At 46.7% G+C, this 71,774-nt stretch overlaps 1 protein-coding gene across 2 annotated transcripts; it reads right to left on the bottom strand.

The window, feature by feature from the left end:
• Nucleotides 1-23,872: 23,872 nt before the first annotated feature.
• On the bottom strand, nt 23,873-60,502 carry BRPF3 (bromodomain and PHD finger containing 3). 2 transcript variants are annotated; one of them, XM_061398004.1, is made up of 13 exons: nt 60,415-60,502; nt 55,726-57,202; nt 52,242-52,398; nt 49,760-49,891; nt 47,901-48,029; nt 47,297-47,609; nt 46,279-46,581; nt 43,955-44,464; nt 40,241-40,334; nt 35,740-35,837; nt 32,272-32,369; nt 28,474-28,628; nt 23,873-27,175 (listed from the first exon to the last, which is right to left on the bottom strand). In XM_061398004.1, exons 2-13 carry the CDS (start codon nt 57,174-57,176, stop codon nt 26,992-26,994), a joined length of 3,624 nt encoding a protein of 1,207 aa, XP_061253988.1. In that variant the 5' UTR covers nt 57,177-57,202; nt 60,415-60,502; the 3' UTR covers nt 23,873-26,991. The 2 variants fall into 2 exon arrangements, with proteins under 2 accessions (XP_061253988.1, XP_061253989.1); XM_061398005.1 differs by having other exon boundaries at nt 55,726-57,181; nt 60,415-60,495.
• Between the last annotated feature and the right edge of the window lie 11,272 nt (nt 60,503-71,774).

The following is a 71,774-nucleotide window of genomic DNA, read 5'->3' as shown; positions in this document are numbered from 1 at the left end:
TGTTCCAATAGCTGAGAAGAAATTGAATTATTAGAAATGGGGCAGGAGGCTGGGCATCATTGGGACAGTTTGATTACATGTGTTCTTTCTGCAGCTGGGTCTGAAGACATAAAGGGCAGTGCTCACAGACACGTGCTGGTTAATGAGATCCAGGCTTGCCTTTGTCTGGGGGAAGGGGAGTTGTCTGGGAACCAAGGGGAAGTGTTTGGTAGTCTTAGGCAATGACAGGTTGTCTGTGGGATGGGCGTGAGGTGGGGGGATACAGAGGGAAGAGGACGAAGGTTGTAGGCAGTTGGACTTGCCCAGGTCCCTGCAGCCTTAGGAGAAGCTGTCTGAGTCGCAGCCTGGGCCACCGAGGGCTCTGAGTTCCCCAGCTGCAGAGTAGGAAAAGGCTCTGCATCCCTCCCACAAAGGAGGAGGAGAGCCCCCACCTCAAAGGCACGGGCAGGCAATCCTATGGAGAGGAGGAAAAACTAGGTTCAACCTAGAAAAATTCTTACCCCATCAGTGGGAATTAAAGGCACCCCAAGTTTACCCTTGCTGAGATATGAGAAGGGAAAGGGATTGGGTCAGCATCCACAGAACAAAGATAAAATGTACCCCAGGGTCAAGTCCAACGACCTCCCTCAAGGCAGTGCAGTGTAGCTGGGCAGGGACCCGGGCTCTCTGGGTTCAAATCACTGCTGTGTCAATTCCAAGTTACTTAACATCTCAGTGCCTTAGTTTTCTTATATTTAAATGGGAAAATAACAGTCACCTCCTAGAGGGTGCCTGGCTTATGTGCTTACGAAGTATTAACCTTTGTAATTCCTCATTTACCACCTCTGTAAATTTCACTGTAGCTGGCACCCAGGGCAGTGACAGTCAGCATGTTGGGGGGTTGGGTCTGTATCTGAGGTGGATGCGTGTTAACCAAGCTCACATAAGCCGTAACCAACTCATTCATTCACACAGGCCAGTGCTTGTAGGAGGATCCGTCATCACCTTAATCTTTACTCTTTTCCCCATGGGAGAGCCCAGACTCTACTCAGAGGCCCCTTGGGGAAATGAGGACGCTTCTGTGCTCTTATTTATTTCTCTGGCTGCTCCCACTGCGTGACTCTCTGCCTCGTAGGGGAGGGCACTTTGGTACCTTGGAGGCTGGTAATTCACGGTTGTCAAATAAATATCTATTGAATGAGTAAATGGTCAACACGTGCTCCCTGACATAACCAAACACTGGAAGCAACCTGAATGCCCAACAACAAGTTGTTATTAAGTCATGACCCAGTCACCCCACAAAACCAAAGATTCATTGAGAAGGATGATTTTAGCGATTGTATAGAAAGATAGAGAAATGCTTGTGGTGTAATCTTAGAAAAACAAAAGAAATCGAAATGGTCTGGGAGTGATGTGGTGATCTTGATATTTTGTTAAGTGAAAAAGCAAGATTCCAGAAAAGGAATATGATATGATGCCATTTGTGTGAAAATGGAGGCAAAGATTGTAAGACTTATCTTCTAACTGTAAGCACAAAATACTTCTGACCAACAAACCAAGTGACTGAAAACACCTGAGCCTCTAGGAAGGGGACAGAGGGGTGGACCGCTGGGAACAAGCCACTGACAACTTATGTGCCCTCTGAATGCTGAAGCTGAATGTGCTTCTGATTCCAAAAAATCAACTAATTTAAAATACTTTCTGGGGGAGTTGCCTGGTGGCCCAGTAGTTAAGAATCCACCTTGCAATGCAGGGGACATGGGTTCGATCCCTGGCCGGGGAACTAACGTTCCGCATGCCCGCACACAGCAACTACTGAGCCCATGTGCTCTGGAGCCCACATGCCCCAACTACAGAGAATGCAAGCGCTGCTACGAAAAATCCTGCCTGATTCAATAAAGATCCCACCTGCTATTATACAACCAGGACCTGAGGCAGCCAAACAAACGAAAAAACCACTTTCTGGTACATAGCAAAGTAAAATAGATCAATACATTTTTTTTTTCCTACTATATTCCTCAACGCTAAGGCACAAAGCTTTTTTAAACTGTTTCATTTGTTTATTTTTGTCTGCGCTGGGTTGTCATTCCCGCACATGGGCTTTCTCTAGTTGCAGCAAGTGGGGGGCTACTCTCTAGTGGTGGGGGGCAGGCTTCCCACTGCAGCCTCTTGAGACTGCTGTGAGAGAATCACAAGTGGATTCTCTTGTTGTGGAGCACAGGCTTCGTTGCTCCACGGCATGTGGAATCTTCCCGGATCAAGGATCGAATGTGTGTTCCCTGCATTAGCAGGCAGATTCTTATCCACTGTACCACCAACGAAGTCCTAAGGCACAACTCTAACTCACATTTTAAAGTTTCTGATATTGGAATACATCTCAATCAGTGGGCATTCCTAACAGATTCTTGGGATGGGATTTCCTGCCCCTAAAAAGCATTTACTAAATTAATACTGACTTTTAAAATCAATGATATTTTAGGATCAAGGAAACACAGTATATAAAAACATGTCATCTGGAACGAAACTGTAACAGTATAAACCATTGTGCTATGGTATTGTGGGGATCTTCCTTTCTCAAAATAGTCCTGACTGATATTTTACATCATCTTTTCAAAAGTTTTTTAAAAATATACTTTTTAACAGTTTTCAGGAGACAATCAATGGTTTTAGAGGGAGGGATCCCCCAGCACCAGGGTATAGATAACCCACTAAGCTGTTCAGTTCAGTTCAGTTCAGTCGCTCAGTCATGTCCAACTCTTTGCGACTCCATGAACCGCAGCACGCCAGGCCTCCCTGTCCATCACCAACTCCTGGAGTTCACTCAGACTCACGTCCATTGAGTCAGTGATGCCATCCAGCCATCTCATCCTCTGTTGTCCCCTTCTCCTCCTGTCCTCAATCTTTCCCAGCATCAGGGTCTTTTCAAATGAGTCAGCTCTTCGCATAAGGTGGCCGAAGTATTGCAGTTTCAGCTTCACATCAGTCCTTCCAATGAACACCCAGGACTGATCTCCTTTAGGATGGACTGGGTGGATCTCCTTGCACTCCAAGGGACTCTCAAGAGTCTTCTCCAGCACCACAGTTCAAAAGCATCAATTCTTCTGTGCTTAGCTTTCTTTATAGTCCAACTCTAACATCCATACATGACCACTGGAAAAACCATAGCCTTGACTAGATGGACCTTTGTTGACAAAGTAATGTCTCTGCTTTTTAATATGCTGTCTAGGTTGGTCATAACTTTCCTTCCAAGGAGTAAGCGTCTTTTAATTTCATGGCTGCAATCACCATCTGCAGTGGTTTTGGAGCCCAGAAAAATAAGATCAGCCACTGTTTCTGCTGTTTCCCCATCCATTTGCCACGAAGTGATGGGACCAGATGCCATGATCTTCATTTTCTGAATGTTGAGCTTTAAGCCAACTTTTTCACTCTCCTCTTTCACTTTCATCAAGAGGCTCTTTAGTTCTTCTTCACTTTCTGCCATAAGGGTGGTGTCATCTGCATATCTGAGGTTAGATACTTTTCCCAGCAATCTTGATTCGAGCTTGTGCTTCCTCCAGCCCAGCATTTCTCATGATGTACTCTGCATATAAGTTAAATAAGCAGGGTGACAATATACAGCCTTGACGTACTCCTTTTCCTATTTGGAACCAGTCTGTTGTTCCATGTCCAGTTCTAACTGTTGCTTCCTGACCTGCATACAGAGGCAGGTCAGGTGGTCTGGTATTCCCATCTCTTTCAGAATTTTCCACAGTTTATTGTGATCCACACAGTCAAAGGCTTTGGCAGAGTCAATAAAGCAGAAATAGATGCTTTTCTGGAACTCTCCTGCTTTTTCAATAATCCAGTGGATGTTGGCAATTTGATCTCTGGTTTCTCTGCCTTTTCTAAAACCAGCTTGAACATCAGGAACTTCACGGTTCATGTATTGCTGAAGCCTGGCTTGCAGAATTTTAAGCATCACTTTACTAGCGTGTGAGATGAGTACAATTGTGTGGTAGTTTGAGCATTCTTTGGCATTGCCTTTCTTTGGGATTGGAATGAAAATTGACCTTTTCCAGTCCTGTGGCCACTGCTGAGTTTTCCAAATTTGCTGACATATTGAGTGCAACACTTTCACAGCATCATCTTTCAGGATTTGAAATAGCTCCACTGGAATTCCATCACCTCCACTAACTTTGTTTTTAGTGATGCTTCCTAAGGCCCACTTGACTTCACATTCCAGGATGTCTGGCTATGGGTGAGTGATCACACCATCGTGATTATCTGGGTCGTGAAGATCTTTTTTGTACAGTTCGTCTGTGTATTCTTGCCACATCTTCTTAATATCTTCTGCTTCTGTTAGGTCCCTACCATTTCTGTCCTTTTTATAAACCTACAATAATCACCACTTCCTCAGCCTAGCTTAGTTTAAATAATTATCAGACAAAGCTCTGGGCCCTAACTCTACCTGTGGTTACAAGGAAAGACCCATTATCCTTGGACTTTTCCTGAGATTTCCATCTTCCAGGGATAGTTTGTCAAACCCGAGAAAACACTTACTTGGCCACTGTGGGTGTCTATTCCAACAATCAGTTCAGACCTCGAGTTTTGATCGTGTGACATGTGGGATACACTAACAACTGTCCAACTGATGATTTGAAGTCTGACAGGAATTGCCAGTTAGAAAATTTCATGTTTGCAAATTGCTACCAGCTCTTGTTACTCAAAGTGTGGTGTGTGAACAAGCAGCAGCGGTTCATACTGCAGACCTACTGAATCTAAGGTCTGCTTTTAACAAGACTCCCAAGTGATTCAGATGCACATTAGTGTTTGAGAAGACCTGCTGTAAGCTATCAAGTGCAATATAGATGTCAGATGTACGTCATTAATAAAAACAAAGTCAATAATAATTTCTTAATCTATTTTCAGAGATCCTTACATTATCACCTCATTTGGTTTTTATAGCAAATTACTAAGAGAGTTTTTAAATCCTGATGTACAGAATGGGAAACAAGATTCAAAGAATTAAAGTGAAACTTACTACATTGAGTTGTGATTAGCCCTTTAATTGGGCAAAGGTTTGCTAATTCATTGCTCAGGTACTCCTGTGGTTCTTCGATGATGCAGACATCTGATGTCTAGCTAAATTGGGAGGTAAGCCCCTCACATCCCTTTGAACATCCTTTTCCCATCTCTGCTAGTATTGTGTTCCTTTCTCAACGCCCAGGACTGTCCTTCCCTCAGGAGGAGACAGATGATAGTCTGTCCGGCCCCTCTTGCTGCTTATCTGGGGGCCCAGAGTGGTCTCAACCTGGTCTCTACGTGGTCTCTACCTGTGGGGGCTGGGAGAGGCAGGTAAGGGAGTCTGAGACCAAGGCTGAAAGTTAAGTAGCCTCCACAGCCAGTATAACAGGTTGATGGTCTAGGAAGCCAGATAGGTCCTTACATCAGCCCTGTGAGGACTTTTGAATTTGGATTCCAATTAAAATGGCCTATTCTGGACTTCCCTGGTGGTGCGGCAGATAAGAATCCACCTGTCAATGCAAGGGACGCAGGTTCGATCCCTGGTCCGGGAGGGTTCCACGTGATGCAGAGTAACTAAAGCCTGCGTGCCACAAGTACTGGGCCTGCATGCTAGAGCCCGAGAGCCACAACTACAGAGCCCGTGTGCTGCAACTGAGGAAGCCTGGAGCCTGTGTGCTGCACAGGAGAAGCCACTGCAACGAGAAGCCTGTGCACCGCCACGAAGAGCAGCCCCCGCTCCACGCAGCTAGAAAAAAGCCTGAGCACAGTAACAAAGACCCAGTGCAACCAAAAGTAAATTAATTTTTTTTAAAAGAAGAATGGTCCATTCTACTCGGAGGACCAAGCCTAGGAGGAGATTAGGCTATGCTTAAAAATAATTCAGGATAAGTGAGAAAAGAGCAGGAACATGTATTTCTTAAGAAACCTAATTATTACTTGAACCTAAGAGTTTATTTTTTAAATCATCACGTTGGATTATTGGCTATCTAATTGTTGCTTTGTTCAGCTGTTTGATGAAACATTGGAGTTTTGTTTCTAGAAAAGATGAGGAAACTGATTGCTTTCTAGCTCATTAACTGTATCTCCAAATTAAGCCCCTGTATTCAGACCACATGAGCTCAGAACAGGAGCAGCCTGCCTGGACTGTTAGGAACCTGAGATAAAAAGGAGAGTCCTGAGGGCTAAGCTCACAAGGTGGAAATAGCCATAATATACACTAAGTTCTTCCTGAATCACGTGATCCAATCTTGCATTTTTAATGTTAAATAAAAATTTTAGAAAACAATTTGGCTATTTATCAAGAATTGTAGTCAGTTGTGTCTTGGGTGAGGCTGCCTTCAATATTTCTTTGAATGAGTTATTCCATTTCTGAAAGTTTATGCTAAGGAAATAATCTAAGGCATTGGAAAAACTCTAGCCAAAAGAGCTCACCATGGCACTATTTTAGATATCCAGCACTGAAAACCAATGGCACCTGAGAGTAAGGAAATAGATAAATGATGTACAGTGTATCTACCACATGATTAAGTAGCCACATTTTAAGTGATATTTACTTTTAAAGTATATCTGGCAGGGACTTCCCTAGTGGTCCTGTGGTTAGGACTGTGCTCCCAGTGCCAGGACCCTGGGGTCGATCCCTGGTCAGGGGACTAGATGCTGCACGCTGCAACTAAGAGCCTGCAGCCATCAACCAAGATCCCAAGTGCCACAACTCAGACCTGGCACAGCCAAAAAAAAAAGGATATTTGACACTGAACTGGGTCCCTCTATTGCCTTTCATCTAATAAATGAAAATGGTTGAAACAAATTTAAAAATGCAAGTCATAAGGCAAAGGTTATTTGTAGAGTACTAGCTATAAAATTTGGTCTAAGATGTATCAGGAAAGGCCTGCCCAGATGATCATAATCTCCTTTATCTATCCAAACCCAAAGCCCAGCCATCCTTCAAGTCCGGGGCCAGCTCCCCATCCCTCCCTCCTCACAACTCCTACAGTACAGGTTGGCCCTTGGCGTAGGCTGCCTGGTATAGTTGGTGCTTTCATTCAGTATGTATCTGTCTTGCTGGGATCCTTAATATCAGTGTTTTAAACCTCTGGGGTTTAAAACCTGGGGTTTAAACTTCTTTTATTCTACACAGCACACAGCTCAACCCCTGCGCCCGATCAGTCACCCAGCCTTACTGACTTTACTTCCAAGCTTTCCTCAGCTCTATTCTTTCTTTTCTGTGCCTCCAATTAAGCCTCATTTCTCACATGGATTCCTGCCATAATTGTAGCAACCAGTTCTGTATCAGTTATGGAGGCTTTAGGCTGCAAGTAACAGTAAAGTCAGTCTGCAGTGGTTTAAACAATGAGGAAAGGCTATCTTTTTTTTTTGGCTGTGCTGGGTCTTTGTTGCTGCATGCGGGCTTTCTCTTGTTGTGATGAGCAGGGGCTACTCTCCAGTTGTGGCTTCTCATTGTGTTGGCTTCTCGTTGCAGGGCATAGACTGCAGGAGTCGCGCCCCACAGGCTTAGTTACCCCGAGGCATGTGGAATTTTAGTTCCTGGACCAAGCATCGAACCCATGTGCCCTGCATTGCAAGGTGGATTTTTAACCACTGGACCATCAGGGAAGCCCAAGGCTGTTCTTTTTATGTGAGAGAAAAGCCTTTTCCAGAAAGGGCTCCAGAAGACTCTCTCTCAGTGGTCTACTAGCCAGCAGTGGGTCACACGCTCAGGCCTTAGCTGCAAGGAAGGCTGGGAAAGCCATCATTTGGCATTTTCAGTCTCATTAGTGGGATGCAGACTCTGTCAGCAGGAAGAAGAAAAGAGTAAAGAGGCAGCTTCTGTTAGGGTAGGGAACCAATATACTTGGTTTAAGCCAAAAGCCCAGAAAACAATAATAGGGAACCAGTACTGTTAGCTCCAAACTCCCTGCCTTGGGTCTCCCCACTCTTTATTCCATCCCCAACACCGCCACAATTTATTCATTCATTCATTCAACTAATGATTAATTCATTGTATTTGTCAAGTTTGGCGAGTTTATGTTCCAGCAACAAACAGCAAGGGGGAAGACAGAGCATAGAGATTGGCACCACCTTTTACCTACTTCCATCTGAAAGTGACATTTATCGATTCTGCTTACAATTCATTGGTTAAAGCAAGTCCTGTGGCCACACCTAACTTCAAAAAGGCATGGAAGTGAGCTCATCCTTCAGTGCAGGGTAAGCAGCACTAACAGTTAACCAAATCCACTGACTATATACTAAGAGAGGTGCTAGAGATGTATTGGTAAGCAAAGTATCTATTTTGAAAGCATTTTCAAAAGACTAGAAGGAATTGTCTACCACTTCCATTATGCGCTCAGGCTAACAACATCTAGCGACTTCAATTGTACCACATCTTACATTTTTATTGCATTAAAAAAAAAAACCTGTCTGCCTGAATAGGCTGTAAAACCTTAAAGATGTCTTATCCTTCATTGTAAACCTCATTCCTACAATTGTGTCTAGTAGTAGTAGAAACATAATAAACGCTTGTTGAATGATGTATGAGATAGGATGGGCTCGGCTATGGAACAGGAAGCCCAGATGACAGTGGCTTAAACAAACAGGGTTTGTATTTTAACTTAGTGGGAAGTCTAACAGCCAGTAGCTGCTGGTTTCTCGGTTCAGCAAAGTCATCCAGGATCTAGACTCCAACCTTACACGTTGATACACCTGGTTTGTTGGCTTTCCTCCCTGTGACTGTGCTTCTTGATCACAAAGGTGTTGCCACTGCTCCACATAATATATCTATTTTTAAGGCAAGAAAAATGAAGAAGAAGGGGCCTTCTTCAGGGAAGAAGAAGGCTGTACCTTCTATCAGGGAACAAAAGCTTTCCTAGAAGCCACCCAGTAGCATATGTCTCATGGCTAAAACATGGGTCACCCCAAGCTTCAAGCAAGTTCAGATTTTTATGATCTGGTTCTTTATTGATTTTTCATAAAATAAAGGACCCTCATCACTACTGTGTCTAACCATTATTGAGTGCATCTTCAGTTCGTGCTGGCACTATAGAATTTTCTCATTCAGTCATTGCAACCCTGTGACAGATGTATTATCAATCTATTTTACATATGAAGAAATTGAATCCCAGAGTAGCTTGTCTAACATGCTCACTTACCAGCTAGTGTATGATGACTCAGGAGTTTGAACTCCAGTGTCTGAGTCCAGAGCCTGTGATCCTATCCTAGAACTTGTGAACTTGAGGTCTAGAGGGGAACAGAATGCTCATCAGACATAAGCCTTTTATTTTGTAGTGCTGAGGTAACCTGCTCAAGGTCACACAGCAAGCCCAAATCAGAGCCACATCCAGGACCCAGGAGTCCTGACCCCCAGCCCAGAGCTCTATCACACTGAGTTGCTGCTATTTAGAAATCTCATGTTAGTTCACTGATCTTTGAAAAGACAAAAATGCCAAGTGGGATCCTGTGGACAATTCAGTTACAAAAAACTATATTTGACCTAAGGTTTGGAAAATTAGAACAAGTTGTTTCCTTTTTTGGAGTCAAAACTATGTGATTAGTTGGTTCAAACTCTTTTATCCATCTCAGTGGAAACTCTATTCTATACATAAATTTTTAGTTCTCAAGTGATAAAGAGAAAGGAAAGAATGTAATGGTCAGAGCCTCAGCTCGGGCTTACCAAGATTACTTTAAATTCCAAGCCCATGACCCAGAAATGCCTTATGTGTGGTGTTTAAACACGTCCTGTGTAACACCGCCTTGGGAAGCCTCTTGATAGATGAAATGTGTGCAGTTGGAATCCCATTTCTACCCCCAGCTAGTGTGGGAACCTATGACCTGGGCCCACTGTGAGAACTGAGCAGAGCTAATGCATAGAAAGCATCTGGGATACAAAATGGGATAAACCATGCCTCATTTCCCCTTCCCCTGTCCTCTCACACTTCCCCTGCAGACTCGGGGCTGAAACACCTCTAAATGTACAGTTTGACAAGCACCGTCTGCCTTACCACAGGGCTTCCTGTTTCAGATGGTCAGAGTTCCTTCTGTCGACAGGACTCAAAAGCCTTCAAGGGAAAGTTTGCTTCCGTTGAGAAGTCATTTTGGTGTGGCCTTTACGACCCTAGAGCATCAAGGTTATAAACTTAGGCTCTTGACTCGCACAGAGGCTCCGTCACTTCCTGTGTGTGAAGCTGTATAGCCTCCTTGTGTCTCTGTCTTCTTCTCCATACAATGGAGGTAATAACAGCACCAATCTCAGGGGCCTGCTGTGGGGATGAAATGAGGCCACGTGTGTTGCCCTGTAAGCACATCATTTAGGTTTGCTGAAGCCTTATCGGATCCTTCCGTCTGAGACAGACTGCGACCTGCGACCCTCTACCAGAGCAACACAATACAAAGAAACTATAAGGGACTAAAACATAACTTCAGGCATGCTCAGTCAGGGAAATTATGAACAATAAGATACAAAAAGGCCACAAACCTTCTAGCCATTTCTGAGATGCTAGGAGCCAAAGCAGGATGAGCCTTGAGCATAATTTCTGTACACGGTTACCACCAAGAGGGTGGGCATACCCCCAAGCCATCCCTGGCCCAGCCCCTAATCCTCCCCTACACTCACCCTATTCAAGGAACAAGCCCGCCCTTCTAGCAGAGCCAGCGAGGGAACCTGTCACTTGCTTTTGCTCCTTCGCCCTGTAGCCTGAGTCCCAGGAAAGCTTTGCCTGAATTCCTCGTCTGGCTTCTTACCAACTTCTGTTGATTAAAGAGTCCAAGGACTCGACCTGGTAACCAATCTCTTCCACGGCGTTTTTCATGAGTGTTCAGTGTGGGTTAGACAACATGTTCTCTGGTTCTTTTAAGGGTAAGGACAGCTGGGCAAAAGACAGGCTGTGACACAGAGTGGGGCAGCACAGCAGACAGGAGCAGAGGACTGGTGACGGCAGGGTGGACCCCTGGGCCCACAGGGCTCCGCCTCCAGCGCTCACCCTTCCTTCTGTTCTCTGCTAATCATGGCTATTCAAACGTTTTCTCAGAAGTCTTAAGTAACCAGCACTAGCAGGAAGCAACAATTTAGTAAAGGTTTTAGAATCCTGTAATTTGGGCTTGAGGATGAAGAACTTTTTCAAGATCTCCCAGAACAAGAAGAGCCAGTCAGGAAGGAACAGTGGCATTCTCCTTGGACAAACTTGAGGACTTTGCCCATCCTCCTCATCCTGCTCCCTCTGCTCTGGGCCTTCCTCGTCACACTGTGACTTCCATCCTCCACTTTCCCCCTGTGTGCTTAGTCGCTCAGTTGTGTCCAGGCTCTTTGCGACCCCATGGACTGTTGCCCACCAGGGTCCTCTGTCCTTGGGAATTCTCCAGGCAAGAATACTGGAGTGGGTAGCTGTTGCCTTCCCCAGGGGATCTTCCCAACCCAGGGATCGAACCCAGGTCTCCCACACTGCAGGTGGATTCTTGACTGTCCGAGCCATCAGGGAAGCCCCACCATAAACGAGCTCTCAGATCCTTCTCCAACCTCTGAAAAAAACCCATACAACAGACACGCACATTCACTAATGTGCCTCCAGGGTACCCCAGGCACTGGTCTGACTCTAGGACAGAGCCCTCCTGGGGCTGACATTCTTCTGGGCAGACAAAGGCGAGCCAAGTAAACAGGAAAATATACCCCGGAACAGGTGGAGCTGGATTTGACTGGGCTGGAGTTTTGCCAAGTGAATACAATCTAGCAAGTTTGAGGTATGAGAGGGGAGGGTGTGGACAAGAGAGGAGTTGCAATAACTAACCGTGGAGTCCAGGTGGGGAAAGGAGGAGAGAAGGGATCTGAAGCGGGCGGTGAAATGTGGTCGACTAAGGGGCCTGTGGGAGTAACGGCTTGAACAGCTGAAGAGAGGGTTGAACATGGGATCTTCAGGGGGCCTCAGGGTTAAGTGTGGGGCTGAATAGTGGGCCAGGGAAGACAAGGTCACTGCAAGAGAGCAGGCCAAGGAAGAGGGAGGCCAGGGCAACAGTGGATGGGGTGAGAAGATGGCGAAAGCACGGAGCTCAGTGGCAGGACGGGGTGGACAGGGGACAGTGGGCTGGGAGTGAGAGAGACCCTTTAGGACCCTCTGAGTGTGTGAGCCCGCCCTCCTGGGTTCCCCATCTCTGTGAGTAAACGGCTTTGCTTCAGGCCTCCCCCTCAGTCTCAAAAGTCTGGCTCAAGAGTTAAAGACTGGGAAACGTGAACACATAGAAACAAAGAATAGCTGTTGGGCTGGGAAACTCATAAAAATTTAGGCCATAAATCAGCTACATAGCAGTCACTGAACTCCCAGTTCCCTGAAAGATACAGATAACGATGTCTGACACACATTCCTAAGCTGTTTTTATAGAAACCAGACACTCCTCCCACCTACCCCACCCTCTACCACTGATGAAAACTGCTGACCGTAAGCACACACTGAATCTCAGGCTGGTTGGGACCAGAAGGTTTATGATGTTGACTCCTGAAACATCACCCCATGACCTCACCACTCACCAACAGACAAAAGAGCTGATCAAGCACCTTGCCACCCATACCCGTAATATTGCCTTTAAAAACCCCTCCCTGAAGGCCCCTGGGGAGTTTGGGTCTTTTGAGTATGAGCTGCCCATTCTCCTTGGTCAGTGACAGCAATCAACACTGGACATTCTTTGACCACAGCCTGGTGTCGGTAGCTGGTTTCACAGTGCGAGTGGACCTGAAACAGGAGGGGAGGGGGCAGGACACAGCCTTTAAAAGAATGACATAGCCTGAGGACACAACATAAACTGAATAGATCCAAGTCAACTTCCACTAGACTTTGGTCCTTGGTATAAGCTGATCGTAACACCTCAGCAAGCTACATGACACACCCACAGGGGCCAAGACCAAAACTGGGCCCAATTCCTGGAGATCTCCACCTCTTTCCCAAGGTGGTTGGAATAATCCTCCCACTCATTAGCCTATGAAATTACCCAGCCCGTAAAAGCTAACCACAGCACGTTTTGAGGTGGCCCTTTCCTTCTGAGGTGGCCCACACTGTGTCTGTGGGGTATGTCTCTCTCTTAATAGATCCACTTCTTACCTATCACTTTGTCCCTCAATGAATTCTTCCTGCAATGAGACAAGAACCTGAGCTTCATTAGGTCCCGAAACCAGGTGTGTGGTCTCAGTTGGAAGACCATGGATTTGGGCTGGGTTCAAGTCCCAGACATGTGGGTTGAGTCCCAAACTGGGTTTTGGGTGGGTTGGGGTCCTGACACATGGTTTCAAGTCCCAATCTGAGGTGAACGACATGCGTGTATGCTTAGTCGCGTCTGAGTCTTTGCAACCCTATGGACTATAGCCTTCCAGGCTCCTCTGTCAGCCTTTCAGGTTCCCGTCATGGGATTCTCCAGGCAATAATACTGGAGTGGGTTGCCATTTCCTCCTCCAAGAGATCTTCCCGATTCAGGGATTGAACCTGCGTCTCCCGCCTTGGCAGGCAGATTCTTCTACCACTGAGCCACCTGGGAAGCTCTGAAGTGAATGGTTTCAGATCAGAATCCAGGTTTAGTAACAGGAGCTTAAGACCCTCAGATGATTCATATAAGTGATGGTGGTGAGAGGAGGAGTTTGTAAAGTCATATTTAATAGTGTGATTTAATGTTACATTTGGAGAAAATCCCTTTTGCTTTTGCTATAAGAACTATAGAGAAGGAAGCTGTTCGTAGCAGGAAAAGCAGGCCTGAGCATTAAAAGGTTGAGCAAGACCTGGGAGTATCTTGTTTCATCCAAGATCAAAGCTGTCAGCCTAAGGGATATAGTTCTACTTGTGTAATAGTAAGCAACTCTTAACTGGTGGGAAGGTATTTAGCTTTTTTTTTTCAATATTGATTATTTATTTGGCTGCACCAGGTCTTACTTGCGGCATGCAGGATCTTTTAGTTGTGGCATGCAAACTTGTACTGTGACATGTGGGATCTAGTTCCCTGACCAGGACTGAACCCAGGTCCCCTGCCTTGCGAGCATGGAGTCTTAGCCACTGGACCACCAGGGAAGTCCCAAGGTGTTTAGTTTTATAGGTGAAGGATCTTCCTCTTTTATTTGTTTGCTTGTTTTTCACTGCTTGTCTTGTGGGATCATTAGTTCCCTAATCAGGTATTGAACTCAGGCCCTCAGCAGTGAAAGCTCAGAGTCCTAACCATTGGACTACCGTGGCATTCCCCCAGAGACCTTCCTATCATCCCTAAAATACTAAGCAGAGAGCCATCATTTCAACAGTCTTAAAATGATATTACAATGACAATTTATTAGTGTCATATATTAAAAGCCACTGATTGAGTCAGTGGTAGAGGCTAGTTAAGAAAGTGGGCTCTGCTTAGGTTTAAATCCTAGCTCTGCTACCCACCACTCATTTAACCTCATTTATATGAAGGGGATGGGGCCTCCAAGGTGGCGCTGGTGGTAAAGAACCCACCTGCAAGAGATACAGAAGATGCTGGTTCAATCCCTGGCTTGGGAAGATCTGCTGGAATAGGAAATGGTAACCCATTCCAGTATTCTTGCCTGAAAAATCCCCTGGCCAGAGGAGCCTGGAGGGCTACAGTCCGTGGGGTTGCAGAGTCGGACTCAGTGGAAGCAAATTAGTACACATATGAGGGGATAAAAATGTCACCTGCTCCTTCAGCTTCTGAGAAGTATATGCAGAGAGGTTCCCTAGGGTGTTTGCGAACTCAAAAATGTTGGGTAGGTATTCTAATAATCTTTCTAATCTTTATTGGCAAATAAATAAGAAAATAAGGCTTGGAAGGCCCTGGCCATTAGTATTTCTGTGTATGGAAAAACAGCCAGAGAGTAAGACTGTGACAAGGTTCCAACCTCAGAGTGTGGCCCAGGGGGAGTGAGTCTGGGAGTAAGGGGCCCTGGATTTCCGTTCCTCCTCAGCCTGAGGCCAAAGCCAAGTATGGCCAAGGGCAAGACAAGGTGGCTCTGAATCTCAGCTTACCCACCTTAAAGTGGGGACGATCATCCTGCCAGGCCCACATAAGGTTGTTCTGAGGACCAAATGAGGAAATGTTCCATGAAGTGAATGGTAACTCAGTTCACCTGTGTTGAGTGCCCCACCTACTGTGTGCTGAGCACAGAGGTGTGGAATTCAGCCTACCCACTCCCCAAAGAAGTACCCAGAAGACAGGACATGTGCCCAGATAGCCAGAGTCTATGGGAGAAAGTGCTGCTGCTGCTGCTAAGTCGCTTCAGTCGTGTCCGACTCTGTGCGACCCCATAGACGGCAGCCCACCAGGCTCCTCCGTCCATGGGATTTTCCAGGCAAGAGTGCTGGAGTGGGGTGCCACTGCCTTCTCCGGGGAGAAAGTGCTAGGAAAGTCTAATTATGGAAGGGAGAAGTCTCTTTATGGTTGAGTTGATGGGCAGATTCAGGGGAGCACGTATTGAACAGTGCCCAGCGCACTCAGCATCTCCCCTTCTAGAGCCTCATCTAGCAGATGTACGTGCTCATGCCGGACGACCTAAGGTCAAGGCTGTTCACTGTTGGCTTTATTGCTGCACAAGTTCAGAAGCCCCCTGAAACGCCTACCATAGAGAGCATACGTGGGCTCTCTAGCAGAATAAGGAAAAGCTCCTTGTGAACCAACATGTTTCCTTCCCCTTCCTCTGGATGCTCTCAGGCTCTCAGACCCTCAACTTGCATCTACCACAGTCATGATCAGGGCTTCCCTGAATGAGCTTCCCTAGGTAACAAAGAAAGCTATGACCTGCAGGTAAGTCTGTACCCCACTCCACCCCAAGCCCCAGGGAAGAGTACTGTCCTCCTTTTGTAAAGAAGCTTATGGGGCCTCCTTTGGCCCAGGCTTACCAGGGCAGCACAGCCAATAGGTGCTGGGCTGGGATTTGTCCTAAGACTTCCTCGTTGATTTATGTATCTGCCACCCCCTCCCCTTTGAGGCTATCCATTCTGTAAGGGTGGTGGTCAGTTTTCTTTTCCTTTCCTTGGTGAAAGTGTTAGCTACTCAGTCATATCTGAGTAGTCATATCTCTAGCCATATCTCTTGGAGTCATATCTCTTGGAGACCCCATGGACCATAGCCCGCCAGGTTCCTCTGTCCATGGGATTCTCCAGGCAAGTATACTGGGGATATTTCCCACCAGGAGGGATTGAACCTGGGTCTCCTGCCTTGGAGGCGGACTCTACCATCTGAGCCACCAGGGAATTCTTGAGGCAGGGATGGTCATTAGGAGGAGATGCCAGGGTAGGCATCCCTAAGGAATCCGTTTGGGGGTGGGGTGGAGAGGGGGTGGAGCAGAGCAGCAGACAAGTTGGCTCTGGGTTGGTTCAGAGAGGAGGGGGGAGACACATACCATCACCTGGGAGAAACAAGGCCGGACAGACACAGCTCCCATCCGCGGGACTCGGGAAATTAAGGGAATTTGCCAGGAACAGACGGACAAGGGGGCCAGAGGGGAGCAAAAACGATCTTCCATTTTCATCTAAATGGCTCAGAAATTTCCTGTGTAAGAAACCTACACACAGACTCCCTCACAGACGGACACACTGCCCCACCTCTATACAAAGCTATTCATCGCAGAACGGATTGTAAAACAGTGGAGACAACCCAACATCTATCAATAAGGAACTGGTTAGTCAGATTTTCATACCATGGGACACTCTTCAGTCCAAGAAAGAAGGAGAAGTCTTTGCCGCTCTCATAAGGAACTGTTGTCAAAATATATTTTAAGCAAAAAAAAAAAAAAAATGCAATGGTGCATAATCAGGGAAATAAAAAGTTAAATCACAATGAGTTATGTATCAGTCTGTAAAATTTTAAGAACTGATGATTCCAAGCATCGGCAAGGGAGTGAAGCAAAGGGAACTCTCAATCAGCTGGCAAGTATGAGAACCGACACAACCACTCTGGGAAACAGTGTGCTTTTATCTATTTGAAGCTGACAATGTGTTTCCCCTCAGCTCAGCTCAGTTTCTTCGGTCGTGTCCAACTCTGTGCGACCCTATAGACTGTAGCTCGCCAGGCTTCTCTGTCCATGGGATTTCCCAGGAAAGAATACTGGAGTGTGTTGCCATGCCCTCCTCCAGGGGGATCTTCCTAATCCAGGGATCAAACACACGTCTCCTGCATTGCAGGCATATTCTTTACCAACGAGCCCCTGGGAAGCCCCATGTGTGTTCCCTCAGTTCAGTTCAGTCGCTCAGTCCTGTCGGGCTCTTGGGGACCCCATGAATCGCAGCACACCAGGCCTCCCTGTCCATCACCAACTCCCAGAGTTCACTCAGACTCACGTCCATCGAGTCAGTGATGCCATCCAGCCATCTCATCCTCTGTCGTCCCCTTCTCCTCCTGCCCCCAATCCCTCCCAGCATCAGAGTCTTTTCCAATGAGTCAACTCTTCACATGAGGTGGCCAAAGTACTGGAGTTTCAGCTTTAGCATCATTCCTTCCAAAGAAATCCCAGGGCTGATCTCCTTCAGAATGGACTGGTTGGATCTCCTTGCAGTCCAAGGGACTCTCAAGAGTCTTCTCCAACACCACAGTTCAAAAGCATCAATTCTTTGGCACTCAGCCTTCTTCACAGTCCAACTCTCACATCCATACATGACCACAGGAAAAACCATAGCCTTGACCAGATGGACCTTAGTTGGCAAAGTAAGTTGGCTTTTGAATATGCTATCTAGGTTGGTCATAACTTTTCTTCCAAGGAGTCCCTAGGCCCCTACAAATGCCCCACAGAAATCCTTACCCCAACCACCCCCCTAAACATACACATACACCAGAAGAAACAATTAAGAACATTCATACCAGTGCTGATTCTAGTAGTAAAAAATTGGAAGTAACCCAAATGTCCCTAAATAAGTGTAAAAATTAATTGTGGTATTTTCATATGATGGAATTCCATACCAGAGTGAAAATGACTGATATCACATGTCTGAACCTCAGGACCCTTAATCTAATCATGGCTGGGATACAAGCAAGCTGTAGAAGATTGCAAGCAATACCCTTCCCTCTTTTAAAAATCCCAAATGGTAAGACACTACACAATACTTTTTGCATGATGACATAAACATTTGGCAGGACTAAAAAGGAAAAAAAAGGCATAATAAGCCTAACATTCAGGATAGTATTTAGGAGAAGAAAAGGTGAAGGTGAGAAGGGCCACAAAGAGGATTTTAAAGAGCCTCCTTCCTTGTGTAGGAGAGGTAGGTAGGTACCAGGTGGTTTATTGTATCATGGGTTTTTAAAAATTATTTATATGTATTGTATCCTGGAGAAGGATATGACAACCCACTCCAGTATTCTTGCCTGAGAATCCCATGGACAGAGGAGCCTGGTAGGCTACAGTCCATGGGGTCACACAGAGTCGGACACGACTGAGCACACACATATATATTGTATAACTACTATTTTATATCTAATCAACATTTAATAAAAACAATTCTAAAGCATGAGACTTGGGACTTCCCTGGTGGTCCCAAGTGGTTAAGAATCTGCCTGCCAATGCAGGGGCACAGGTTTGATTCCTGGTCTGGGAAGCTCTCACGGTGCACAGCAGCTGAGTCCGTGTGCCGCAGCTACTGAAGTCTGCGTGTGCTGTGCATACCGCAATGAACAGTAGCCCTCGCTCGCCACAACGAGAGAAAGCCTGTGCACAGCAGTGAAGACCCAGAGCAGCCGTAAGTAAATACATAATTTTTTAAAAAAGATAACAAAGCTTTAAATAATGAGGCCTAGATCAATGTGAACAGTGAGCTACCATTTGTATAAAAGAGACATACACACACACATGTGCACATACACCAATATTAAACTACCTCTGGAAGGTTATACCTATGATCAGTAAAATCAGTTGCTTCTGGGAGGGGAACTAGGAGGCTGGGGACAAGAAGGGAGACTTTCCTGAGGATTTAAAATTTTGAATTACATATGTCAATTGGAGTTAAAAATAATAATAAAATGTGAAGAAAGACAGAGAGCAGAGAGGGGAGGAAGGAAGGGAAGGGAGGAGGGACAGGGGCAGGAGGAGGAATGAATGGCAGGGCTCCGGGGGCCAGAACCTTCTGAAACCTTGTGGGTGTGCCCAAATCTCAAGCGGAGCCAGAAGCCCTGCCGAACAGCCCAGGGAGGCCTGAGTCCTCACCCCCCAGCTTGGCCTACACCCCAGTATGCTCTTGCACCTAAAGACAGGGCTGGTCTCCATGAATGCCCACATCAATTCGGCTCTGCAATCTTTTGTTTCCAGAGTTCTGTTTCCAAACAAGACTCCCTCCCCGAGTCTCTTCCCCTGACCCTGAGGTCTTATCTCAGAACTTTGGTAACGTGTGATCTGAGCAATTCCTCTGAAGTCGCTTCCCTGAGCCTTCATCCTGTTTGGCTCTGAAGTGTGCATCTGTGTCACCAAGGTCAGCCAAAAGCAAACGGGCCCTTTTCATCCCCTCTTTCATCCCCCTCTCAAGGACTCAGTGTCCTTTGCCTACTGCCTCATCGAGACCTGCTTGCAATTCTTTATCATGCTGAATACCAATAACTCAGAGGAAACCAGGGTCACAGGTGTCCCCAAGGATCACAGCCTTGAGAGGTAAAGGCATGAAGTGCTAATGGAACTTCAAGCATCAGCCATTGGCGGGGAGGAAGGATTTGGATGCAGTGTGCCCGGGGTGCCTTCTGCCCTGCTTGTATACAGGATGCCTCAGGGGTGAAATACTGGTGATGAGGGGCTGTATGAGAGAGGCTCAGTCCCCCAGAGCCCAGTGGCCAGGGATGAGGATGAGGGAGCCAGGGGGGATTGTGTAACTCTGAACCAAGAAGATCCTTATTCCCCAAAGAGCCAGTGCAGGGATCTGCGTGGCTCCGTAGCAGAGTTGGGTGCTAAGAGAAGGCTGTGCCACACAGGACAGGATTAGCTTTCCCACCTTACGCATCCCCTCAGTGAGGGGTTCTGCAGTTGCAAACACCTCAGCTGTTCATACCTCTGCCTTGGAAGCAAGGTGGTATCACAAAGGAAGAAAGAAGCCAGGCTGTATGGTAGCACTCGGTGGAAGCTGTTCAGCAAGCAGGGCTAGCGCCAACGTCACGGGCTGACAACACGAGTGTTGGTGATGATGTGGAGCACCTAGATTTGTCTGCACGGCTATGGGAGAGTAACCATCCAACCAATGGAAAACTGGTAGAACCTTCTAAAGCTAGCGATTCTACTCCTGGGGATTTTCTGTGTCTACCAAAAGACCTATATGAGAACGTTCACAGCAGTGTTACTATGACAGCTCAACGTGGAAACAACCCAATGTCCACCAGCGGGAGAATGGATAAACACAGCGTGGTGTTTTTGTGCAATAGAATACTACCCCAAACAAGCACAGCTACGTGCATGACATGGATGGAGCCCAGAGACATGATGCTGGACGAGAGGAGCCGGACACAAGGCACACATTGCATGATCCCATTTTACAAAGTTCTTCAACAGGCAACACTGATCTCCGCTGTGGAGATATTGACTGGGATGGAACACGAGGAACTTTCTGGGAGGAAATGTTCTGTACTTGGGTCCTCTGGACTGTGAAGCTTGGATGGGTGGGGAGACTCTCTTCAGGGCCCCTATTTAACCTACACACTCGCCATTAATGTTACATCCCCAAACTACCTCTATGCCCCCTCAAACGGGCCAATATAAAGAAGGAAGAGGAAGGAACTCAGCCATTGCTTCACAAGTGAGGAGAGTTAGACTGAACCCACCTCCAACCAGCCTTATAGGTGCCAAGGAACATGAGGACATGTTCTGTATTTTAATCTGGTTAAATCCGTGGCTTCATGGATGGAAACAAATATAAAAACTCAGATTAAAGTTTGTGTATCTTAATTACTGTATGTAAAGTTATATCAAAAACAACATAAATATTCTTGGTCTGCAGCCCCATTGCTCTGGCCCCTGGCCTGCCTGCTCGGCAGCAGGGCACGCCCACCTTGCAATGGCCATTCATGTCCTGTGCTGATGCCGCCCCAGAGCGCAGATGGAGCTTCTCACTGGAGAAGAAAGCATATGGCCATCTGGGGGCCACCTCGCTCACAGGTGTTTGAACATGGGGTGGAATTTGGTCTAGGACTGGTTTCCATAGAAATGTACCCCAGTAAGAAAGTTCTTGGGATGGAGAACTATAGCTCCCATTCGATTTCAATTGTTAGAGTCTACAGACACTCCAGTACTCTTGCCTGGCAAATCCCATGGACGGAGGAGCCTGGTAGGCTGCAGTCCATGGGGTTGCAAAGAGTCGGACATGACTGAGCAACTTTACTATCACTTTTCACTTTCATGCATTGGAGAAGGAAATGGCAACCCACTCCAGTGTTCTTGCCTGGAGAACCCCAGGGACAGGGGAGCCTGGTAGGCTGCCATCTATGGGGTCGCACAGAGTCGGACACAACTGAAGTGACTTAGCAGTAGCAGCACAGACATCTTAGCAAAATAAAGGGAACAAGCAAACATTAATGGGCAATGGTTGGCATAAGCCAGCTCATGATACTCAGCAAGAGAGGGTAAGTTAAATTCGGGCAGAAAAGTTGTTGGGCCTTGGGTTCCCGTCATCCCGAGCACTTCTGCAGTGACTGCAGAAAGCTACCAGCTGACTTCCCAGCTATCCAATACAAGAAACTAAAATACACGCTCTATCTAGGGGGGGAAAATGAGACTATAAGGAAATTACATTAAAATGGTGGAAATGGTTATTTCTGGTGGTTAAAAGTCTTACTTTCTCCTTTGTACTTAGAAAAAAATTTTCCCCCAAATTATATAGCAATGAACAATCTTATATTCTTTTGTGACCAGCTCAGATAAAATCCTTCTTGGGTCCTCTGGACTGTGAAGCTGGGATGGGTGGGGAGACTCTCCTCAGGGCCCCCACTTAACCGCCACTCTCACCCACCAGGAGCCATCAGTGTTACAGCCCCAGACTATCTCTATGTCCCCTCAATGGGGCCAATATAAAGAAGAAGGGAAGAGGAAGGAACTCAGCCATTGCTTCAGAAGTGAGGGGAGTTAGATTGAAACCACTTCCAACCAGCCTTATAGGTGCCAAGCAAAGGATGTACCATGTTCTTTGAAATATTAACAATAACCTTTCTGAAATTTTGGGGACATCTGCCTTTTTCTGTCATGTAGCCTGTGAGTCCTGGCCCTCTTAAGAATATTAAAATTATAGACAATACTAAAATATATATAGTATAGCATATTATATATATATATATTTTTTTTTTTTTCTTCACTCTTTAAGGGAAAGAACAGAAGGGAACCCCCAGTGCCAAGGTCAAGTCAGAGCCCCCCCTCCAGCTGTGGCCCAAACACGTATCTCTTTGGCCCCTCTTCCCCACCATACAGTGAGGCAGAAACTTCTTCCTCATCTTTTGGAGAAATCATTTTCCTCCTCCAAAGACCTGCTCCCCTTGTTCCTGGTAAAGGCCAGACTGGCTGCAGTTGGCAGGGCCAGATGTTCACCCTCCTTGCCCTACAGACACCATGGACTGCCTGTGCAGCCAGGGGCAGACAAGGGCCCCTACATCCCTGTCCCAGAGCCCAGCAGTCCTACAGCCTACCCCCTCTTCTCTCAAAGTCAAAGCTCACAGCCTGGCCAGGTCAGGAGAGCCAGACAGGCAAATTCACACTCAAGTGTTAATGGCAACCGTGGCATTAACGAAAGCGACCAAGCTGACCAGGGTCTTGGCACATGCTTTTAATATTTTTTAACTTGTTAGGAAAGAAGAGATTTTCTCTACCTAGTCAGAGTGCCCTCACAAGCTCCAGTATTGTATTTCAGATTTGAGGCTATGAGTTTTAATCATAGCATTGATAAAAATAAATCAAGGAAACTTCTACTCACCTCAAGGGCTCTGAGAATGTGTGCGTGGAGAGAGCAGGAAGTGCTGGGTTCTGGTCCAACGCTGCCTGTTCCTGCTCTGTGACGCTGAGCACAGCTGACCTGCCTCTCTCTATGAAATGAGTTGCTGGGGGGTGTGCGGTGTGTGGCTAGATGACTCTTAGGGCTCAACACTGTCCGCATGAGGCCCTCCCTCCTTGGGGACTGGATCCCTCTGAAGGCACTGTCTCCAACCTGTCCCCCAGCCCCAGTCTCTAGATACAAGGAGCTTTTCTGTGCTCTGTCCTCCCCCCTTCTCCTTGACCATTCTCCTAACTACCCTGATGGGCTTCAGTGACCACACATTTCTGTCACCTGCTCCTATGTTCCTAGGGAACTCCAAGTCCAGTTCCACTTGTTTGCTGGGGGCTTTTCTCACATGTCCCACAGGCAACATAAACTCATCAAAACCTACTCTTCCTTCCTCCTCACCCGCAAACCCACTGCTGGTCACTCCAGCCACACAATGACCCTGCATAACACTCCTTTTTGACTCTGATTATCAGTCTAATTAGTCACCAAGTTTTAATCAAGTTTCCTCCCTATTCAAATCTTTCAATGGCTGCTGCCACCTACCATGTACTACTGCCTCACCCGGCCTTTGGGGTCCTCTATTACATCAGTCTCAGAGAGGTCCAGCACCATGCGTGAGATCACACAGCAAGTCAGTGACAAGGCTGTTAATCCCAACACAAGGCCTCACTCCCTAAGGGGATGGCAGTTACTGGAGCTGGAATACACACCAAACCTCCCAGAGGCCACCATTTGTTTAAATTGCTTCATCTGTTTACAGTGACTTCCTTTTTATCCCCCCCTCCCCGTTTAGATTCTACTCATCTGGTCATTTTTATTTGCTTATGTTTTATAGGGTGAGCTTGTAATTTCTCTCTAAATTGCTTTTATAATTCAAAATAAAAATTTATGTATAGGTATTTTTAACCCCAATTTTCAAGGCTTGAATTAATTGTTTCATTCTTCTGGAACCATTTTGAGAGTTGTCTGCAACGTTTATAAATCAGGTTGTTAAGCATCCTGCACCCTAACATGTAATACAAGAGCTATCAGTACATTATAGATATTTTGTTAATGTTATACCAGAGTGAGAACCTTTATACTTTAGTGACTTCAATGATAAGAATTTCTAAAGCCCTGTGGAGGAGGTGACTCCTGTATCCTCCAGCCACACACTGAGACATGTAACTCGCAGCTGAGCAGAGCAGCCAGGCAGAACCAGAGGGAAAAACTATCCTAGGCCCAACAACAGAGCAGTTGGCCCCAGGGAATACTCCTGCTTCTGCTCAAGATACTGCTTTCCAGAAATGGTGGAGCCAGAGCCACAGGGAGGGGAAGGAGGTACAGAACAGGCCAGCATAGCCAGATCCTTGTCCCAGGATTCTGCCGTCGTTTCTTGGCTGGCTGATCTTGGACAAGTCTTTTAATTTTGCTGGTCTGTTTCCTTGTCTGCAAAATGAAGACTGGGTAAGTTCAAGGTTCCCTTCTAGTTGTAAAAGATACCAGGATCATGTTCTGCCTCTCTGAGTCCTGGCTCGCCCTCTATAGAAGGGGGACAGCAACAATGACAGAGGAGGTGGGAACAGCCTAGAGTCTCTAATTCTGCAAGCCTGGTGAACAGGTGCCTGGTTTGGCCAAAGGGCCATTTCTCCTGCTGAATGCAGAGCACATGCTCCTGAAGGAATGTGGCCACAGGGCAGCTGAGGTGTGGGAGGCAGGCTGGACCTTCCACAACTCCCAAAAGGCAGCACTGCTAGGGAGGAAAACATCAGAAGCCATCCTCGCACCTCTTCCAGGGGTCCGAGAGACAGACAGACAAGCAGACAGACAGAGCACTCTCCAGCTGGGAGTCTGCAATGGCTAGGCAACCCCATTCTTAATGCAACCACTGATGGCCCTGGCCTCCTGAGGAGGGAGAGGGCTGCAGAGATTAGGAGGAGAAGGGCAGGCCCCACTGACAACCATAAACACACACAGCGGCTGCTGCCCATTAGAACATTTATTTCTCAGAGAGAAAATAAGTTTAAGACAGTCATATTATAGTAGGTAAAATTAACTTTTGTATTCTTTACAAGCATAGATTTTTCTCTGTTTATTACCTCTCTTATACCATCTGTTATAAACAATTCTAGAAAGCAAATAAAGTTACTTTCTACAATAAATAGAGCATCGTGTGCTTCACAGCAGACGCGACTGAGACACATAGGCCCCATGCCACAGCAGGATCTGAGCCGTTTCCCGTTCTAAAAGAGCAGTTTTAAAAATGAGACTCAGAGACGGAAAGATTCAAAGAGACTAAGAAAAAGAAAAAAGGAGAGAGAGACTAAGAAAGAGAAAGTGTTGGGAGGAAGAGACACACAGAAAGAGAAAGCCCCAAGATCTTACAACACAGGTTGAGACAAAGGTCACAGAGTCCACAGCCGACCGACTACCTGGGGAGGGGGGACGTGTTGGCTCCTTTAAATAAAACACACTGTGTGCATTTAAAATACTCAGCCACACAATGGAGGACTCCTGTAATGGAAACTACAGGCCTGAATAATTTAGAACAGTATTTTACAATTATATACACTATGTCCTTCCCTAGCCATAGGCATTGTAGTTTTATTATTGTACAAAATCCAAAACCCCGTCCTTTATTATGTTATAGAGAGTTTTGTTGGTTCCCTTTTAAACTCTGGCTCGTGTCCCAAATGTATAAGAAGTCGTGGCGGTTGGTTGGTTGTATTTTTAAAAAGTCAAGTGCGTAAAAATGGCAGTGATCTCCCCAGTGACTTCATTTTGTCCAAAACTCCCCTATGAAAAATTTAAAACAATTAAAAAGAACGTCAGGTTAAAAATCAACATGGCGATCAGTGGCCGGCAACCTGGCCCTGCAACTTTGGTGCTTAAGAGGTGAAAAGAAACATCAGAGAACAGACATCGAAGCCTCTGAAAGTTGTGTTGGTTTGTCAGTCAGCATTCCCCTGTTTCACAGTTTTTTGTTTTCCCTTCTGTTTTTGAGAAGGTAAAGGTGGCGAGGGGGTTGAAGGAAAAGAGGGAAGGGGACAGGGTTTGAAAGAAAAGCGCTGCGCTCCCTGGAGTTAGGAGCAGCAGAGGCTGGGCAGGGCAGAGCACAGCACAGGAAGATGCTGGACTATAGGCCCCTCGTCATCCCTGGTGGTAAGGAGAGCCTAGAGGCTGCAGGGACACAGAATGAAAACCCATGAGGAGGCTAGGAGGATGAAAAGAGCAGACCTGGCCAAAGGGCACAGCTTCACAGCCCACAGAATCTACGTGGACAGATGGCCACGGGCACCAGAAGCCTGGTCTGCTGATGGGAGCCCGCCCAGCCTGAGCCCACCTCTCTGCAAGGCAGAGGCCCGAGGCCCCGCCTCAATCCCAGGGGGCAGCTCTCACAGTCTGGCCTCTGCTGTTTGCCTGTAGCACATATAAGGGGAGGGGAGGTGTGCTGGTGAAGGGGTCACCCAAGTGGTAGCTAGCAGCTGGCCTCAAAGGGAATGAGACATAAAAAGAAAAAAAAATCAGTTTGGTGATGGTTTCTGTCAGTTTGGCACAAGAGAGAGCTGGGAAAGGAACACAGGAGAAACAGAGGCTGGGCAGAAGATGGTTCAGGCAAGAGGCAGGAGGAGGGTGATGGAGGGAGAGAGGGTGAGCTCCGTGGGATTCCCGCAGGACCCGGGTGTATCCACAGCACCTCTGGGGTCAGCGCTAGAGCCTCGCTCACCCTGAGGTGTAGTTAGCTGGGAGTGGGTTGGAGGGCACCAGGCACACCCTTGAGCAAGCCCAAGACCTCTTGCTTTCCAGGGCCAGTTTATCTCCGTGGCTGGGCCCAAGCCACACAGCTGTTTCTACTTCTAACTGGTTCTTCAGTGGACCAGCCCCGGGGGAGCTTGGGTGGGAGTTTTTGGCACAGCAGGCCCACCAGGGGAACCACGCAGTTAGTCAAAACTGGGGCCTTGCCTGTGGGGAGGACACAGCCCAGTCCCTGGCCTGCCATGGGAGGGGGAAGCTGCCAGCCGTATGCCCGGCTGGGGCCGGAAGAGGCTTCTCTGTGCCCTGCAGGACGGAGGCAGGGCGGTCCCCCCCCCCCTTACAGGTAGCTGGAGGTGACGAAGGAGTGGGGCCCCCGCACTCGGCTCAAGTGGATCATCGCGCGGTCATAGGCCACCTGAACTGACTTGCGGATGCTGGTCTTGCGGCCTTCCAGCATCTTGAGCTTGTCCACAGTGTCTTCCACACCCAGGGGCAGGACTTTGTCCCTCGGAAGCCACTGCCTAAAATATAAGCACAGTAAGAGGCCTGGACCATAGTGGGTCCCACAGGAGGCTCCTCTGGACCCACTTGCCCATGACCAGCAAAGCCAGGGGGAGGGGACAGGGAGAGGGAGGCAGACTGGGACGCTGCGGGCAGGCGGCCACAAAGGGACTTATTTTGTAGCCAGGCCCTTACTTGGGCCCCAGGACACTTGGCTTAGAAGGCTGCTGGAGGGAAGCCCATGTGCCCCTTGGGAGACTAGCTAAGCCATCTGGAGGGCTCTGAGCCTCGCCCTGCGTTAGGGAGTCAGGCAGCTATGTCGAAGAAGTGGAGCTGATGCCAGGAATCAATGAAATGATTTCTGGTGGGGCCTACACCTGTTGTTTTTAAAAGATCCCTGGGTGAGTTGAACATATGGCTGAGAGCCCAGCCTCTGGAGCCAGATCCTGGTTTATATCCCAGTTCTAGCTATAGGTTCTTGGCTTTCTGAGCCTCAGCTTCCTCATCTGCAAAATGGATTGGGAGGGGATTAATGAAGATTTAAATGAGGATCAAATGAAATCACTCATGTAAAGCAATCTGCATAAGGACATGGAGTAAATGCTCGACAGATGATAGTCATTAGCTAGTTTTGCCTCCCCACTCTACAGAAGCAGGGGTGAAGGAATCCTCCTGCTGGCCTTTTTAAACCAAGAGCAGACAAGCCCCTTGGAGTGCGTTCTGCACTTCCCACAACTCCCCACCCACCCAGGACTGAGACACGCATTCCCGCAGCCACTGGGAGCAGTGGCAGATTATAGGCTCTCAAGTGAGTCTCTCTCCAGGAATCACCCCCACCAGGGACAGCCAGCATTCAAGGCCTGGTTGATGTTGGGGTACAGGGGCACAGCCCCCATTTCTAACATCTCTAATGAGCTCAAACAGATCAGCTGTGGCCTCTGCAGCAAGTACACTGCAGTTCAACTGCTTCCTCTGCCTAGGGCTGCACTCCTCACCCTTCATGCCCACAGCTCTTCCCAAGAAGCGTCCTAACACAAATCTCCATCTCAGAGTGCTTCTCAGAGACTGATATACCAAACCCCTCAGTTACCATTAACACTATTCATCACTGTTATTCCTAACACTAAATTACTACTATCATGGCAAACGCAGAGACTAGCTGCTGGCAGGTAACCTTTTGCTTTCAACTGAGCACAGAGGCAGAGTGGCTGAGTCCACAGCCCTGTGTACCCTCAGCACGTCAGCATTAAAACAGCATCCCAGTCAGGCTCCCCAGCCTGCGTCCTGGCACACCCTCCCAGTGGCAGCACGCACTCACCAGGTGCGTTTGTTGTCAAAGAAGAGGACAAGGAAGAGCTTCTCTCCAGCTTCGGCCTGTTTCTGCTCGCCCAGCTTCAGCACATCCAGGGGGGGAACAGGGATGGGGACACCATTGTGCAGGAGGCCCTCCCGGGGCATCTTGGGGTCGATGATCTGAAAGCAGAGGGGAGAGGATTCAGCAAGGGGCGGACAGGGTGAACTGTGCAGCCTGCTGCAGGACTAAGCACTGAGCCATCCTACACCAGAGCTATGCAGCAGACTGGCCCTGCCTGACTCGGTGAGGGAGGGGCTGACCTCTTCCAATGACCCTCAGTACCCCAAATGTAAATCTCGACTCCATCTCCCCAGACACCGTTCTAATCCTTGAGCTCTTTCCAATAAGAAAGCTTGGGCCATCAACTCTCAGGCCCCAAAGCTGAAAGAGAAGTTTGGGAAGCCAGGGTCGGGGATTATCAGAAGTGAGTGGACTGTCTCTGACGTCCAGGTCAGATAGATAAACGCGTTCCTCCCAATGTCCCTTAAGGGAGAGGAGTCGAGGTCATCTATTTCCCTGCCAATTTCCCTTTAGAACCTGTATAATTCATTTCGAACTCTCAGGGGCCTTCCTAGACACCATGGCTGTGAAAAAGGTTTTGCCTCAGCTAGAGGGTCCACCCCCTCGGTTTCACCTAAACATATTTTCTGGTTACCCACCACCTTCCTGTCTATTATCCTTCTGGTGTGTAGACCAGATACAACTTTAACATCCCATGGTAAGATTAGAGAGAAGCCAAGAGACTGAGCTTGGAGGGCTGCTGGAGAAGGGAGAATGATGTGGCTGGAAACAAGGGCCACTGCAAAAATCAGTCCTTGAGGCTGCATGCTCCACAGGGGCAGGGGCTCAGCAAAAGGCCTGGTGGCATCAACACAACAATAACTCGCCAGTCTACAAGTACTGACACTTACTGAAGCTCCTAACTAGTCGCATACCATCTTATTTCTTCTCTTGCTAATGCTGAGAAGTCTGCTGACAAGTATTAGCCTACAGAGGAAAATGCCAAGCACAGAAGGATGCAGCTGGCTGGGACAAAAACCAGGCACCTGGACTTGGGGCTCGACTGCCCACCACCTCTTGCACAGCCCCTGCTATGGCTGATAGTCTCTGTGCACCAAGGCCAGGGAGACTTGGAAACTTACCGACGAAGCAGCTTTCCCCAGAGATGGAAAAATCGTAATTCCTATACCCTGTCCTAGGGGGCCTCTTCTCATAATAATAAATTGCTCTATTTACTTCTGGGTGTCTGCCAGCTTCCTTACATCCGTTTCAAGATAAGCAGCTAAAAGCAGGTTCCCTGGTTAAGAGTTTACTCCAAGGAAGAACCAACCCTACCCTGCCCCCAGCTGTGTGATTTGATAAAAACTCTTACCTCCCAGCCTGTCTGTCCCTCCTGGGATTGATGCTAAAGGTCCTGATGGGAACCACCAGACAAGCTCTTCTGAGCTTCCTCAATCACCAACAGTGGGGCTAGTGCCTGGCTGGGAAACTGGGGGCAGACTGTGAAAAATGTCCCCTCCAAGGGCAGAAGCAAGATGGGCAAGTCTCCCTCTTAAGGAGAGGTTGCCTCTCTTTTTAAAGAAGACAGAGGCAAATGTACTCCAAAATAATAAATAATGGGCCACACTCACTCAAATGTTTTGCAGATGTAAAGTAACATGGAAATAACGTAAATACGTAATTTTTACAGAAAAACTTTTTTTAAAGAACAAGAGCCCCAGAAAATTAAAAACCACAGTCACTATATGTGCAAGTACATAGTTAAGTACATAGAGGAAAATGACTGGGAGAATACAAACCAAAATAAAAACAGAGGTTGTGTTCAGGTGGTGGGGTTTTCAGGTGGTGGCTGAATTTAATTGCAAAAGAAAATTACAATTAAGAAGATAATTAAAAAGGAAAAAAAGAGACTAGTTTTAGACTGACTTGTTTTGGGAGATTTAAAAAGATAAAACCAAACTTGCATAGCCTTAATCTCTCCTTCAACAACTAACCTGGGGGTCTCACCGAGAGCAGAGGGCAGAGCCTGTGAAGGCAGCCCCAGCCCAACCTCTCCAGCGCTGGGTCACAGTGTGGATTTCCCTCCTGCCCCTGCTAAGGAGAGGGGAGGCTGGCAGCATGGGTTCTGATATGACTCCAACAAGAGGTATAACCTCTGGGAGCTACAGTTTCCTCACAAGTAGAAAAAAGATCAGAGTTCTTGCACTCTTTACCTGAAGAAGCTGCTGTGAGACCAGAAAGAGCCATAGACACAACTGAGCAAGGAGAAGCTCAGAGCTGTGTGTGCACACATAGGCTGGCAGGGTGGTTCTCAGCTCCCACTACAGATCATTGGAGACATTTAAAAAAAAAATATTCATGCTTGCGTCTGGTTTCAGAGTCCAATATGGTACTTCTGAGATGGGGCCTCAGTATCTGCATTGTTTAAAAAATTCCCCGAGGTGATTCTGCTGTCTCAAAGGTTAGAATCAGTATTTACCAGGGCCAGATGGACATGACCTTCCCAATCAAGGTGGTAAAAATAGAACTTTTAGCTATTATTGGTGGGAGTATAAACTGGAAAGTGAAAGTGTTAGTCGCTCTGCTGCTGTTGCTGCTGCTGCTAAGTCGCTTTAGTTGTGTCCAACTCTGTGAGACCCCATAGACAGCAGCCCACCAGACTGCTCTGTTCATGAGATTCTCCAGGCAAGAATACTGGAGTTGGGTAGCCATTCCCTTCTCCAGGGTATTGAACCTGGGTCCCCTACATTGCACACAGATTCTCTGCTGAGCCACCAGGGAAGCCCCATATAAACTGGGGTTGCCCCTAACTTTCTAAGGGGCAACTTGGCAATTTGCATCAGAATTTTGCATATGCCCCAAAGAAGACATTCCTAAGAGTTCTTCACTGTAAAGAAATAATCATAGACGTGCACAAATGTTAAACTACAATGATGCTTACTGCTGGCTGTTTGTCACAGTGAAACATTCAAAATGATCTAAATGACTGACAAGAGAATGGTTAAAATAAGGTACATGCATACAACTGAAGATGACGCAGCCATGACAGTGATGCCGATAAACAATGTTTGATGGCATGAGACACGCACGCTCATGGTGTGCTGTTAAATGAAGGGAAGGTTAAACACCACATGGTCTAATATTTATGCATTAAACAACAACAACAAAAAAAAAACAGGGCTGAGGGTATACATCAAGAGGTAATCTCTGAACAGACGGGACTGTGGGTGATTTTGAACTCAGTGGCTCAAAACACAGGCTCAAACAGTGGCTCAAAACAGGTTTTGACATCACACATTGTCAAATTCCAACCCTGCCACTTAAAAGCTAGATGACCATGGGTAACAGATCTTCAGTATTTTCCCCTACAAAATGAGAATAATCATACCTTTCTCCATATTTCAAGGACTTAGCATGACAGATGTTTAGCCAAACAGCTAAGCATTATTAGCAGATTTTATAATTCTCTACAACGAGCACATATAACTTTCATGCATAATAATAATTTTTCCATTTAGCAAATAAATATATTCTATTAAAACCCTTAGAGCCCTAGCCTCTGTGTGCATACTGTAACCTATTTTAAGTACCCTAAGCCTAGCTGGTGTGACCCACGCAGGCTGGGATAAAACCTCCCTCCTGCAGCTAAAGGCACCCTGACTCCCAAACACACTCTGCTGGCTTGATCCAATCAGATAAGCCCTCAAGGCAAGGTAGGGGCCAGAACCCCCCAGGGGAGGGAGAATGGAAGGGCAGACTCACCAAGGCAGGGTAGGAGGGGTAACCTCGGCACTTGGCCCACACCAGCTCCAGGGGCTCCAGGTCTCCGCGGTCTTCAAAGGGCATCAGGAGGCTTCTGCCTGGGGTGGGGGAGGGGAGGAGACAGGAGGGCTTGGAAGAGTGCCCAGGAGGCCTGCCTGGGGCCTCCATTTGACTGAAGCAGTCCAGGAATGAGTCAACAACATCCCCTCCACCCTTCCTCTTCCCTACCCTCTCCTGAGTTCTTAAGACTAGATTCTGAAAGAAAGAAAGTGAAGTCGCTCAGTTGTGTCTGACTCTTTGTGACCCCATGGACGGTAGCCTACCAGGCTCCGTGATCCATGGGATTTTCCAGGCAAGAATACTGGAGTGGGCTGCCATTTCCTTCTCCAGGGGATCTTCCCAACCCAGGGACTGAACCTGGGTCTTCTGCGTTGCAGACAGACGCTTTACCGTCTGAGCCAAGACTAGATTGCTGCTGCTGCTAAGTCACTTCAGTCGTGTCCGACTCTGTGTGACCTCATAAACGGCAGCCCACCAGGCTCCCCCGTCCCTGAGATTCTCCAGGCAAGAATACTGGAGTGGGTTGCCATTTCCTTCTCCAATGCATGAAAGTGAAAAGTAAAGTGAAGTCGCTCAGTCGTGTCCAACTCTTAGCGACCCCATGGACTGCAGCCCACCAGGCTCCTCCGTCCAGGGGATTTTCCAGGCAAGAGTACTGGAGTGGGTTGCCATTGCCTTCTCCAAGACTAGATTAGGGGTCAGCAAACTTGGTCTTTAAAAGGTCAAATAGTACATACTTTAGGTTTTATGTGCTACATGTCTCCACTGCAGCTACTCAACTGCTGTTGTATCATGAAAGCGGTCACAGGTAATTCCTAAATGAATGAGCATTGCTGTGTCCCCATAAAACAATTTCTGGACACTGAAATTTGAACTTTATATAAATTTTTGTATTTCAAAATATTAATATCATTCTTCTTTTGATTTTCAATCATTTGAAAAAAAATGTAAAAACCACTCTTAGCTCATGAAAGTGAAAGCGTTAGTCACTCAGTCGTGTCCAACTCTTTGTGACTCCATGAACTGTGGCCCACCAGGCTCCTCTGTCCATAGAATTCTCCAGGCAAGAATACTGGAGTGGGTTGCCATTTCCTTCTCCAGGGAATCTTCCCGACCCAGGGATCAAGCCTGGGTCTCCCGTATTGCAGGCAGATTTTTACCAAGTGGGCCAACAGGCAACAGGTTACAGTTTGCTGACCTCTAAACTAGAACCCTAGGTTGATGTTCCTTGAAAAAATATAACTGCTTCATTACCAGGAATACAGACTATAAGGCAGCTTGGCAAAGCCACAGACTGCTCTCTGGGCCTCCCTGACTGGTGGGCCTCCGGATGACAGCTTCGTGGAAAAACATGCCTAGGACAAACATCCCAGAAAAACTAGCTGCTAAATGAGTTCTTTTCTGACAGGGCCACCCCTGGCTACAGGTCACCTTGCTGCACAGCACTCAGCAGAGGCTCTCTCTGTGCCTGTTTTGTCAGAATCTTGCACAGGTCCTGGGGCAGGCACATGTCTTCAGATTTCTTTGTTCTCCACCTAACCACTAGCACACAATGGGTCCTTCACAAACATCTCTGAACACAAAGAGGAACCTCCCTTCCCCTTCCCAGCCTATACACTAGCAATGGTGAGGGGACCACACTCGACTAAGGAAAAATGCCCAAATTCCACAGAGTAGAAATTATGTTCCTAAGGAAACAGTACCTCCCATGTTTATAATTTTTTAAAAAATGTATCACTGGTAATGAGGTCTTGTTTTCTACCTACTGAATCAATAGCAATAACCACAAAAAGATAAAATCCAGCATGATTGAAGAGTCAGGCTGTGGGGACACTGGTGCAATCATATACTGCTGAGGAAATTGGGGACCAGTCTAATCCTTTCACAATATAATCTGGTGGCAAGTCTCAAGAGCCGTAAAAAAAAGTATGAACCATCTGTTCCAGTAAATGCTTTCCCTGGGAATTTGTTCTTAGAAAAATAACTTTTAAAATGACTGAGAGGCATTTGGACAAAAATATGGGTTCACTGCATTATGTATTGTGTTAAAAGTTGGAAATAACCAAATGTCTAACAATAAAACAAGTAAGTAAATGATAATGCATTGACTGGAAAGTTAACATTGAAAAAACAAAAATATGAAAGAGCATGAGTTCTGCTTTAGCATTCTGTTAAAAATGTGCCTGAAATAAATGGAAGGCAACGTAGAGAAATGAAGACAATGGTGTTAAGGTGATGGAACAGCGAAAGGTTGGTTTCCTTTTTAAATCTCCTTTGGCATCACTTTAATAATTACATGGTTCTTAAAATAAGAATAAAATGTCACTACCAGAAGCACAAAGTATGTGCCAAATCCATTCCCAGTTATGCATTAGATGCTGTATAAGTTAATCCAGACATGAGCCCTGCCTTCTAGGCACTGACAGTCAGACAGCAAGGAAATATGCAGGCATGCATTCATCAACACACATATGAAAAAAGAAATGGATGCTAAGGGAAAATAAAACAGTTCGGAATAGGAAATAGGGGAAGAGAAGCCCTGAAGCCTGTATGTTAGACGGAAGCTTCAAGGACAGGGCATCCAGAGTGCACGCCCTCCATGGGATGGCTGGACACAGCTGTGCTCAGAGGACAGCTGGCCTGCACCCGCCCCACCTGAGCACCACCTAGTCCTCTCCTTCGGCTCTGCCTTGCCCTTCATTCCCTCAGGCCCAGGAGATGACATCCAAGTACTATACTGTTTGGACCTGCTGGAATAGACTCTCTCATGGGGAGAGGGGTGGAAGCACTGGATCACATGAAATTACAAGATTATGTGTGAAATTCAGTAACATGGAGCAGACTGGAAATATCTGTCAAGAATACAAATGCATACTTCCTTCAACACAGCAAGAGTATATCTGTAGATATACTCCCCAGGGATACAAAATGAGCTTTGTACCTGGTTGCTCACTGCAACACTGACTATGACAACTACATGAAAACAATCTAAACGTCCATCTGCAGAGGGCCGGCTGAGTACGCGACAGCACTCCTATGTAGTGGGGCATTAGGCAGCCAAAGAAAAGCACAGAAGAATCTCCAAGATACATTATTAACCGAAAAAAGGCATGGTTCAGAGGAATGTGCATGTTAGGCTTCCCTGCTCACTCTTGAATATATGCACAAGTTTTTGGCTTGTATACGTATGGATTACACCTGGAAAGACACAAAAGAAACCACTAAACACTGGCTCGTTCTGACTTTTTTCACCAAAGCATGTGTCACTTATTCAAAATAAGATGAATTATCTAAGAGGAAGGGGACATCTCCCTGCCCAGTGTCCCCGGGTCTGGAGGAGTTCAGGGTCTGGCTGTGGCTCTTCGGAAGGCCTGGTTCCCCCAGATGCACCTGCAGAGCACTCCTTACCTGAGCTGTTGTAGTCGGAGTCTCCATTCACACCTTCCAGGAAGGGTACTCGAGACAGGGCTGGCTTCCCTCGGCTGCGTTTGGGAGGTGTCCGACCACTGCATATAGGGAGGGAGAGGGAAGTGAAATGAGCAATTTAAATGACTAACACATCCACTTCTGCTGTCCCATTTCTGCTAGGGGCAGAGTTGCAACAACTCTTCAAGGAGAATGGTTTCTCACCTTCCCCTAAAAATTCACACAAACCCATGACATACTTCTTGACCAAAATGTTCCCACGAGGCTTAAGGAAACATTTCACCCATGTGGAAGGACTGAACTTGGAAAGCGAAGCCTGTTCCCCTGCCCAGGGACACTGGATTTTACCCAGAGGGTAGGTCACCTCAGGCACTTGTCAATCCTTCCACAGTCTAAGCAGTCTGGCCATGAGGAGGGCCTGTTCTCATATCCACCAGAATCCTTTACTCTGTGGTTCACATAGCTTGTCTAAGAAACCAATTCCTTTTTGAGGCACAAAAATCTGCCTCATTCCCAAATTTTCTATAATGGACATGCCTTACTTCTTTAATTAGGAAAGACATTTTTAAATTGGAAAAACAATCCACTTCTCACTTCTACTTTATGTGTGTGAAGTTTTTCTTAGACAGAGATGGATTTTTTTTAACTAGCAAGCAGACGGGTTTTTTTTTTTAATACGGTTATTGCAAGGAGAAAAAAAATCATATATTAGATTAAGACTAGATGATAATAGGCAAAAATGAGACTAGTAATACAAGAATAATGATACAACTGGAACCCACATAGGCACTAGTATTTTTAAATTGCTTCCAATGCAATTTCTAACGTACATCATAGTTAGAAGCCTTTGGGCAAGAATGATGTGGCTATGGTATTTTTTTCCAATCAAACTTTAAAAACTATTACTGCCATATGCTGCTGCTGCTAAGTCGCTTCAGTTGTGTCCGACTCTGTGTGACCCCATAGATGGCAGCCCACCAGGCTCTGCCATCCCTGGGATTCTCCAGGCAAGAACACTGGAGTGGGTTGCCATTGCCTTCTCTGGTTACTGCTATATAATTATTCCAATAACAAAAATGCTTAAAAGACAGGCCAACAACCTGCAGCAGGGCAGAAATGCTTAAGAAACCTCTAGTAGGATAAGAAGAGGTTGAGGTTAAGACTGGTTGGAGAGTAGAGTGCTCCTGTTTTACTGAATCATAACCGACTTTATCACGGTCTTACACAGAAAACCCAGCACAACCAGAACCTAATTAATCATAATCCTTCACTAACTAGCAGGTTGGGAGCTTTCTTCCTGCTGGTCAGGACCTGTTGGGGAAAAAACAAAAGAACACCCAGTTCATATCAGGATTCAGTTCCCATGCACCCTACAAAAATCTGTCACTGGGCTTAGAGAATCTGAGTCCCTATAAAAATGTAAGAAATGGCAGTTCTATTAGGAAAGCCTCTCCAAGTTTACATCATGGATCTGGGGAAGACACCTCCAAATACAACAGAGGAGGTTGCAACCAAGTGGCTGTGAGAGAAACTCTGGAGCCAGACTACCTGGGTTCAGAATCTGACTCTTCTACTCATTCATTCTGTTACCCTGAGCAAGTTAGTTAACCTCTCTGAGGCTTGTGTTCCCCATGTGATAGTATGAGGATTTAATGGGTTAATGTACAGAAAGCACTCAGTGCAGCACACACTAAGTACTCAATAAATAGCAGGTATATAGTAAATATTGTTGTATGTGCAGGCTCAGCCCCTAAGTTGTATCCAACTCTGTGACTCCATGCACCAGGCTCCATAGGAGAGCCTTCTTCTCCAGGCAAGAATGCTGGAGTGGGTTGCCATTTCCTCCCGCAGAGGATCTTCTCTACCCAGGGATGGAACTGAAGTTTCCTGCATCTCCTGCATTGGCAGGCCGATTCTTTACTACTGAGCCATCTGGGGAGCCCAAATATTATTACATAAAAGGCACTGAATTTTAATGTCTCACTTTAATATTATAAATTACTAATGTTATACTATAGGAGGATGAGCTCTGAGAAGGATGAGCTCAATGGGATAGGATACAACACCAAAACTAGATCCCTCTTTTCTTGTTTCACAGAAAAAAGCACAAGTGACTCAATCATGGCTGGCATTTCAACCCTCTCTCCAAGTTACCCAGGCCTAAGCAGACAGCCCAATCTGTAAGTATTCTGTTTACTGGTTTAACATTTATCTCTCCTTTCTAGAAGATAAACTCCATGAGAACAGACATCTTATCAGGGCTTAGAACAGTGCCTGGCTCAATTAATAATTGAGCAAATGACCCATAGAAAAGAGGGCAGCTCCAACCTGCTCAGAAAATCATTAGAAAAGATAAAGGCAGAGACAGGAGGGGAAGGGGATGGGATTAGTAACCAGAAATTCTTTCAAGGTTCTTTATCCTGCAATCATATGATTCCAGTCTAATTAATAAGGAAATCTTCCTTTATGTACTTACCACCACAGTGTTAAGGGGGGAGGAGAGAAGGGAGGGAAAGAGAGAGAAAGAAAGACAGAAAAAATTCTGTGGTTTAAGTTCTTAATCTCCTGTTTCAAACCCTGAAATTCTACTGAGAACCACTGAGTTAAAGAGGAAATGCCTTCCAAGGGCATTGTTTCCACAGTAAGCAGGAACCCAGAGATACTGGTGGTTTTGGCATGCTCTGCAGCAAGGCAAGCAGTGTGAACAGGCAGGCTAGCCAGAGCCCAGCCTGGCCTGGCTTGCTCCTCTGGCTCACAGCTGGGAAGAGTGCCCTTTGTGGAGGGAGGAGCCCAACACACCTTCTACTTTTAGTCATGGGCTAAGCGGGGACAGTGTGATAACCTGACTCCTACCCCAATGAACTGAGTTTCCAGGCACCCAATCTTTGAAAGGAGCCAGGAATTTCAACCCAGGACCAGGCTAGCAGCATCCTGTAAGATCCTGAAACCTCTGCCTCTTCTCTATGCCTAGTAACTGTATTTACCCATCCACTCCCCTTTTTACTCTAGGGCTGCAACAAGGAGAGAGAAAGCTAGGACATATCTGAGGCTTTGTGGGGAAAATCTCAAAAGACCCACTGAAAGCTGGGCCTTGCTGTGGTGGGGGAGCAGCCCAGGCCCAAGGGGCAGCGCCAGGGTAAAGTGAGAACCCAACAGAACTGTTAGGTAGGTAGAATAGGGAAAAGGAGTCCAAAATGGCGGTGGCTAAAAGACAAGGAGGTCAAAGGAAGGTCTGAGGACCAGAGTGAAGGCTTCAGGCAGAACAAACAGCACTCCTGGCTAAGCCCAATTTGCATAGGGCAGGCCCACGTAGAGGAATAAACATATAAAAGGAGGAGCCAAAGCGTTTTCTCACGGACTTTCTCTCCCGCGTGCGTGTGCTCTTTTCTTTCTCTCTCTCTCTCTCTCCTGCTATCTTCTAAATAAAATAGAGCTGTAACACTGATTTGCCTAAGAGCTGTAGCACGGTTTGTCCAAGACCCAAGAGCTGTGATGCGCCAAGGGCTTTAATGTCCGTCGCTCCAAATCTTTGTTGTGACGAGACAAAAACCGAGGAACATACACTCGCGTGACATCTATGGTGCCGTGACTTGGATATAACCTGGCTGAAACAACCGCCACTGCCATTTTGGACTCCTTTTCCCTATTATACCTACGTAACAGAACCTACCCCCAGCCTGCCTTGGAGGCAATTCAAACAAAGACACAGAGTTTTCTGGTGCTGTCCTGGGATCTCTTCCCCCTGCTCTGAAACCAGGATCCATCCAGTTGCCATGTGGAGGGACCACGAGGTCAGCCTTCAGGATAAGTCATTTTCCCTTTGTGGCACCAAGAGTCTCCCATTTCCAAGAGTTCCACACTCCCTGGTATCTTGCAGAGAACACAACACAGAGCAGAGATTCAGTAAACTCTTAGACTTGGAAGATACATGAAGGTTCTGCTCTCAGAAATCCTCCCTTTAGGTGAAAGAATGGGAAGAGAAACCCATCCCTTCCCAGATCAAGGATGGCAGAAGAGCTAGGGCCTCTGTCAGAATAAAGTCAACACCAACCTTCTTATCTGCTCATTTCTTACTCCCACACCACACTTCTAAAGAGGCCATTGCTATGACACCCCAAAAAGCAAAGGACAAAACCATCTATAACTGGGTTATCTATGGGCTGGGGAGTGGGTGGGGACTGGCTCAGATGTCAGCTTCCCTGAGCAACACAGTCCTGGCTGTCCCCGTCCCCTGGAGCCCATTCAGCTCTACAAACCCTGCGAAGCACCACTCCTCCCCTGCAGTCAGATCAGGCCTGACCGTCAAGGGTCATGGCATTCCCTAGGAGCCACCAGAATCACAGACAAACGGCCTCAGGAAATAGCAGGGGTAGGGAAAGGAAAAAACTGAGATCAGCGGGAGGAGGTTCAATCTGCAGCTGAAAGGAAATTAAATGGAGAGGTAGCACAGCTGCCGGCAAAGCTCTGGGACAAGGGCTCTTACCTGCAAGCTTCAAAGGCCAGTCCACTGCCGAGACCCAAACTACATTCTGAGTCAGATCCACTTTCGGTGTGTTTTCCAAAGCCGTTGGTCACACCTGCCAAGGACACACAGAGTGAGCCTGAGTGCAGAAACCCCCAACCCCTGACACGCCACAGCGTGAGGCAGCTGCCTTGGGAGGGCTCGGGGAGGAATGGTGGAGAGGCCAGCAGGCCCCTTGTCTAGCGAAATGGGTCTCGGGTGGTGGAGAGAACCTGATGAAGTTGGGTGGGAGATGGTGGGTAGTGCAAGGAGCAGACACTGCATTTTCCTTCCCAGCCTTCTGGGTATTCTTGAAGGAAAACAGCCCACAACTCATTCTAGTTACTGTCACTTGACTACAGTGGGAAATACCAAGGCTTCCTCACTCTGGCTGGCTCACGAGACCCTGAATCTGCTTCTAATTTCAAGCCTCAATTATCGGGGAGTCTCCTCTGCCTCTTGGGGAGCCCACCCACCTTGCCTCTTCAGATAAATAGTCACACACCCTATCCAGCACATGGCTGGCAACAGCTAGCTTCATTCTTTTGGGATGGTGTCAGGGCAGGTTGGGACCGGATAAGGGCTGTCAGCCACACCCTGAGATATCTAGCAGACCTAGTCAAAGTTGAGGATGGGGGAAACTTTTCAGCAGATCCAGAGAGATGAGACGTTCTCAGGATGGGGAGTCAGATTCCCTGGGTTCTACACTAGGCTCTGAAATATGGGTCCCTTTTCCAATTTAAGCCTTGGCTTCTCCTTTCCTAAAGTGAAGGTAATACTTTTTTACTTATAGAGGATGCTATTAAGTATGAATAAGGGAAGGTCTGTTTACAGCAGGAAGCCCTTCAGAGGCAAATGAAGACTGATCATCCCAGGGACATAACTTTCATCTGCTCTGAAATCTGCAACTCTCTATCTACCTATCCAATTCCCAACCACAATCCAGAATCCTACAAGTCTTGAGCCAAGTGCTCAAGAGCTCGAAGTCACATATACCTCAGCCAGAAAACTGAAGCAAGTCACACCTGTGAGAGAGCAGGCGTCTGAGCCAACACATCCGCGCCCTAACCTGGCTCTGCCTCTAACATTACCACCTCAATTTAAATCACAAAAGCCAGCTGTGCCTCATTTGTAAAGGATCAACACCTGCTTTTGTGAGACTCCACTAAGGCTGTACAAAAATATTCCTAGGTACCAGGTAGTTGAGACAGTGGAAGAGAAACAGACTTCAGCCCCAAGCAGTGGGCCCTCTCAGGCTGCGTGAGCCTGGTATCCAGATCTATTTCCCTATGGCAGGATCTTTCATTTTTAGTGCACAGTGCTGTTTGGCTGCGCCTGATATAGCTCAACAGATGACAACAATAACTGCTACCATCTACCGCTATATGCCAAGTGCTTTATATATGCTGCTTCCAATCCTTAAAGCCCTGCAAAGGAAGTATCACTAGCCTCATATCAGAAATAAGGAATAGAATCAGAGAGGTTAACTGATATGCCCCAGGATACCCAGCTGGCAAGAAAATGGGATTTGAACTCAAGTCTGCCTAATTAACTTTGGGGCTTCCCAGGTGGCATAGTGGTAAAGAAAATGCCTGCCAATGCAGGAGACATAAAAGACGCCACTTCGATTCCTGGGTTGGAAGATCTGGAAGAGGGCAAGGCAACCCACTCCAGTATTTTTACCTGGAAAATCACATGGATAGAGGAGCCTGGTGGGACATGATGACTGAAGCAACTTAGCGCACACACACAGCCTACTTCAGGCTCCAGTTCCTGACATACACACACACACACCACACACACACAGCCTACTTCAAGCTCAAGTTCACACACACACACACACACACACACACACACACACACACACACACACACAGCCTACTTCAGGCTCAAGTTCCTGACATACACACACACAGCCTACTTCAGACTCAAGTTCCACACATGCGCGCGCACACACACACACACAGCCTACTTCAGGCTCAAGTTCCACACACATGCACACACACACATACACACACACACACAGCCTACTTCAAGCTCAGGTTCACACATATACACACACACACACACACACACACACAGCCTACTTCAGGCTCAAGTTCCTGACATACACACACAGAGCCTACTTCAGACTCAAGTTCCACACACACACACACACACACACACACACACACACAGCCTACTTCAGCCTCAAGTCACACACACATACACCCTACTTCAGGCTCAAGTTCCTGACTCTATATAGGCTCAAGTTCATACATACATACATACACACACACACATATACCCTATTTCATACATACACACATACATACACACCCTATTTCAGGCTCAAGTTCCTGACTCTATATACCATGCTACTGCTCTAATACAGGCAAGCTTGGGCCAGATGGGAAGGGAAGGCATTGCTTGAAACAAAGTGTTAGGCAGGAAGCAAGCAAAACAGAGAAAAGCATGTGTTAACCACACAGTCCAAACCCAGCACATAACAGGACATGAGAAGCAAAACCCAGGGCAGGCCCCTCCCTGCCAAGTGAGCTGGGTTTCCATATCCCACTGGGACTAAACTGCTCTGTCTGGTAACGGAGACCCTGCACATTCAGGCCCACCTCCTCCAGTGTGTTGGTTCCTGATGCTCCGGGAAGCCCCTCTCCAAACTTCCTCACAGGCACTCTGTCCTTGGTTCCACATACCATGGGCTGAGCCCTTTGCTGCTTTTTACTGTCCTCATCCTCAGGGCCGGCTCAGGCACTGTCCCCTCATGAAGCCTTCCCAACCCTCTCAGCTCTCATTCCCTGAACACCTCTAGCAGTGCCGCCACCTGACACATAACCACACACTGTCCAGCACTGGGGCATCTCTGCACCTCAGGACACCATCTAGTCTCCCCACTGGGCCATGGACTCTTTCAGTGCTGCTCCTGAGTCTGACTTATTCCTCTCAGTGAGCAGCCTGTGCTGGACATGCAGTAAGGACTCCTTGGTGACAAGCCCTGAATACTATCTCCTATGACCCCTTGGCTCACTTTGCTGTGGCCACAGGTTCTTGTTTCTCAGACATGCAAGCATGTTTCCACATGCAGGGCCCGTGCACTTGCTAGTCTATTTTTTTGGAACATCTTTTTCCCAGATACCCAAAAAGCTCATACCTCTGGCTCCTTCAGATCTTTACTCAAATGTCACCTCCTCAGAAAGCCTTCCCTCACCACCCTCTCTAATACCACCTCAGTATCCCCTATCCTCCTTCCCTGCTAGACTTTTCTCCACTGCTTCTAATATTAGATACAATTTACTTATTTGCTTTCAGTCTAACTCCTCCACAAGGGACTTATCTGTTTTATTTAATGATTTCCCCCCCACACACAGTAGTGCCTAAAATAATGCCTGATATAAATATCTGATAAATGAATGAACTAAAATTAGAGTAGGAACCATTTTATCACATACAGCTTTGTATTCCCCTAAGGGCCAAAGAAAACCCCAGACACAAGCTGGCTCTCTCAAAACACTTGCTCAAAGCCCGCTTCCCCAGGCCACTGCTTGTGTGCCAGGCCCAACTGTGAGCTGTGGAGCCAGCCTCAATGCTACTACTGGCGTCCACAGGGGCCACTACGGATACAGCTGACTGGGGAGGTGCTGGCTGCCAAGCAAAGCAGGAAAGCATAAGAGGAGCGAGAGAAGTCTCAGGCGAGGTCACCTGTCTCTTCCTCCTGCTGGGGGGACCTCTCCCCTTCGCTTTGACTACAGCTCCTGCTCCTCGGCCGTTTCCGGGAGTGTCGTTCATCCTCGATGCTGGCGGGAGACACGGGGGAGTCCGCTGTGCCATGGTCCTCACCGTTCTCCAGGGCCCTGTCTGGGCTCCTCTGGAGCTTAACCCCGTTCCTGGCCTTCTTGAAGAGGACTGATGTGCGGCGGCCCACGCCACTGAGTGGGGCGCCAGTGGGGGATGTGTCGGGGGCCATGAGGGACACTCTGTTGATGCCATTGTCACTGAGCAAGCGTTGCAAGGGCTCACTCCCTAGCTGCAGAGGTGATTTTTCCAAAAGCTCATCTTCTTCCGCTTTTCTGGGCTTGAGGAGTCGGCTTGGAGGTTTGCTGTCATTGATAGGTTTCAGAGTGGGGGGATCTGGAGGGGATTCTTGCTCAGACAAGGAAGGTGCAGGTCCAGTGGGTTCCAGGGTTGGTGGGGGAGGCATTTTGGAGTCATCTGTTAGAGAAAAAGAGAACCTGCTTGAACATTTTAGAAAAAGTCTGCCCCTACAAGTCAGATAATGACACTGACAACTAAGAACCCAAAGCATAGGCTGTTAGAACACTTGAGATGCATCCCAGGTCTCAGATCTGAGGTGAAGAAAAGGCAGGACTAAATTGTGTCCATGGGCTTCCCAGGTGGCTCAGTGGTAAAGAATCTGCCTGCCAAGTAGGAGACGTGGGTCCAACCCCTGGGTTGGGAAGATCTCCCAGAGAAGGAAATGGCAACCCACTCCAGTATTCTTGCCTGGAAAATTTCATGGACAGAGGAGCCTGGTAGGTTACAGTCCAAGGGGTCGCAAAAGAGATGGACGCGACTTATCGACTAAACAGAAGCAGCAGTAAGTTTTGTCTACACTAGTAGCTCTAAACCTGGCTATGTATTAGAGTCACTTAGAAAGTTTCTTAAAAATTCCAACGCTGAGGTCCCACCTCAGACAAACTGAAACCAAATTGCTAAAGATCGAATTCTTTATTTTTTTTTTAAATAGCTTTTACCAGGTGAGTCTGATGAAGATAGGGTTATAAACCCCTACACCCAAGAAAGCCCAAAGCCCTCTGATTAATCAATAATTAGATAAGTCTCAACCTCACAAATTAAGGGTCTACAACTCTCTAGACCCAGGTATTTTCCCATCTGTCAATGTATTTTGTTTCATATCACACAGTGAAGCAAGCAGGACAAGCACAAAGAATAAGCTTACAGATAGGAAAAATGAGAGCAAAGAATTTAAATCAGTGGCTCCAAAACATGTCTGTTCAACCTCCACCTTGAAACTTTTACAAATTGAGACTTTTAAGACAGCTCAGATTTCCCTAATCTGAGTTTCTGGAACATGAAGCCTAGAAATTTTTTAAACCTCTAGAAGCTGTTGCAACTGGTCCACTGGGCTGACTCTGCACTGCCTCAGCCCAGAAGTGGGGATGGATACAAATGGGATGCTGACTGAAACACAGGGAGCTGGGAAAAGTCACAATGGACATGAAGCCCCCTAAGGGCTGAATCTGACCTCGGCCACATCCACTCTCTGCCAACCTAACACAGAATGGGCCATTCCCTGCAATTTGGCCCCTTTGCCTCTGAAGATAACTTCCAACTTTCTGGACTTTATGGATGACAGGCCCTCCTGAGTTGACAATTCTGCCCCCAGTGAAGTGGATAGGATGGACAGCAACTCAGGTAAGGCACCTGGGTCTCTGAGAATCACTTCCCCAGCGTCTTTTTAATATGGGGCCTTCCTTCTTGGGATGGGCCTGTGGATTTGGCCAGCCGGAGTCAAAGCCATGAGCCCAGACTATCTTTAAGGTTCTTCTTTTCTATTCTACTACACCATAACCTAACCTGCTCCAAGAACCTCTCTACATGATGGGTAAGTTGGGCTAATATCTAACTGATATGTACAATATGGCCATACCAGGTGCAAAATACCAAAATACTTCTTACTGTTAGTAAACAGCCACTGGACCTCAGTATCTGAAACTCCCTGAATCTGCTCACAATCCAGCAGCTGAAAATCCAAATCAGTGGCCCTCAGGAGCCCCCTCCAGGACAACAGCTAACATCTACTCTGACTGATGGATTTTGGTCTCAATGGATTATTAAGTATTTTGAATACCATCTCTGGGTGTGCATCAAAGTGTGACCCTTCCCAGGGCTTTTGCTTGCCCACTAGGGTCAGAATTAGGGAAGGATGCTCCCACAGTGGGATTTCAGCTTAACCTTCCCTTTCCTGGGCCCCAGCCCCTTGCCTGCCCGTGACTGTCTCTCACCTCTGTCCCCGTTGTCTTCTGGCTCCTCTTGCGGGGCCTGCTCCAGTACAGCCACATCCCCCCGGGGCCCCGCTGGCAGCTCCCCACTGGACACAGTCTTGTTCAGTGACGGTGGTTGTGGTGGCGGCGGCTGCGCCAGCTTCTGCCGAACAGCGTTGATCTCCCGGCGCAGCAGGCGGACTCGGCGGGTCCGGGCCCCACTGGAACGCATGGTGCTCACCAGGTCCAATTTCTCCAGCAGTTCCTTCAGCTGCACTTCTGGAGACAAGTGGGCCCGGTTCTCTGGGATGAGGATGTTGTCCACTGCCAGGGAGAAAGAAGGACAGAAGAGGCTGAAGGACCTGCCCAGGCCAGGGAAAGGGGAAGGGGATTCCTTCAGATGCAAAATATTCTCCTGGAATGCCTGGGTCAGTGGATTCCAGCAGCGCCACTGTGGGGCCTTGGCCCTGCCACAATGCTGCCAGGAGGGCAGCCACAGGGATAAGGTCAGAATCTGGGCAACGTGCAGGAAGCAGTTCAGTCACGGTTACAGGCCTGTGGAGCAGGAACAAGACAGCCTGGCCATCCCCCAACCTGAGTGACTGTTTGGCTGCTGCCATCAAGAAGCAGAGAACAAGGGCAGGCAGACTGGGGATTTCAGAGGCAATTCCATTTTTCTGATCCTCCACCTGCACTCTTCTGAAAAAGCCCGACACCACACTGTACTCCTGCTGCCCAGGCTCCAATGCCACACAGTGGGAGTCCAGGAGAGGAAGACCCCTTGTGAAGTTTTAGTTTTTAAACAGATAGCTAGTACCTGATTCCCGTCCTACCATTCAAGAAGGGCTTGGTGAATAAAACTTTAACTCCTGGAACGATTCTAGCCACAAGCACATGGACCTCAGCCTGTGCCTACCTCCAGTTTTGCTCCTATAGTCTACCCGGTAGTCCCCAGGACCATCCTAATCTCCAGCTCTCCAGGCTTTTATACCTGTGCCTCTTCTGGCCCCTCTCCTCCCAACCCGTCCCGGCTTCTCACCGTCTTCCCAGGAGAAGCGGTAAAAGTCCTCCGATTTGGGTGACTCGGGCAGATGGGTGCCCGTCTCAGGGTCATAGCCGATGTTCTCTGCCTGCCGCCGGGCGTGCCGCAGGATGGCCCCTCCCAGGTCCCGCAGGCGGACAGCTGCTCGGTGGAAAATTGTGTCTTTAGCATTATACTTCATGCAGTTGGTAACTATAAGGTTAAAGTCCTCCTCAAACTCCTCCAAGGTGTGGTACAGGTGGGACTCCAGCTTCCGCCTCATAGTAGAAAAATCCATTGGCTTGGATATGAATTCCAGGTAATCTGGAACCTAAACATATAAAACCTGTACAATTACAACAACCATTTACTAGCCAAACAGGCGCACCCTTCACCGGCACTCTTGCCTCCCCGTTTTCTGGCCTGGCCATGCCAGACTCATTCCTAGCCACCAGGCCCTGGACCACCCTGCTTGCTGAGCCATCACCATGAGCCAGTCTACTAGCCTTGCCAGACTCCCCCGGGTTTTGAACACCCTGTGCCCCAACCCTTTCCTGGCCTACTCAGACCCTATTTCCATTTCAGGCAGGGCTCACTGCCCAGAAAGTAGTGGGGAACTTGCCTCACTCAGGTTGACAGGCTCAGCGAAGATGTGTGCGGGATCCTTCTCCTGCAGCAAGTCCAGTGTTGTCCTCAGCAGAACGTTGAATGGCATCAGCTCCAGCTCCATGGCAGCTTGCTGGATCTTGATCTGTGGGAAAGGTGGAGAGAAATCAGGACATTCCCCTCTAAAGAGGCACGGAACTTTATCTTGATAACTTGATTTTCATCAGTCATGTACAACAAAGTTTCACAGGACAGTAAGCTAATCAGTACTTGAGTTATCACTGTACGTAGCTTAGAAACAATGATACCAACAGCTACCATTTTGTGAACCTTTTTTATGTATGCAGCTCCGTACCAAAACTTATAGTACTAATAGTTAATACTTTTATAGTCCAAATAACATTCAAGATAGATACAAATGAGGTATTTTACAAAGAGGAAACTGAGGCACGGAAGGACTGACTAGCCTGAGGTCACACAGCTAATAAGGGACAGAGCTGGGATTCACAGTGCGTGATTTTGACTACTATGCACACTGTTTTTCTACTTATATTACCTCAGTTAATCATCACAACAACCTTGAAGAAGAAACTGTTATTATCTATATTTTACAAATATGGAATCTAAGGTTTGAAAGGAATACAATGAGGAGTTACTAACCCAAGGTCACCTGGCTAGAAAGAACAGGAATAGGATTTAAACCGAGGTCTGACTTAGCCCAAGGGGCATATGATATAAAACGTGCCTTGGGCCACAATTCCCACCAAATTGGCCCTTGGGACATTCAGGTTGGCCTAGCGTGACCAGGGCCTCGAAGCTCACCCCCTCAGGCAGCAAGAAGCCAGACCCATTTGCAGCAGTGTGCTGTACAAATGTTATTTTCCATGTGTGCCCTAATGTGAAAAGGTTGGGAAACCACAGACTAGACTATGAGACGTTCCTGCCTCTTGACTACATTCAAACAGGCCTGCCTGCATCCCCTGCCTACTTCCTTTCCCCTTACATTTCTCTGGACCACAAATGGGAAGAGATGCTCAACTGGGGGACTAGGCCTGGGATGGCAGAGACAGTTTGACTATAAGGACAAAGTTCTTATGTATAGCCAAAGCTGCCCAGTCTCAGAGGTGGAAATTCAGGCTATTCAGCCCACAAGAGAACGGTTTGTGCTGGGGATGAACAGTGAAGCGGAGTTTGGAGAAAGAGAGAAAAAACATCTTTAATTTGGGCCTCCAAAGCATGGAAGTAACAGCTGCTATTCCTGGACCAGAAAAAACACTTTTGGCTCGTCATCCATTCAATTAATAGTTTTTGCTCACTGTCATAGGCAGGGTGCTGCAACAGACACTTTAGGGAAGCAAAGAGTATCAATAATGATGCTAGCAGCTGATACTTCTATAGCCCTACTGTATGCCAGGCACTGTTCTAAGCTCTTTATATACACTAAGTCATCTAATCCTCACAACCTTATGAGGTATGTTCTATTAATATCCTCCTTTTATAGTCAAGGAAACTTGAGGTATTAAAAAAAAAAAAAAAGACTGTAAGTGTTTAAGGGTCAGATGAGAACCCTCAAGCTCTCAGTCAAAAGTGATACCCATCGGAATGGCCTGAGAAGTTCTCCAAAATATTCAAGGCCAGGCTCCTCCTGAGATTTCGTAAGTGAGAAACTCCAGGGATGGGCTCAGACATATAACATTAAGCTTATGCTTGAGGCCACCAGAAGCTAAAAGCTCCCCAAGTTTGAAGCCATCAGTAGCACCCAATGCCTAGTAGGCAAGACTTGGAGCCCATAGTGCTGGGCAGGAAGGCAACAAAGCTGACACTGATGGGGGCAGAAAAAGATCTTGAACAAGAGCTCTGGGGGTTCCTTCTCACCTGCTCCCGCTTGAGCTTTTCTCTTTTCCGAATCAGTTCGATTAGCAGCCGTGCCCGCTCCAAATCGTGCCGGAGCTTCTGCCAGTATTTCAGCTCTTCCTTTACGGCACTTGTCTTCTCATCCTGCTCCCGCTGCAGGAGGGGAGGGAAAAGAATGAGGAGCTGTGGGCTTCCCTCCTGCCCAAAGTCCTCTCCCTGCTCAGCCTCACACGCACTCTGCAGCTAAGAGCCCCATGCCCTTCCTGGACCCTCTTCCATCACATGCCTTCCTCCTGTGCTTCCCCAGTCCTATGACAATGTCTCTTCACTACAGCACAACCACCACTGCTAGGGAGAGAGATGGGACTACCCCATCCTACCCCCAGGGACACCAGAGAGCAGCTGTGAATCTTCAGGACTGCAAAGTATTTCAGAAGGAAACTAATACACACCTCAGGGTGGAAAGAATTTCACTCTAGAGCTTCAACTTGGCTGGAAAATAACGCAAAGTTTTTACCATAAGCTTGTACCTACTTATTTCAACATACTTTAAAATACCACCACTACCACCATCATCAAACATGTGATTCTTGCCTAGAAAAACTACAATGTAGTTGATGCCCAGGGCTTGATACACAAGGGCACAGTAGCATAAAGACAACAAGAACTGATCTGATAAACTGAATATAAAATGCTGAGAAGATATAAAATAGAGAAGATCTCAGTGGGTGGGGCTCAGGTCAGGGATTCCTGGGGTGAGCAAGCTTACTAGGATTTCACATGTAGTGATGGACGTGGATGAACAAAGCGGTAAGAAAGGCCTCTTTTGGAACTGAAGGGACCACAGAGCAGAAGTATGAAGGCACAATCAGTGATTCTTTGCTTGTTAAGAAAAATGGCCGGCCAGAGCAGAGGAACTGGAGAACAACACAAGACAAGGAAGACCCAGGATCCAACTGGCAAGAAGTTTCAAATGCCAGGCAAAAAAGCTTAGCTGTAGCCTGCCTGAAGGGGGCAGTCGGGAGGGGTGAATATATTTTGGAAAAAAAGAAATGACAGGATGGAAAATAGTTAAGTGAATAAGGCACTACCAGTGGTGAAGCAAAGAAAGAATTAGAGGCTGGAGACCGCCTAGAAAGCTACTGCTGAAATTAAGGGGGCATGGGTGAACAGAGTAGTTGTAGAATGGAGATGAAGGGCCACACACTGATTAACCCCCTGAAACAGACTGAGGGATGATTAACTGTAGCTCCTAACCCAGGGAAGAGCCAAAAGTAACTCCAAGGTGGACAAAGGTGGACAAATCTGAGGTCAGGAGGAAGGAGCTTCCATATCAAAAAAGAAATACATTTATGGAGACAAAGGAAGATACTGAATCAAGTTTCCAATATCTGACGTACAGGAAACAACATATACATGGACACCTATAGTTCCTCTGCTCCAGAGAGACTGAGGGCAAAAAAAGAGAAAGGGGACAAGACAAGAAACCTGGAGCTACAGCCACACAGTTATTGACAACTAGAACAGCAGACAAGCTCTCCAAGCCAACGGGCAGACCGCAGGGCCCCTGGGAATATTACCACTAAGGAGTAAGAATTAGGATCAGCAGAGGGTGCATTCAGTGGGGTAGAGGAGGTGGGAAATGGTGTCACAAAGAAGCTTTAAGACAAAGTGACTGTGGTGTCAAATATCATCCAACAGTCTATAAGGTGAGAGAATATGAGGGAAGACTTGCTGGGCTGGAAGACACCATGTTACTATTCTAGAAGAAGCTACAGGAGAGCAAGCAGACCATCTCAAGGAGAGAGCAAATATGCACTTCTCTTTCAGGACTTTAGTTACAAAAGGCAAAAGTGAAATCAGACAGAACAGAGGGCAGCAGAGTCATGGGAAGGTTTGCTTTGTCTCTGGAGTAAAGGTGTAGGAATATTTAAAGGCAGAAGTAATGGAACAAGTGAAGAGAGAGAGAGAACTAAATACACTTTAAAAAAATCTCTCAGGGTGCCTCCACCATGTGGGAAAACACTGAACACGCAGCAACACCAGCTGCTAATGTCTACAAGGCCACCCAACTGGGCAGGCTGTGTGCTACAACTCAGTTAATTTGTGTATTTCTTATGGAACATTTTTTGGCAGATGGCAGTATAGTGTCTTAAGCAAAGTATGCCCTTTCCTAACTCATATATCATGGTCACCTACCTCACACTCAGCCCACTTCTTCCTTTCTGCAGTATCTAAAGGGGTGTTTCCCCATGTACAAGGAAAGTTGGGCCTGCTCCCCACTCTCCCCTAAGCTTGCTCCAAGCCAAGCCTCTCATCTAGGAGGAGTTGCTGTCTGGTCTAAAGAGCGCTACAATGCTGGAGGTCACTCCTGGGGTGGACCGCCTAGAGGGGTGAAGGCTATAGGCAAAGGCTCCAGAGGGCTCAGGGAACACTGCCCCACCATTTCTTCTTCATCACTCTCCACCTCCCTCCACTGCCCTCAAATCACTACTTCACCTACCTGCTCAGCATTCCTCTGAGACTGTAAGTGGGAGTGCAGGCGCCGGATGAGGGGAACACCATTCCGTGCCTGCCGCTTCAACAGCCAGTAGTTGTGAAGCCGTTGCATGAACTGGGTTTTCCTCTGAAAGGAGAGACCACTACAGATCTTGTTCAACCTTGAGTAGAGGCACAGGGAAGTGAAAGACAGGATCAGTGGGCAGCCTGGATTACAGCCTCCTATCAAGACCCCGTGCGTGGTTCATTTCTGAACTTGGTAGAGGAAGACAGAATAAAATGGCCAAATGCCTCACCTCAGAGAAAGGCTTGAAAAGGACGGCAAAGTTAAGCAGCTCAGATTCAGCGTAAGGTATTTCACTTGATTGTCCACCTCCTGCCTTGCGGGTTCCAAAAGAACCCTCCCCCAGGAACCCAGACCCTTTAGTTCTGGACTTCTAAGACATAGGTCTGTGCCCCAATACCCTCACTCTTTTCTTGATAAAGGCAGCAAAAGGGAACAGGAACTTGTATAAGCTGTGGGCAATGTAGTCACTATTTCCTGCCCCTCTGTGGCTAAGGGTCCCATCAGACCAGGGAGTAGTCCACAGCCAAGCTGGAAGGAAAATTAGTAGGAATATAGCAGGCTACTGCCCTCTGAACCCAAATGCAACCCTTTGGAGTTGTCTGACCTCTGGTTTTTCATTAAAAAACTCAACAGCCTAAAAATGCCTAATTTTGAACCAAATTGAAAAAAAAAAAAATCTAAAGACATAAGAGGATGGAGAATCTGAAAATTTAGCTGGCTCCACAAAGAAAAATAAATAGTATACAATATCACTTATATGTGGAATCTAAAAACTATGAGAATATGAGAGAATCCCCTGGCGGTCTAGTGGTTAGGCCTCAGTGCTTTCACCGCAAGGGCCCAGGTTCAATCCCTGGTCAGGGAACTAAGATACTGCAAGCAGTGTGGCATGGCCAAAAAATATAAATAAATACAAAATATAACAAACTAGTGAACATAAAAGAAGCAGACTCTGAGAGAACAAACTAGTGGTTCCCAGTGTATGGGGAGGTGGGCAATACAGGGCCAGGGGAGTGGGAGGTACAAAATATCAGGTATAAGATAGCTCAAGGATATACTACGGTACAACACAGGGAATATAGTCAGTATTTTGTAATAATTGTTAGTAAAAATTAATCTTTAAATTGTATGAAAATAAAATTTTAAAATTTAGCTGGCTAACTACCCCAAAAGAGAAGTCTGGAAGTCAGGATTTAAGCCAATAACACATGAAGGGGTGGGGGGAAGCAGTAGGAAAGGCATTAATGAGAGCTCATAATCCCTTTAAAAATGCTCGAACTGCAAGGTAGGTCACATTATTCTCATGTTTCAAATGATGGAAAGGCAGAAGGAGAATAGCCTCTGTTCTTGGCTGAATACATTGTTGAAGCCACTAACGCAGCTAATAAGATGGTGAAGTTGGGCAGGATTTGAATCCACGATCTCTCTGCTATACCATATTGTGTTCCCAAATTGATTAAGCAAGGACTCAGTGCTCCTCTGGCTTTTCCTCTGCTTCTCTTCCTCTCACTTGCACACTTCCACTGAAAGGAAGGTAACTGTGCCTAAACAAGAAGGTGGAACCTAAAAAGTATGTTCATTTGGGCTGGACACTGCTCACCTAGGCCTTGCGCCTTTCCATGGTCAGACATCCCTACCCCAAAGCCAAGCTGACAAAATCAAGGCCTAGGCCTTTCCCCAAAGAACAGATTCCCCCACCAACACCCATGCCAAGCACACCTGCCCAGATGCAGGCAGCCCCCTCCCTCTACAACCTCTTGGCCATGGAGGGTCCCAATAGCATTTGTGCAGGCGGGGAAAAGAATAATAATAAAATAGCAGTAGCAGCAGCAGCCACCATTTATTGAGCGCTTACTATTTGCCAGGCACTGTGCTGAGTGCTTTACTTATACTATCTTACTGATTTCTCCCAATAACTCTTTAAGGTAGGCTCATTTAAAAATAAATACACTAAGCCTGAAAGAAGTTAAGCAACTTGCCAAAGATCACACTGGTAGTGACAGAAGCTCAAGATTCAAATGCAGGTCTCTCTGGTTCTTAGTCAGCATGCAGTGCTGGACCCTGAAAGAAACCACCTACAAGAGCAGACCTGACAACCAAAAAGTCTAGCCCCAGGGCATAACCACCAGGGGACTAAGCATGGACCCACTCACCTAACAGAAGCGGGGAGCCTAGAACAGCTCTGTGACTAGAAGGCCCATTTCCTATGGACTAAATCTAACTCCAGTCATGGTTCACAAGAGCCTCTCCCTCTGGATCTTCTGTCTTCTTGTCTTCTTTCCAGATGGACAAGTCTGGCTGCCTGCTTCCCGCAAACAACTCACTCTCCTCTGCCCACCAGTACTCCTTTCTCCCTGTCCCTTACACAAAGAGACAGACAGACAACAGGAACAGAACCTAAAGGCATCATGAGCCCCAACTTGTGGTCCAGGGTCTGTCACTTTCCCTTGGTTCCTTCCAGCCCTTAGAACAGGACTTGGCATATAGTAAGTGCTCAATAAACATCTCGTTGAATGAATAAAGGAGTGAACAACTTTACCTCCCGTGGCCGCAGTTTCTTCATCTGGGGGTGTGGGAGAAGGTGCAAGGACTACGTTAGATGAATAATTTCCAAGACTCCTTCCTGCTCTAACACTATAGTCTTTTTAATGAACATCAACAATGAGATGAGCCTCCAATGGAAAATCTTTCCTGTCTCTTGCTTCTCTGCCAAGCTCCCATCCCTCCAACAGGTCCAGATACCTCTCTGATGATTTAAAACAGGCTTGGTGGGAGCCAAAGTTTCTTAGTTATACTGCAGAACTGATCTTTCCTCTAAATCTAAAAGTTTCTTAGGAGGAAACACAACATATCTTCCCCACACAACCCTCTTATGCAAAGTCCCCATCATTCCCAGGATGGAGCTTTCTGGACAGCAGATACCCATACTGACCCTTTGAAACAGAGGTTCTCAATTGGAAGTAGTTCAATCCCCATAAGGTTACTAGAAACATATGTGGGGGACATCTGAGACTGTCACAAACATGAGGCAATTAGGGAGGGGATGCGAATGGCACTCACACAGACCAGGGATGCTAAACATCAAGAAACATATGGGATGGTCCTAATAATGAATTACCTCCTATCGAAAATGCCACTGGTGCCCTGTTGAAATATTACCTTAGACATCCCGTCGCCTGGGTTTCTAAGCAACTTAGGTGTATGTCTCACCTTGAACCAAAGGAAATACATTGCTTTGAAGGGCACAATCAAAACCACAAACCAGACTGGGTGAGCCCAAGGTCCAAAGGAGAAGTCTAAATTTGAGAGCACAGAAGAGAACAGGAATTCACCAACATTAGGGAAGGAGGTCTGGCTCAGGGCCAACACCAGCCCAAGAAGAAACCATGTGTCCCCAGGGAGACTTCCTGGGCAGGCTCACCTGTAAGAGGGTATCCGTGGGACAGTGACCATGGGGACAGTGGAGGTCATGTCTCGACCTACTTCCTCTGGCTCCTTCTTGATCCTTTGCTTCAAAGTCATCTTGTTCTTCTTGGACATTCCCTTGAGGGGGCCACCTACCCCACCCTGCCCTTCACCTTCCTCCTCCTCCTCTACCTCTTCCTTTTCTTCCTCCTCCTCACAGGCCTCCTTCAGCCCTTCCTCATCCCCTGCCTCACTCAGGCTTCCAGGAGAGTCGCCCTTCCTCCTAGCAGTGGCAGCACCAGGCGGTGAGTGGGCCTCACAGTAGGCAGTCTTGCGCACTGTGAAGATGGTGCCATTGAGGCCGGTCTCACGCATAGGCTCAATCTTCATGAAGAGCCCAGCCCTCTGTGCACACGTCACGTGGAAGGCCGTGTAGCAGTTCACCTTATGGCACTGGATGGCTGCACCTAGCCCCTTCTGCTTGCAGATATAGCAGGTTAGTTTCCAGCGGGCAGGTGGGATGTTGTCGATGCCCTCAATGGGCTCCAGAAACACGGTGTTAGCAAAGCAGACTTCAGGGATCCAGATGGCACACACCACATGGGCCCAGTGCCCATCACTGGTCTGTTTGAAGGCGCCACCCTTGTTGGGGCAGAGGACGCAATCCACAGGCCGGGAGGGAGACTGTAGGCAGCAGCGGCATAGCCACTGGCCCTCAGGGATGTAGGGGACGCCATAGCACTCCTGGTGTACAGCCAGGTTGCAGATGTCACAGAAGAGAATGACGTTGCTGTTGTGGCACTCATCATCCAGGCACACACAGCAGAAAGCATCTTCATCAATGAGTGACTGCTGGGCCCCACTACTGCGACTTTCCAGGTACGATTCCTTCTCAAGCCGGTCCACCAGCAGCTCAAAGGTGTCTGCCGACACCAAACTGTACCCATCTACTCGCCGCTTCTCGTTTACCAAGTCCAGCCAGGCGAGGTCCTCCTCATCCATGTCATACTCGACTTCTGCATCCAGATCTTCAGGTGACTTTTCAATGTAGCGGTAGTAAGCAGCAGGCAGCGGGGGTGCTTCTGGCTGACTGCCTGAGTCCACCATGCGGAAGCTGGGTTGCGGGAGGTGGAAGGAAGAGCCAGATGCATGCTTGGAGCAGGACTCCTTCTTTTTGCCCTTGGATGAGGGTTTTTTGGACTTGCCAGGGAACTGAGGCTGCTCACTGTTTTCCTTGTTACTATTGCATTCGGTGATATCCTGGGCAGTCAACTCATCCTCTGTGATGATCTTGAGTGGATCATAGATGCTAATACGATGCAGGCGTCCATCGATGTCCACTTCCACAATCCGCTGGGCCTGGGCATACGTCAGGGTCTCCCGAGTGGGTGAGCACTTCAGACTATAGGGGGATGGGGAGCGCCGGCCCTCGGCATTAGGCCGCGACTTCCGGCGAGGCTTCCTCATGGCACCTGGGAACCAATGAGACAGACCTAAGGAGAGAAGGCCAGGAGACTGAGCTGGATGGTTAGGCACGCATGCACTCATTCACCTTTCCTTCTGATCAGGTGGCCACTGAGCAAACTGGCTATTTCCTCAACCTGAACACTCTACCCTTCAGGTATCATTTACAATGGCTTGCTCCTTCACCTCTTTCAAGTCTTTCCATAACAGTGCTTCTCAGTGAGTCCCTCTCTGACCATTCTACCCAAAACTACAAATCCCTTTCCCCCATCAGTCATCTTTCATCTTGCTTTGTTTTTCACTGTTACTTACACTCATCAATTTTTGCTGTGCTATGTAATTTACCTATTTATCATGTATATTTTCTTCCTTCCACTAGAATGTGGGCTTTCCAGGTGGAACTAGTGGTAAAGAACCTGCCTGTCAATGCAGGAGATGTAAGATAGAAGAGATGCAGGTTCGATCCTTGGGCTGGGATCCCCTGGAGAAGGACATGGCAACCCACTCCAGTATTCTTGCCTGGAGAATCCTGTGGACTGAGGAGCCTGGCAGGGTACAGTCCATAGGTTCGAAAAGAGCCAGACACAACTGAAGTGACTTAGCACAGCACAGCACTAGAATGTAAGGTCCACGAGGAGAAGGATTTTTGCTTGTCTTGTTCCCTGTTGTATCTCCAACAAGTGTTAGCTGAATGAAACGAGAAACCAAACACACATGATCCCTACCCTTGAGGAGCTCTGTCTGATTGAAGGGACAGAAAAGCACAGATCACTACAGTGAAACATGGGGAGAGAGCTAACGTTCTAATAATGTACATAAGGCTGTGGGACAGCTAACTACGAAAAAAGGGGGTGGTGGTTAAGGCTTAGGAAAGGAGTAAACAAGAATAGCATCCACTTATAAGCCCTACACATAAACAGTGTAGAGCCATGAACAGTGTGGCCCCATGGGGGATCAAAAATCATAGGTCTAGAGCCCTTTCTCAATAGATCTTACCATGATCAGAAACCCTATCCCCTGATAACACTCAGGGGTGAAGGGGATGAAGGTACCTGAAATGTCTACTACATGTGGCCTAAGCACTTCAAACTACAATGTGCAGGGTATTCTCTGCAAAAGGCAGCATTCATGATCCATTGGCTAGTGCATCTCTAAGCAGAAACCCTGGAAGCTCTGGGAGTGGCCTCAAGTGGCCTATATGGGACTCTCACTGGACCCAAGGCCATGATAATGAAGGTAATATCTGATGTAAACTCTCAATGTATCTGTTACCTCAGTCCCTTTCTCCCAAAATACATCGTCTACCCCTGTGCAACAAGGAGAAAGCTCTAAATTGTTCTCACATTGTTTTATGGGATGGAGAGAATTATGACAAGCTCACAAGGAGCTGTGGTTGCAATTACTGAGGCCATCAGTGCTAGAAAAGACCTTTGAGGATATGATGCCCTGAGGTGTAAGCAGAGACTTGGAAGGCTATGAACAAGGAGATAATATTAAGGAGACAAAACAGAATCTGTCACTTTGGTTGCAAGATCTACCATCTTTATAAAGTGTAGATGGTGATGATAATGTAACACACTTTTCTACAAAGCCCTTTTGCTTTTAATACTGTTCACAACTATTTTGGAAGGTAGAACAGATATCCTCATCCCCATTTTATAGATGAAGAAACAGAAGCTCAGAAAGGTATTATTCCACACAATGCTAGTAAACGATAAAGCTACAATTTAAACCCAGATCTTTTGATCTGCTCAACTCATCTCACCAGGACGTAAATACACCACAGAGATGTCATGGTCTGGTACAAAAAGAGGCTCTGAGGCAGTCCACATTGTAATCTTGGCCCAGTGTGACCCCCAAGAAAGTCACTGAATCGTTCTGTGCCCCTCTACTTCATCAGTAAAATGAAATTAATCTCTCAAGGGTTGCTACTTGTTAATAAAGTACTGTTACCATTCTTGCTCAAAATGCCTTTCAATCCCAAAGTGTGACTGAAACAAAAACAAACAAAAAACTTTACTGAGGCACAGTGCCAGGCAAGCACAAACCATATTTGGAACCAAAGGAGAGAGAATCATCACAGCAATTCTGTGCAGGTTCCAGAGACCCTTGGCCACTCCATGCCTTACAAACGCCAACTCCCTGGGGGGCAGCCCAGGCTAACGGACCTGCTTTATTACCCTCCCTCCTTCGAGGGCGTGGAGACCCCTGCAGAGTAAAAGATCTACCTCAGTACTAACTCGAAATGGCCCAGAGAGCAGATGAAGCCCCTCCTTTGTCAAAGCCACGGCATATTCCCCCTCCCTACCCGCTATCCGCTACCTCCTGGGCAGCTCGTAGCTCGGGTCTCTCTCAGCCAGGCGGCAATATCTACAGAGACTTCTGCTGTTGTACCCAAGACGCTGGGGGGCAAATTCCAGAGAGGGAAGGGCTGCTGCTGAGGAAAAGGAGTCTCGCCCGCAAGGAGCTTACAGTCTAGTTTTTTGGCGGGAGTTTCTCATCCCACACAGCCCTTTCCACATATACAGCTTCAAATACCTCCCAACACTCTCAGAGGTCTACCTGGCACCCCCTGAGCCCCGCCTCGCCCACTCCACACAGGTCCTCCAAGAACGAGCTTCTGCAACTAGACTGTTGCCCCTGCACCCCACACGAAATACTCATGAGACAAGGGAGAACCCCAGCTAAGGCTCCCTGCCCCTTTAAAGGGGCACCTCTTCCAGAAGAATCTTGATCCTTCAGAGGAGAAAGGAGGGAAATAACATCTCCTCACCAGAGGGGAGGGGGCGAGCGCGCCACAGACAGACTGACGCGGAGTCCGACCCTCAGACAGAGAAAGCTAGCGCCTGCGAACGAGCGGGGCAGAGGCGAGAGCCCATTGGCCGCCTCACCTACCCGTCAAGAGGAACTGGGGGGCCAAGGGACGTTCAGGGGGTGGAAATCTCCTCTGGTCTGACCAATTAGAGAGTGTGGAGGGGGCGGGGCTCGGTGGCTTGGCTTCCAGGACCGGGGGGAAAACAAGATGGCGGCTGCGGGAGGGGGTCCTCGCTTTTCAGCTCCCCCCCTCACTCGCCTTCTCCTTCCCCGCCGCCACCCTGGCTCCAGGAGAGAGCTTTCGCACCGCCTTCGTCCCTGTCGGGAAGCCCCTCGCTTCCCTCCCCCACCCCGCTCAGTCCCTGGTCTCCGTAGGCCCTGCTGCCCTCGCCCCCGCTCCGTCCGGCCCCGCTGCCGCCCCCATTACCTCAGCCGCCGGCCCGGCCCTACCGTTCGGGACCCCTGGGCGCGGGCGGGCCAGCCGTCTAGCAGGTTGGCGCGGCCCGGGGAGCGGAGCGCGGCCTCCTCCCGCGCTGGCCTCCGCGGCCACCGCCGTGCCCCCTCCCGGCCCGCGCTGGGGCCCCGGCCCAGCCACCGCCGCCGCCGCTCCCGGGGGAGGAGGGGGAATGGAGCCGCCGCCGCCGCCGCTGCCGCCACGGAGCCCGGCCGAGGGGAGGGAGGGATCAGCCCCCAGGCAGGATCCGCCCCTCCGGCCTCCCCCCCTCCCCCCGCCACCTCCACCCTTTCCCTCGCTCCCTCTATGGCTCCGCGGGCTCTCCCGCTGAACGGGATCGAGAGCGCGAAAGAGAGGGAAAACAGGGGAGGAGAAAAAAAAAAATCCCCCCGCCCATACCCGGCGCGGCGGCGGCGGCGGCTGAGGCGGTGCGGAGCGAAGCGCGGAGCCGCTGCCGCCACAGGGCACGGTCCCCTGCTCGGCCTCACGGTGGCGATGCGGACGCGGCAGGGGCGCCGAGCAAAGGCAGGATCTGCGCTCGCCGCAGCCCCGGTTCACCCCGGTCCGGCTCGCCTCCTTCGAGGCGAGCCCGACCAGAGAGCTGGAGGATGTTCGGATCCAACTGGGAAAGACACAAGTCCCTAACTCCTCTTAGAGGGGTTGGTCATCCCCTTCCCCCAGCCCTGCGGGGGAGGAGGCTAAGGTTTGGAGCGACAGCCCCTCTCCCCGAGCTAGAGGGTCTCTAAGCCAAGAGCAGTCATTGAAGACAAAATCGGTCTTCAGTTTTTTTGTGGTGCAGGTGCCTGCACTACTTCTAGAAAGTCGTCCCCACCCCCCACCCCCGTGTTCCAGTTCAGAGGACAAAGGTCTATCGATGTCCATACCTTCTCCCAGTGAGGACAACCGGGGAAGACCTGCCTGCCTCTCTTGTGTACAGGTGAGCGTCTTATTCCCCACAAGACATCCTTTATAAGAATCAGACCTGACTTTTCGCTGTGCCCCGTCCTCTCCCTTCTGGGTTTTAAAAAGCGTAAAGAAGTTTGACAGTCTTACTTAAGGACGTCTGGTAACTCATTTGTCACCATAGACACGGGAAACACTCTGCTTATACCTGATTTGTATAGGAGTCGGTTAATTTAATGCAAAGGCCGTTTTCTAATAGATGTTCGGCAAGTGGCAGCTTCAGACTCTCAGGTTTCAGTAATCAGCCCGGCTTTTGGTTTCGTATATAAATTTAAGAAAAGGGCGCATTTGCCACCCCTCTTTTGCCTATAAATTGGAAAGCTTACCGCATATGACTGAAGTCTTAAGCACCAATATTTAACTATGTTTATAAAGGGTGTATGGATAGACTGCCTTTAAATGTGAAGATGAATGACATGTTTTGAAAGCGATACCTCTGCCCGCGCTCGTGGTGTAGCTTGGTAAGACTCACAGTTTCTTGCTTGGTTCTGATGATCAACAACACAGATTGTAGAGTCAGAGGATGAAGAATAAAGGCTTTAGGACCCAAATCTTCCAAACGTTTGAACTGAACAAACTGCTACTTTTGAAGTATAGATGTTTATCATTCTAAGGAATTTAAACATTGTGTTTTGAATTTGAAAGTTTGATTAAAAGTAAAGAAGCTCATTTGTATAACAAAGATAGTACCTTCTGGCAAAGTAATAGCAAAAATACTTTAACCTTTTTTTTCTTTTCAAGAAAAAGGGAGTGGCTTGTGAAGCTAACTAAGCAAGGGCAGGGCATTGTTTTGAAAGCTGTGACGGTAAAATAGTAAGAATTAACGTCAAGTGTTTTAAGGCTAGGGGGAATAATCATTTGGAGGGGAAATGTGGAAAAAAGATGATTGATTGTAGAAAGGAAAGCCCCAGAGACAAGAGAATATTACAATTACTTTTAGTTAAAGAATAAAGAAGGCTAATAGAAGCAAGAACACTGAATTTCATTCCTTGTTCTTTTAAAATATGAAATATGACCATTTCTACATATAACTAGTAACTTTTATTTCATGATAGATGTTCTCATTTTATTTAGTACAATTCTCATTGGTGTGATTGGGAGCTAACTTTTTCCACTAAAGTTAATGAAAAATACTTTGAGGAAAATGTATTTAAATGATTTTAAATGCTGTTGAAAATGCACTGTTAAGCTGTTACATATAATTTCCAGGTTTTTCTATTCAAAGATTTCATAGAAGACCTTATTCAGCCTAAATGTTTCTTTTCTATTTTCAACTTCCACTTTCTTAATGGTAACATTACAGTTGTCCTCACTTATATTTTTGACATTTGGAATTGGTTTCTGTTAGTATAACTGCATATGTAACTAGTTCACTGTGATGTAATTTTAAATGTAATGTGGGACAATTATGTCATTAAAAACAAATTTGGAACATGTATCAAAAATTCCAGAGGCACTAAATTTAATTCACTTTAATCTTTAGCTATTATGAAGTGTTTAAATTCACCAGCCCTTGGCCTTTCCATTAAACCATACAGCAATTAAGTTCAACAGACAGAGGCACAGACCTTTGATTCCCAATAGCAGTTTTTAAAATCCTCCATTTTTTAAGTAGAGACTAACTTAATTTTGAGTAGGAGATTGTTTTACCACTTAGACCCAAAAAGGGAACCATGAATACAAAAAGTTTCCCTTTAATTTTTTCTTCCAGCATCTCAGGATATCTTTGTCAACAATTTACTATTATCATTAGTTTACTGAGGCAAGAAACCTCTGAAGGGTCAGATACAATACCTACTGGATTAATGAAATGTATATGAATAAAAGAGAATAGACTTTGATTGTTAAATTATTTTTAATAGAATATTCTTTCTTTAGACTTTGGCCAAAAAGTTCTAAAACATAAGTAGGAAGAATATGAGAGGTTGGAATCATTGTGATAGTTTTATGCTGTGATGAAAATGCTTTCTAAGAATATATTCTTAGAAAAAGGAAAAAAAATAGCTGTGCTAACAACAAGCTTTAAACTGAATACCACACCCTCTAAATTTAATTGCATCCATTTATTCCTATAACAGACATTTATTGGACACCTCCTCTGGGTCCAACACTGTAAAAGTTGCTTTGGAAACTAATGACAAAATTTCAACCTATAAAGGGCACAGTGATCATATGTAAACATGGAGTCTGGTTTTTTTTTCCCCTTAAGTAGTATGCAATCAAGAAATAGCTAGAAGTAGCTAGAAATAATTAGAAAATAAATGCAGGAGAAATTAGATAAAGCAGTGAGCAGTGTAGGGCTACTACTATTCAAATGAAGGATAGACTTCTTTTAGCCTGGTTCTAAATAGTGATGGATGTGACTTGGTGAAAAGAATATAGAATGACGTTATTAGATTGGTGCCAGGGCAGCCCAGGCAAAGGGACAATATGCAGGAAATAATAAGGAAATTATCCTTGCTGGTCTTTATGGGGAAGATGTTAAGAGAGAAAAAGTTGAATTGGATATGAGATACGGCAAGGGTATCAGTTCAGTTCAGTCGTTCAGTCCTGTCTGACTCTTTTTGACCCCAGCAATTGCGGCACGCCAGGCCTCCCTGTCCATCATCAACTCCCGAAGTTCACCCAAACTCTTGTCCATCGAGTCGGTGATGCCATCCAGCCATCTCATCCTCCATCGTCCCCTTCTCCTCCCACCCCCAATCCCTCCCAGCATCAGAATCTTTTCCAATGAGTCAACTCTTCGCATGAGGTGGCCAAAGTATTGGAGTTTCAGCTTTAGCATCAGTCCTTCCAAAGAACACCCAGGATTGATCTCCTTTAGAATGGACTGGTTGGATCTCCTTGCAGTCCAAGGGACTCTCAAGAGTCTTCTCCAACACCACAGTTCAAAAGCATCAATTCTTCGGCGCTCAGCTTTCTTCACAGTCCAACTCTCACATCCATACATGACCACTGGAAAAACCATAGCCTTGACCAGATGGAACTTTGTTGGCAAAGTAATGCTTTTGAATATGCTATCTAGGTTGGTCATAACTTTCCTTCCAAGGAGTAAGCATCTTTTAATTTCATGGCTGCAATCACCATCTGCAGTGATTTTGGAGCCCCAAAAAATAAAGTCTGACACTGTTTCCACTGTTTCATCTATTTCCCTGAAGTGATGGGACCAGATACCATGATCTTCATTTTCTGAATGTTGAGCTTTAAGCCAACTTTTTCACCATCCTCTTTCACTTTCATCAAGAGGCTTTTTAGTTCCTCTTCACTTTCTGCCATAAGGGTGGTGTCATCTGCATATCTGAGGTTATTGATATTTTTCCTGGCAATCTTGATTCCAGCTTGTGCTTCCTCCAGTCCAGCGTTTCTCATGGTGTACTCTGCATATAAATTAAATAAGCAGGGTGACAGTATACAGCCTTGATGTACTCCTTTTCCTATTTGGAACCAGTCTGTTGTTCCATGTCCAGTTCTAACTGTTGCTTCCTGACCTGCATATAGGTTTCTCAAAAAGCAGGTCAGGTGGTCTGGTATTCCCATCTCTTTCAGAGTTTTCCACAGTTTATTGTGATCCACACAGTCAAAGGCTTTGGCATAGTCAATAAAACAGAAATAGATGTTTTTCCAGAACTCTCTTGCTTTTTCGATGATCTAGCGGATGTTGGCAATTTTATCTCTGGTTCCTCTGCCTTTTCTAGGGATAATAAAAATAATAGCTAACACTTACTTGCAAGGTACTGTGCTTAGCGCTTTACATACGTATTATTTAATATCTTCATTGAACTTAGAAAGCAAACTAGTTCAATTAATAAAGGAAATCTATTGATTCTCATAACCAGAAAGTCCAGGGGGCATCTGGTTTTAGGTAAGGTCAAGTCAAGAAATTCAGATTATGTCATTGGGACATAGTCTCTTGCAGTGTCTCAGCTAGCCTGAACTAATAGCTATAGCCAAAAGGACATGATACTCTGATGAGGCTGTGGTCATTGTTCACTACCAGAACCAGAGGACCTAGGCACGAGATAATTCTCCAAACAGATAGTGGCCACTTCTAGAAAATAGGTCCAATATGCTTGCTGTATCTCATTTATCAATCTGTAACTCTATGAAATTATTATCATGGTTCCCCATTACACACAAAATAAACTAGAGCAGGCAAAGTATTAGGTAAACTAGGAGGAATTTGCTGTAGATAATTAGGTGATGTGAAAATAAAAGGATACTAACCAGAGTGGTGGAAGAGATGGTAGAAAAAGAGGAGGGAAAGGAAGGGTCAAATCAGAAGACAAACCAACAGTTTTTTTGAATGATTGGACATAGGAACAAAGAAGATCAAAGATGAATCTAAGAGAAAAAAGGAGGAATCTAAACTCAAATTTAGGAGGTTTTGACAATGCTGGTAGGGTCATTGCAAAGTAAGAGATGGCAAAGTGTTACTCAGGAGTTCCTTTTGGGTCTGAGGGTCTGAGGATTGAGGAAATGATGTCAGCTCAAGTTCTCTGGAGCCTTTTTTAGTGACACTAAAATACATATTCATTCAGTAATTATCTGTGAGCTGCAGGTAAGGTTCTGTTTTATGCCTGTGAAGAGTACAAAGGTGAAAAGGCTACACTCTCACACTTGAAGTCACTTAAAACCTAATCACAGGAATAAAACAAGTATATTAATAACCAGAACATTCAATAGCATGTAAGCACCTCAGGTGAGATGCAAGCAAAGTGGCATGAGAGATATGAGAGAGAAGAGGGGACGGCTCTATGAAAAAGGTGCCAGTTGAGCTCCACCTTAGAGCTTGGGTTCAGTGTTAACTGGGAGGATGGTGGAGGGTGTGTGATCTAGGCTAAACACCAGCATGAGCAGAGAAAGATGAGATACCACAATATTGATTCAAGGAATAGTGGGTTACCCTGTTTGATCAAAAATGGGAGGTATGACAGTAAAGACCCCATGGAAGGATAAAACAGAATCAGAACATAGAGTCTGTTATGTAGGGAACTGGATGTGAGGGGCAGTGGTTCCTCATGATTTTTAGAACAAGGAAATGGTTTGACTAATTCATGCTTTAAGATCCAGTCAGGCAAGAGAGTATGATACAATATGGTTTAAATTATCCAGCTAGTATGGCTCACATTATCCTCTCGACTTGAATTCTGGCTGGAACCTTTTACCGTATACTTAGTGAAATACTAACCCACAAACCTGAAAGTAAAAAGTATGTGGCAAGAGTAAATTGTTCAGCCTGATTTAATGTCCTTTCGTTTTAGCCTTTGATTAGCATTTCTGTTAAGTCCTAAACATTCTCTAAATTTTAACGTACTTGTTTTTGGCCATGCTGGGTCTTCGTTGCTGTGTGTGGGCTTTCTGTAGTTGCGGTGAGAGTAGAGGGGCTCCTTTCTGGTTGCACTGTGTGGGCTTCTCATTGCAGTGGCTTCTTTTGTGGAGCCCGGGCCCTAGGCATGCAGGCCCAGTAGCTGTGGCTCACGGACTTAGTTGCCCTGCAGCGTGTGGAATCTTCCTGGAGCAGGGATCGAACCCCTGCGTTGGCAGGCAAACTCCCAACCACTGGGCCACCGGGGAAGCCCAGGTCCTAAACTTATAATCGTGTGAAATCAGGACACCATAAAATATGTTATTTCCATATTTTAACGAAAGAAAAGGGTCAGTACCCTGCAAGTAGCCACCTACTTGGTATAATTTTTCTAAAGAGAAAATACACAAAAATAATAGCTCTTAAATAATAATAACAATAACATCTACCAAACCATAATCTACATTTTAACAAAATCCCTCTGGGTGATTCATATGTGTGATGATTAATTTTGTGTGTCCACTTAATTGGGCTAAGGGATAACTGGTAAAACTGGTTGTCTGTGAAGGTGTTTCTGGAAGAGATTAGCATTTTAAATGCTAGACTGAGTAAAGAAGATCACCCCTACTAAAGGGGATGGGCATCATCCAATCTGTTGAGGGCCTGACTAGGACCAAAAGGTAAAGGAAGGTTGCATTTGCCCTCTGGCTGAGCTGGGACATTATCTTCAGCCCTTGGACATTGGTGGTCCTAGCTCCCACGCCTTTGGACTTGGCTGAATCATACCAACAGCTGTCCTGGTTCTCCAGCTTGCAGATGACAGATCATGGAACTTCTTGGCCTCTGTAATTACTTGAACCAATTCCTATAATATCTATTAGTTCTGTTTCTCTGCAGAACTCTAACTAATACAATGTGCATATTAAAGTTAAGTAGCAGTGGATTAGAGGACATTTGATAATCCCAGGATTAAAGTGTGTTAAGGTCCTTGCATTGTCTGGGGAAAGGGAAAAGCTCAAGGGTTAATATTTGCCTTTGATTGGTCAAGATTATCTGTTGTAATGTATGATTCCATATATTTGAAATTCTTGAAAATGCAGACTAATCTGTAGTGTCAGAAAGCAGATTGGTGGCTACCTGGAGGTAGAGGAGAGGACTGACTATAAAAGGGACATGTGAGAACGTTTGGAGTGTTGGAAACATTCTATAAGTTGATTGTGGTGATTGAGAAACATTGGTCAGAAGTTATCAACCTCCTGGATAGCCATAATGTATTTTACATAAATTGTACCACAATTAAGTTGATTTAAAAAAAAAAAAGACTACCTGTTGTAATGTTTTTGTTGTTGTTGTTTAGTCACTAAATTGTGTCCGACTCTTTTGCTACCCCATGGACTATAGTCCACCAGTTCCATTGTCCATGAGATTTCCCAGGCAAGAATACTGGAATGGGTTGCCATTTCCTTCTTCATGGGAATCTTCCTGACTCAGGGGTCTAACCTGCATCTCCTGCTTGTCAGACGGAAACCCTGTAATGTTTAGACTAACCATTAAAAGAATGAAAAAAAGAAGATATAACTCACAAACTAGTAGAGAGGAAAACAGGAATAATACATATTCAACCAATTTAAAGGAAGAAAAAGGAACATAAATAAGCAATAAGAACAAAAATAAGTAATAAGATGTTGGCAGATATTATATAAACTGTAGAAGGAACCAGGCTACAAGGAGAGGGACATTTGGGGGAAAGTTTAATCATAGATGGTTAAAATGTGTGGATTGAGCACATGCATTTACCTTAGAAATTCACTTAATGTGTTAGTAAAGCATTAAAAAAACCTGCAAGATAATAAAGTCCATAAAAACAAAAAGAAGAGAGGAAAGAAACAACAGCAGATGAGAACTGTCAATAAAATTTTGGAGAATGGAAGAAGACGGATGAAATAAGAAAGCTAAAGCATAAGTCTACAAAAAGAACTGGTAAAAATCAGCTGATTGACATTAGACCCACTGGAAAGGCTTAGAAGTAGGAAACTGCAGTGATTCTGAAGAACTGTGTGTGCTGGGTGAGGGAGGTGGTAGTGAGGTGTTGGTAATGGTTTGGAGAGCAGGCCCAAAAGTAGGATTGGCTGAAAAATCTATTGAACGGGTGGTTAGATGCCACCAGATCTCCCCAGGACTCCTTGGAGATTTGCCATCTCAGAAAATTGAACTAAGGAGATCTGGACTTGGGGATTCCAGGCACCAATGAGGGCAGAGACTTTCACTTCTCAGGGCTGATAAAGAGGAAGGGGAAAGCTGATAGAAATTGATGGGATCTGGTGGTCCAGAAGGGGGCTGAGAAAAAAATCCCCTGAAAATGTTTTTAGTCAGTTTATCCTTTCAAGTGAGGAATTGAAAAAAATGCTTTCATAAGATCAAAATCTTCAGTGGCCCAGCCTCTTCCCAGACCTCACATTTTAGAACACTGGGAGCCAAGTGTATATTAGAATCTTGCTATTCAGATTGTTGTCCAAGAACCAGTAGTACTGGCATCATCCCCTGGGAGGTGGTTAGAAACACTGACTCTCAGGCCCCACTCCAGACCTACCAAACCAAAACCTGCATTTCAGCTAGATTCCCCCAGGTGATTTATATGCACGTTAAAGTTTGAGAAGCAGTAGGTTAAAGGATATTAGAGAATTCCAGTATTCCTCTCTGAAAATAAAGTCCTATTTACTAATGTTTATGGAGGAACACAGTAATCCAAGTCTATGCCCCAACCAGTAACGCTGAAGAAGCTGAAGTTGAACGGTTCTATGAAGACCTACAAGACCTTTTAGAACTAACACCCAAAAAAGATGTCCTTTTCATTATAGGGGACTGGAATGCAAAAGTAGGAAGTCAAGAAACACCTGGAGTAACAGGCAAATTTGGCCTTGGAATACGGAATGAAGCAGGGCGAAGACTAATAGAGTTTTGCCAAGAAAATGCACTGGTCATAGCAAACACCCTCTTCCAACAACACAAGAGAAGACTCTATACATGGACATCACCAGATGGTCAACACAGAAATCAGATTGATTCTATTATTTGCAGCCAAAGATGGAGAAGCTCTATACAGTCAGCAAAAACAAGACCAGGAGCTGACTGTGGCTCAGACCATGAACTCCTTATTGCCAAATTTAGACTTAAATTGAAGAAAGTAGGGAAAACCACTAGACCATTCAGGTATGACCTAAATCAAATCCCTGATGATTATACAGTGGAAGTGAGAAATAGATTTAAGAGCCTAGATGTGATCGATAGAGTGCCTGATGAACTATGGACTGAGGTTCGTGACAATGTACAGGAGACAGGGATCAAGACCATTCCCATAGAAAAGAAATGCAAAAAAGCAAAATGGCCGTCTGGGGAGGCCTTACAAATAGCTGTGAAAAGAAGAGAAGTGAAAAGCAAAGGAGAAAAGGAAAGATATAAACATCTGAATGCAGAGTTCCAAAGAATAGCAAAAAGAGATAAGAAAGCCTTCCTCAGTGATCAATGCAAAGAAATAGAGGAAAACAACAGAATGGGAAAGACTAGGGATCTCTTCAAGAAAATCAGAGATACCAAAGGAACATTTCATGCAAAGATGGGCTCGATAAAGGACAGAAATGGTATGGACCTAACAGAAGCAGAAGATATTAAGAAGAGATGGCAAGAATACACAGAAGAACTGTACAAAAAAGATCTTGGAGAAGGAAATGGCAACCCACTCCAGTAATCTTGCCTGGGAAATCCCATGGACAGAGGAACCTGGTGGGCAAAGAGTCAGACACTGAGGGAGGGGCAGGCGCTCGCTAGAGGCCCCAGAGCTTTTGATGGCAGAGCCAGCACTGTGGCTGAGGACTCCTGGCTCCCAGGCCTCTCTCACCAGATAGGAGCGTGGAAAACTAGTCTAAAATACGCCTGAGGGCTTTCCTGGCGGCTCAGTGGTAAAGAATCACCCCCCTGCCAAAGCAGGGGACGTGAGTTCCACCCCTGGTCTAGGAAGGCCACACGTGGCAGAGCAGGTGAGCCCATGCATCACAGCCACTGGGCCAGGGCTCTCGAGCCGGGAGCCGCAGAACTGAGGTCTGTGGGCACCAGATCCCATGCTCCGCAACAAGAGGAGCCACAGCTAGAGAAAAGCCCACGCAGCATGAAGACCGTGCACAACCATAACTAAAATCATTAAAAAAAAAAAAAAAAAAAAAGATCTTCATGACCCAGATAATCACAATGGTGTGATCACTGACCTAGAGCCAGACATCCTGGAATGTGAAGTCAAGTGGGCCTTAGACAGCATCACTACGAACGAAGCTAATGGAGGTGATGGAATCCCAGTTGAGCTATTCCAAATCCTGAAAGATGATGCTGTGAAAGTGTTGCACTCAATATGCCAGCAAATTTGGAAAACTCAGCAATGGCCACAGGACTGGAAAAGCTCAGTTTTCATTCCAATCCCAAAGAAAGGCAATGCCAAAGAATGCTCAAACTACCGCACAATTGCACTCATCTCACACGCTAGTAAAGTAATGCTCAAAATTCTTCAAGCCAGGCTTCAGCAATATGTGAACCGTGAACTTCCTGATGTTCAAGCTGGTTTTAGAAAAGGCAGAGGAACCAGAGATCAAATTGCCAACAGCCGCTGGATCATGGAAAAAGCAAGAGAGTTCCAGAAAAACATCTATTTCTGCTTTATTGGCTATGCCAAAGCCTTTGACTGTGTGGATCATAATAAACTGTGGAAAATTCTGAAAGAGATGGGAATACCAGACCACCTGATCTGCCTCTTGAGAAATGTGTGTGCAGGTCAGGGAGCAACAGTTAGAACTGGACATGGAACAACAGACTGGTTCCAAATAGGAAAAGGAGTTCGTCAAGGCTGTATATTGTCACCCTGTTTATTTAACTTATATGCAGACTACATCATGAGAGATGCTGGACTGGAAGAAACACAAGCTGGAATCAAGATTGCCAGGAGAAATATCAATAACCTCAGATATGCAGATGACACCACCCTTATGGCAGAAAGTGAAGAGGAACTCAAAAGCCTCTTGAT

Source organism: Bos javanicus, chromosome 23 (genome assembly GCF_032452875.1).
Source record: "Bos javanicus breed banteng chromosome 23, ARS-OSU_banteng_1.0, whole genome shotgun sequence".
In the NCBI taxonomy this organism is placed as follows: domain Eukaryota; kingdom Metazoa; phylum Chordata; class Mammalia; order Artiodactyla; family Bovidae; genus Bos; species Bos javanicus.
Note: the sequence above shows the minus strand (reverse complement) of the source record. Positions and strands in the feature narration are given on the sequence as shown.

Bases quoted from the DNA above. Each gene is read 5' to 3' on its own strand.
- BRPF3 (XM_061398004.1), bottom strand. From the start codon at position 57,176: ATGAGGAAGCCTCGCCGGAAGTCGCGGCCTAATGCCGAGGGCCGGCGC. The intron at 49,892-52,241 runs GTAGGTGAAGTA...CCCCTCCTGCAG, and splicing joins CTCAGAGGAATGCTGAGCAG to CGGGAGCAGGATGAGAAGAC. The intron at 35,838-40,240 runs GTAAGAGCCCTT...CCCTATATGCAG, and splicing joins CTGGCCTTTGAAGCTTGCAG to TGGTCGGACACCTCCCAAAC.